This window comes from Trichosurus vulpecula, chromosome 5, assembly GCF_011100635.1.
Source record: "Trichosurus vulpecula isolate mTriVul1 chromosome 5, mTriVul1.pri, whole genome shotgun sequence".
NCBI lineage: Eukaryota > Metazoa > Chordata > Mammalia > Diprotodontia > Phalangeridae > Trichosurus > Trichosurus vulpecula.
The window spans coordinates 42938321-42999268 of NC_050577.1; the positions used below are offsets into that span (position 1 = coordinate 42938321).

The 60948-nt window shown below is 38.9% G+C and overlaps 1 protein-coding gene across 1 annotated transcript; it reads left to right on the top strand.

Moving 5' to 3' along the window:
* Positions 1 to 30629: 30629 nt before the first annotated feature.
* On the top strand, positions 30630 to 60039 carry LZTFL1 (leucine zipper transcription factor like 1). Its single transcript, XM_036760964.1, has 10 exons — positions 30630 to 30801; positions 37655 to 37779; positions 41105 to 41299; positions 43640 to 43700; positions 46750 to 46821; positions 48638 to 48703; positions 48793 to 48870; positions 49749 to 49925; positions 55776 to 55879; positions 57652 to 60039. Exons 1-10 carry the CDS (start codon positions 30799 to 30801, stop codon positions 57668 to 57670), a joined length of 900 nt encoding a protein of 299 aa, XP_036616859.1. The 5' UTR covers positions 30630 to 30798; the 3' UTR covers positions 57671 to 60039.
* Positions 60040 to 60948: the final 909 nt, after the last annotated feature.

The following is a 60948-nucleotide window of genomic DNA, read 5'->3' on the forward strand; positions in this document are numbered from 1 at the left end:
TCCCCCCCCCCCCCCGCTCTGAATTCTAGCTCCCCTTTATGTTTTGTTTCCCTTTTTTGAAACACATGTTCTCTGAGAACAGGAACCATCTTGTTTTCTTGTATCTGTTTCCTCAGGGTTTAGCACAATGTCCAGCACACAGACAGTGCTTAATAAATTCTCTATTTCCAGCATGCTATGTACTGAACTCTTCAAAGTAGCCCTTTCATGAACCCTGGCACCATGGTGTTACCCAATGGTCGGTGACTCCTGTCTAATGACATCTCTACTACAAAGTAATTTCCACTTCATACCTGACCGCATTCTCTGCTCTGGATGTATATACCTCTTTAACCACATTGAAGTAGGTCTTTATGGTTGGTTATTGTTTGCTTTTCATCTTGGATTTGCAGAAACCACAAGGTACCTGACATCCTGCTTGGTCCATCAGGCAGAACACCGGTCTACTTTTGCATCCGAAATGACACCAGATTACTCCCACAGACACAGAATCTTGCTCTGGCTCCACTCGCACCCTTCCGATCACTTCGTTCTTCCATGCAGAAGCTGCAATAGGGTTAGAGTTCTCTCAGTCAGATATTTCTGCCTCCTATAGTTTTGTCATCAGAGTCCTGCTTTTAGTCCCAAGGCTAGAAACACCAGGTTCCTCCTAGCCTTAGCTCCCACTCTATCCAAATTCCTAAATGCTCCAGGCATTTGCTTCTAAATGAACAAAATGAACCATCATAATGCCTGGGGATTTGCCCCTGGACACATGCCCAGTGACTTGTACTCCCTCTATACATGCACTGAGTCCCTGAAAGAAATGAATATTAATAAGCAATGGTTTGAGGAGATCCAGAGGTCCCCACATTTTTCAAAAGTCCTGATTTTAAAAGTTCAATCTCTCAAGGACATTACTGATAATGAAATTTGACTAACTTTCTTATTCAGACTCCATCCAGGTAAGGCAGCTATTGAGTTCTGCTCAGGCTTGGGTGGGGAATACATTCTTTAAATAGATTGCCCTAGGCTGGAGATAGTTTAAGAACTAAATGACTTAATCAAAGTTCAGGTCCAGCCCCTCATTGTAATATTTATTCTCTCATTAATTGTTAACCAGAGAGGGTTGATTCCTACCCTGGGGAACACCTACTCTTTGAAGGGTATATTAACTGTGAGCCCACCACCATGATTGTCTTTGGTCTAACAGAGAGACAGCCAAATGACCATTCTTTTATTAAAATTCTGGCATTCTTAATAAAATAATTAAATTACCCAGAAATTACGTCTCAAGCCTTTTTAAATGCCACGGCCACTAAGACTCCCTCAAATATCCCCTTTACTTTAAAGTCTTCCCAGTCCAAAGCCTCTTCTTACTCCTTGAAACTTCTAAATGGTTGACTGTATTGTTCATTTGTAAATTAATCCCAAGCGGTCTTGTGATTAATTCATGTCTTCTGGTCTTGCTACGGTGTATTCTTTAACTTTTCATTATCTTGTACCTTCTCTTCCCAGATAGATTTTAAACTCCTCAAAGCAGCAGCCATCTTTCCTCATTCTTTGGGTCTCCCATTCAGCTTAACACTTGCCACACTTAATTACCTTAATAGTAATAACATTTATATAGTTTTCAAATGTTTGCAAAGCAAATTTTATGTATATGATTACCATCAGTACACACATACAATAGCTCACTTGAGCAGTCTTGAAGAGAATTTAGATGGGGGAGGGGTTGGAGTGGAACACAGCGACAGAATATTAGAGACAGATAGAATGACATGAAAAAAAGCCCTGAGTCAGGAAAATATAAGGCAACTCTGGAATATAGTGAATAAATTAGTGTTTATGTAAGGGACAAATGGGGCTTGAAAAGGAGGTAAGGACTTAGACCACATAGGGTCTTCGAGATATTATCCTGTAAGCAATTGGGAACCATTGGAAATTCTTAAGCTGAGTCACACAATTATTGTGATGTTTTGAGATGATTAATCTGTTAGTGTTGTGCACGATGCATGGGATAATGTCAAAGCAATAGCTAGTGTACCAAAATCCCCATACATCCAAGAATTTGAGTTCATTGTAATTGGATTTGATCTGAATTGCAAAATAAGACTTTGTGCCTGCAATTACTAAAATTATGTCAAACTCCTGTGGGCATAAATATTTGGGTTCTTATGAAAATCTTGCCAATCTCAGCAAACACAGTCTTTCTTTAAAAATTAATTAAGCTTCCCTGGGGGGCGGGGGGAGGAATACAATAAAGGTTAAGAATTTGAACTTAGAATTTGGACAAAACTTCTTGAGAGACTCATCCCAATTCCTCCCTCCCCCCATCCCAAAAGGGAATTACATAAACGTCTGGTCAGATGACAAGATGACAACACTGAATCTTGGTGTGAAATGTGAAATCAAAACTCCTACCATCTTCCCAAACTGAAACTTCTCCCTGGTCAGGGGCAAGTTACAGGGGGAATCTCTGCCCTCTCCTAACAAAGCCTTTCTTACAGTAAATCCCTTAGCCCATCCTCTCTCCTGAGCATCCCCAAGAGTAGTTCAGATGATTATATGTTTTTAATTCATTTTTAAAATTTTGAGCTCCAAATTCTCTTTCTCCCTCCAGCCTCTTCCCCGCCCCCCCCCCCCACATTGAGAAGGCAAGTAATATGGTACCCATTGATGATAACACTCTCTTGAGTGGACTAGGAGCTCTGAAGGCAAAGTAGATTCTCAGCAGGCATGGTCTGAGAGGCTTCTAAGAGCTCTGAGCTTGAGCAAAACATGAGATCATTAGTTTCAGGCTGGGCACTTGACAAACATTGCCTTTGGGTTTGTACATGTGTATACATACATACACACACACACACACACACACACACACACACACACACCCCTATATATATGAAGAGAGAGAGAGAGGAGAGAAGGGGGAGGGAGGGAAGAAGAAGGGAGGAGAGAGAAGAGAGAGGGAAGGAAGAAAAAGAGAGGAGAGAGAGTATTGAACAAGGTTGTTAATGGAAATATTCAAAACTACAAATTTTATGACAGCTCTATAATCATTCCAGATGTATATTTTTTCAAAGGAAACTGTGATTCTATCTCCATAATGGCAGACTTCCCCCTAAGAAAATATGGTCTGGGGAGAAATCATTCCATTAAGGCTATGCCATCGATGATTCCAGCCCAACCAAATGAAAAGTGAAAAGTCTTTCATGAATATGTATGTCTTTTCTATAATGAATCATTGGTTAGATCAATTTTTTAAATATTCTTTTTTATTTTCAATGTAACAAAGAGGAACATTTCAATATACAAAAATGAATAAAAAATACAAATCTATGAACATAACATCTGCAATGTAGAGACTGAGCTTAGCATGTGCTAACTCTAGCAACAAAACTCCCCTCTTCCCGTCCGAACTTCCTTTTTCTCTCTTTTGTGTATTTTTAGTATTTAACTGCTGCTTTTTTCTTTCCTTCTTTCTTTTTGCATCATTATCACTACTCGTCAGCCCCTACCCCCCACAATCACACTGCTCTCCATAATGGAAGTCCTCCATTCAGACGAATAAGTACAATCAAGCAAAAGAAATCAATATATTGGCTATGTCTGAAAATACGTGCCTTATTCTGTACTTCTAGTCCAACACTTCTCCGTCAAGAGGAGGAAACACATTTTATCATCAGTCTTCTGATGTCACAATTAGTCTTTGCATCATTCTCAAGTCTTTTGAAGTTGTTTGCTTTTGCATTGTTGTAGTCATTGTATAAATTGGTTCTCCTGGTTCTACTCATTCTGCCCTGTATAAATTTGTACAAATCATCTCAAGTTTCTCTGAAGTGATTGTATTCATCCTTTCTTAGGGCAGAACAATATCCCATTGCATTTATGTATCATAATTCATTCAACCGTTCTCTCATTGATGGGAACCCCCTCAGTTTCCAGTTCTTTACCACAATAAAAAGTGCTGCTGTGAATATTTTCATCCATATGGGTCCTTTCTTTCTGTCTTTGATCTCTTTGGTGTGTGTACCTAGTAGTGGTATCTCTAGATCAAAGGCTAAACCCAGGTCATACCCAGGACTTTGGGGATATAATTTCAAATTGCTTTCCGAAATAGTTGGATCAATTCACAGGTCTAGCAGCAATGCATTAGTATTTCTGTCCTCCCAGAGTTCCTCCAACAGTTGCCATTTTTTTCTTTTATTATCTTTGCCAATCTGGTGGCTGTGAGTTATTTTTATTTGTTTGCATTTCTCTAATTATTAGTGATTTGAAGCATTTTTGCATCTAGTTGTTAATAGCTTGCGTTTCTTCCATTATCATTTGATCATTTTTCTATGGGTAAATGGCTCTTATTTATATATATATATTTGTATCAATTCCCTGTGTGTCTTAGATATCAGACCTTTAATTTGCTGTGGTTTTTTTTTCTGCCAGTTATATTTCTCTTTTAATTCTAACAGCATCAATTTTGCTTGCACAAGGGCTTTTCAATTTGTGTATCTAAAATTGTACATTTTATCTTTTATGATTCTGTCTATCCCATTTTTAGTAAAGAGCTCTCCATTTGGGGCTTATTGAGGCACATGGAATGAGATGCTCATCTAACGCTAACTTCTGTTAGTTAGCTGCTTTCCTGCACTTTCAACCATTTTTGTGGAACAACTTTTTCTTTAAACTGAGCAATAACACATCTCTAGAGCAAAGTAAGGTTTTTGAAGCACTTTCTTCCCAATATCACTATAAGGGAGGTAGCACAAATAGTATTATCATTCCCATTTTACAGATAATGCCATTGATGCTCAGAGAGGCTAAATAACTTGTCCATGGTCACATAACAAGTGAGTATCAGAGCCAGGATTGAATCCCTGTCACCTGACTCTGAGTCTAGCATTCTCTGTCCACTGCACAAAATTGCTTCTGCTTCAATTTTTGTTTGTTTTTTTTCTCAGGGATTTCATAGTCTTGGAAAGTAGTTAGCTTCATGGGAGATAAAAATTCAACCAATAAATCAATAAGCATTTGTTAAGCATCTATTAGGTGCCAGACACTATGCTAAAGTCTGGGAATACAAAAAGAGGAAAAAGACAGATCCTACCTTCAAGAAGCTTACAGTCTAATGGAAGAGCTTACAATCTAATATAAATGATTCAAGTCATTTTATTGGATTATATTCTATCCAATATGGATGTTTGGGAGTGAAGACAAGCTTTTAATGTTAGAATTTGCCCAATGATTAGGTGCCAGGCCCTTGGGATCTAGGAATCCCATGTCCTTCAATGAATCAACATTCAGAAAATTTGGGAAGATCCTATAAATTTAGTGCTCTTCTAGAGAGTTCTGGGCCAATGAAAGAAGATTGATGAGCAGGGAGACTTTTTCTTCCATCCGTGACACTGATCATCGTGCTAAGGTACGATTGACATTTTTCAAAGTAGCTTTTTTCTGTAAGTAGTCACTTCACACCGGTGATTCTCACTTGCAAGTATATTTTCAAGGCATTTCTCTGCACAGGAGTCATTCTGAGAAGGGCAAAGGGCTTCAAATCTTGAACTTTTCACCTCTTAAACTTTTAGCCTTCTGAGATGAGCAAAACCAGTAGTTTCTTTTCTTTCTTTTTTTAACCATATTACAGAAATAATGACATCTGCTCAATGTGGTTATAGACCACTATTAGACTCCAAACAAGCAACATCGTCATTTATGGAGCATCTAACTGCTCTCCTCCCGTTTTGTTTTTCATTTTTTATGTCTTTTTTTTGTGTCACTCCTACCTCCTCATCCAGAAAACCATTCCTTATAATAAAGAATAAAAGAGACAGAGAAAGAGAGGAAAAAATTATCAAAACTAATCAGTACTTTAGCCAAGTGTGACAATACATGCAGTGGTCTACAGCCATATTCCCCCACTGCTGCAGAGAAGGGAGAGATTACCTCTTGTATTTTAACAATAAATATTTTGAAAAAAAGGAGGAGTTCTGATGGATTGCTGAAATAAAAGATGCCATCAAAGAAATATGTTGGCAACAAAGAATATGAACTTGGTACATAGTCAGAATGGGGGTTAACTGGAAGACAGAACCACAGAATTGAATAGTTGGAAGAGGCTCAGTGGCCATGTAGTCCACACCACACACAAAGGAATCCCCAAAATAACACACCTGACTGGTTGTCCAGACACTGCTTAAAAACTTGGCATCCTGGACCATTGCCAGTCACCTTGACCTTTTGTCTTGCCACTGGACTTTAATGATTCTGGGGGAGTGGGGCCGATGACTTTGCACAGCTCTGTCCCACTCATACCCAATTCACATAGAAGTCAAGACATCACCCTCGGGGTATCATTGGTCCTCTTCAAGAACAAAGGAAGAACAGTAAGCACAGCTTGAAAACTTACAAGGAGTGGAACCCATCACTTCTCCTGGCAAGCTATTTCCACTCTTGGACAGCTCTAATTAAAAACAAGCAGTAAAAATAATCATCATCATATGCTTTCTAACTAACTAGGTGACCTTGGGCATATTGATTAACCCCATTGGGCCTCAGTTTCCTCTTCTTCAATATCAGAAGGTTGGGCTAGATGATCTCATGGCTCTATTCTTGGAACTTTGGAATCATGGCAGTGTAGGGTCTCAGTTAGAGTGCCAGACTTCAAGTCAAAAAGATCTAGTTTCAGATTCTGCCTGTGGTTGTAAGACCATGGGCTGCTATGACCACTCTCTAAGACTATAAGTTGCAAAGAAGTTGACAATTTGCATTGAAGGGCAAAGTTTTTCACAAGGAGTTTACTATGCCAATAAAATCACAGGTCCTGATTAAAAAAAAATAACTATATGTATCTGTGGTGCTTACCTCACAAGGTTATGGTGAGGTGCAAATGTAATAATGTGTTTATGTAAAGCATTTTGAATACTTTAAGGAGCTATATAAATGTCACTTTATAGGGGCAGGATGTAAAGACCCATGATTTCATCAGTGAAGGGAATTTCCAGTGAGGCCATTCCCACTACCAATGGAGATTGGTAGTTATTCTACAACTTACAGTCTTAGAAAGATGCCCGGGGCACTGACAGGTTAGATGACTTGCCCAGGGTCACACAACCAGCATGTGTCAGAGGTGGGTCTTGAACCTGGGTCTCTCTGACTCTGGGATTGGCTCTCTAGTCACTATGCCCTTCTGCCCGATGATTCTTACTATGGTTTTATAAATAAACTCTCTCGTAAGTGAGAGAGTTCTCTCAGGACAATCAAGTAGCATTTAGTATAACTGAAAGAGAATAGTTCACTCTATCTAGGGGAGAAGCAGACCTTTAGTTATTGGTATTGTTTAACATATAATAAGTCTCTGTGATATTATTAGCATAGTGCTTCAATCTGGCTCCTTACATCTATGAAAAAACAATGAACAAAATCAAGATTGCAAGCACAAGGCAGTATACATGTTTTGTTTTTTTTAATAGTCCCAAACAGGAAGACAATTCTAGAAAGATATATGTGTGTGTGTATGTGTGTGTGTGTGTGTATTTCAATAGTATCTCATTTTTAAAAAAAAATTTAATTACATTTTTTAATTTTTAAATTAAATTTAAATTAATTTAAATACATATAAATATATTTATGTATAATATATAAGTAATAAAAATAAATATAAATAAGTAAATAAATAGAATTAAATTAATTTAAATTAAGTTTAATTTAAATTTTTTAAATTAAAAATATTTTTTAAAAAAGCTTTGAGGGATAAAGAAGGCAAATGGAGCTTGCTTTGAGCCAAGGTGAGGTCAAAGACTGATCAAGCTGTGTTGCTGTGGTTTTCTCTTAGCTTGTTTTCTCTTAGCTCTTAAACTTACGCACAATCTCTCTACTTTAAAAGTAAAACAAAACAAAAAACACCCCTTAAAAGGAAACCCCCTTGACCCTTTACCCACATTTCAATGTCTACACATTGCTTGCTGCTCTGAAAACTTCTCCAAAAAACCCAAAAACAAAAAACAAAAAATAAAGCAGCTACCATGATGCCTCCAACTGGAAAAGGAACTGAGGTTGCTCAGTCTTGGGAAAGATTTTGGTCCTTGGCTGCGTTCTTTAGTCAGCAGCACTCTGCAAGACCTAAAAAGTGATAATTAATGGTTTGGTATCAACTTGATTGAAAAAAAACTGGAGTTGTGTAGCCTGGAAAATGTAGGCAAACATAATATCCATTTCCCAGCATTTGAAGGGCTCTCTCACGGGAAATGGATTAGACTTTTTCTGTTTGGTTTCAGAGAATAGAACTAGAGTAATGGGAAAATGTTGCAGGGGCAAATAAAACCTTGATATGAGGGAAAATACACTTCTAATAATGAGAACTGTCCAAAATGTGATGAAGTGTGGCAGGAAAGAAAGTTCCTTTTCTCTGGACAGTCTCCAGCACTAATTGAGAATGTTGTAGAGGGGGTTCTCCTTCATCCTTTGGTTGGACTAGATGACCTTGGATGTTTCTTCCAACTTTGAGATCTTTGGCTGGGAAAGGGCAACACAAATAAGAAACAGGAAGTTGGTGCCAAAGATAAGTCAGGAGATGGTAAGAGACCATCCATCTGCCCTTGACAATTTCAAGTCACAAGTCCCTAATGAACAGCAAACATATTGCTCTCCTAGCAAACATGACTTCCTTGACATAGTATCAGAACAGCCCTTCCTAATGGTGTTATGCCCGGCCCCCCACTCCAGTTTCTCCATCTTGCCCCAGCTCACCCCACTGTTTTTACTCCCATCTCCACGGACCCCACTGTTTGTGTCCCCATCTCCTCGGAAATCTAATTGTGGTCTTTCCCTTTAAATACTCTATCCCTACCCCTACTCAGGGCTGTTCGATTTGAGTAATTACTCCAAACAGTCGCATGCTTGAATAAATTCACATCTAAATTTATATCTGGGTCTCGCTCTCTTTTTTTCGGCACAACAATGGCAGACTTTAAGTTTTAGTGGTACCTAATATGCAGAATCAAACACAGAACTTTTTATTCTATCTTAAACTGGGGTATAAAGACAAATATTTAACAACCGACTCTCTGGAAAAATGTAAAATGACACACTTTTAAATTTAATCTACTTAACACTTTCTTAAGTCTAGAAATCACTGAAATGACAAATCAGGCCCTGGTTTATAGCATTTTCAGATTTCTAAAGTATATATGCTCACTCTGAAAATTTAACAGCCGGCTCTTAAGAACCTATAAGAACTGACTCCAGCACAATCCTGATTTTAAGCCACATCAATCAATCAGCAAATATTTGTTAAGTTTGTTATGTACCAGGCACTACAGTAGATGTAACTGATATAAATACAGAAAAAAATTAATCAATCCCTGCTTACGAGGAGCTTAAAAATAAAATACTATTTCTATAGAATTATGCTTTTAAGTATCATAAGGGGGACCTGGTCTCTGCTGTGATGGCAGGAATCCAGGCAAAGGCTGCTTGCTTTTGCCCCTCCCCGCAGTGTTTCTAGTGTCTTAGGGAAATGTATTGAAAGATTAGAACAAATTGTAAAATGATTAAGACAATTTGACCAGGTGGTACCTGCTAGGAAGCATAACAGGAATTGAAAGGGCACATTGAAAGGGGTGTGTGTGTTTATGCCCAACCTCAGAAAGGCTCAGCTGGAGTTATTGACCACATAGAAGACCCATTGCTGGTACCATGATGTGGGGAAGAGGCTAAAGGCATTCACTTGCTCAATTCTTCTCAGAGAAGGGCTGAGGACCTTTTGTTAAGATGGACTAGGAAACATCTCACATCCACCTAACTGATTCCTTGGTGTATCTAATGGGTGGAGGCCTGAAGCAGATCAGAGATGTGCTGGCCCCCAGACATGCTACCCAACAGTACTCACTCTCAGGGAGGAAGGACACTTTCCCATAGTAAAGAGGCATCGGGGAGATGGAGCCCCAGGGAATGACAGCCTACAAACTGGAAAGCAGAAGCAGGCAGCGGTAGACCAGCAGCATATGAGGGGAAAAGTATCTGCAGAGGGCACGTTCTGCAGAGGGTGGCCACAGAAACACTGTGGAGTGACAGAGAGGGTCTGGCCCATTTCAAATTCTGTGGGACGTGGAGCTAATAGCGGCATTAAACATAAATCGATTTCCAACAGATAGAGAAAAACTTTAAAAAAAAAAAAAAAAAGGTGGGCGGCAGCGAAGTCAAAACCCTTTCTCACCTTGGTTGACTACCTGTCAGCAAGAATTATTAAGAGCCTACTATGTACCAGCCGCTGTGCTGGTCACTAAGGATACAAAAGCATAAATGACATAGATCTTGTCCTCAGGGAGCTTATATTCTAGAGGGGGAAGAGAGGGGAATATATAATTATATGTTAGAATCTATAAAATATATTTTTGATGTATGCGCACATATATACATATAAATACCAAAATGCAAAATATAACTTGATACTTATGTAAACGAGGGATAAACAAAGCACCATTTGGGGTGCCAAGAGAAGGAGATCACTCCTGTTAAGAGACTCAAGGTAGGCTTCATACTGGAGGCATCTTGTTAGCTAGACCTTGGATGGTAGGACTTGGCGTCAGGAAGACCCGAGTTCAAAACCCATCTCTAACTCTAGTTAGCCATGTGACTATGGGTAAATCGCCTCACCTCTCTGAGCCTCAATTTCCTCACCTGCAAAAGAGGGAGAACCACCCACGAATGAATTAATGAAGCTTTTGTTAAGCACTTACTATGTGCAAAGCGCTGGACTAAGCTACGGAGATACAAATACAAAAGCAAGACCGTCCTTGCTCTTCCATTCTAACAGGGAAGACCACACTTGTACTACACACACCATAATGCAGTTTTTATGGGGAAAGTGCTTTGCAAACGGTGAAGTATTACATAAATGCGAGTTATGACTCAATCAGAAAAACTAGGTTCTAATCCTGGAGCTGAAGCTTCCTAGCTTTGTGATCTTGGGCAGGTTACTTTCCCTCCCTGAACTTTGATTCCTCCTCTGCTCGGCAGTGCAATGGATCAAGCACGACCTAGGGTTCCAGCATGGGAGGCCGTTCAAATCCTGCCTCAGACATGTCCAGGGTATGGGCAAGTCACTTAAGCTCGATTTTCTCATCTGTAAAGTGGTTGTGAGGGGAGAATGTGATACTTTGTAAACCTTGAAGCACTGTATAAATGCTAGCTATTAATGTTATTATTAGTAGTAGTAACAAAATGAGGGGGTTGGACTAGATTATCATTAGCTAGATAGTCTTTTAACTCTAACATTCTATGGTTGTTCTCCTTAAAATAATAATATAATAACATCTACAATAATAGCTGGCATTTAGATAAAGCTTTTTTCTTTATTATTTCATTGTTAGAATTGGGGGAAATTTTTATATATACATATACGTATATATATAAAGAAAATGCTATAGAAAAAAGAAATAAAAGGTACCTCAAATACCATCTATAGCAGCAATAACTCACTTACCATAGTAGCTCTGCAGATTATAAAGTACTTTCCTCACTACGATGCTCAAAATATTCATTTCCCATTTCTATATATCTTTCCCTATAGGTCAAAGGACCTGCCTGAGAACACATAGCTATTTACACAGTAAATGTGATTCTAATGCCAGGCTACAGTAAGACTAAAGTCAGGTAAATCAATAGGTTTTATAGGCTTTCTCCAGTACTTTTTCAGTTCCTGGAAAGATAACCTGCCTTAATTCCTACTCCATATGGACATCTTAGGCATTAGTGGAGGCATTGATAAAAGAAACTGGTCACCATGGTAGATCTATTTAGAAAACTTTTCTTTTCAGCATGTCATGCCTTCCCCATGAGCCTGGTTTGTCTTCTGTGTCCAGATTAATTCACTAAAGCTGTGAAATTGTCGCCAACCCAATCTTGTCGAAGAAAGTGTTGGCTAAGTGCCTAAATAATAAGACTACCTATGATGTGCCAGGCGCTATTCCTAATTTTATAAATATCACCTCATTTGATCGTCACAACAACCCTGAGGGTTAGGTGAGGTTATAATTCTCGTTCTATAGTTGAGAAAACTGGAGGAAACAGTGGTTAAGAGATTTATTCAAAGTCACAGAGCTAGTAAGTATCCAAGGTCAAATTTGAACTCAGATCTCTCCTCAGCGACTACAACTGTCTAAGAAGTGGGTTTATATGGAAAGCTGATTCGGATATTCCCAGAAGTGCTACTTCCTGAGGTCAGTACCCTGCAGAGGTGCTTAACCTGCATCAGTGAACATTTTTTAAAAAATATGTATTTTGAGAATTGTATTTTAATACAACTGTTTCCTTAGTGATCCTAAGCTTTTGATATTACATATTTAAAAACATAAATATGAGAGTTACCAGGCATCACCATGACAAAGGATCTATGGCATTTAAAAGGTGAAGACCGCTGTCCTAAAGCTTCAGTATTTATTACTTTCTCAGCTTAATTGAGAAAATAACTTCGGAGTCAGGAACATCTGAGTTCAAATCCCATCTCTGACACTTTATTACTCAACTTTATTATTGGCTCAACTATTGTGGAGACACTATCTATTATGAAGTCAATTAAATCACTTAGCTTGTTGTGGTTCTGTTGTTTTTCAGTTGTGTCTGACTCTGCATGACCCCATTTGGGATTGTCTTGGCAAAGATACTAGAGTGGTTTGCCATTTCCTTCTCCAGCTCATTTTACAGATGTGGAAAAGAAGGCAGAGTTAAGTGACTTGCCCAGGGTCACACAGCTAATAAGTGGCTGAGGCCAGATTTGACCTCGCAAAGAAGAGTCTCCTCCATTCCAGGCCCAGCGCTTTATCCACTGTAGCACAGAGATGCCCAAAAGCACTTAGCTAGATCTTTTGTAAAGAGTATAATCCTCCCATAACAATCTGTAAAATTGTGCCTTTCAACATGTTTGGCTGACAGATTTATGTTCATTTTAAGATTCTGAAGAATCATGGGAATGGTCGACCATTTAACATTGTCACTGGTTTGGGTACCCGTGTAATAAAAAGAATGATTTTATGATGTTCTTCATACCTGAATAAGTTGTTGGAGACATCTAGATGTTCTTGGAACTGTAGCTAGCAATTTCCGTGCCTGTGATAAGTAGTCCAGAACATGAAAAGTTGGGGAAACCCCAGAAAGCCACGAGGCTGCCACAGGAGAGGTGGAGGAGGCTTGGGGCTAGGAGGGACCTTGCTTGTGGTGAGTGAGGGTGGAGAGAGGACAGAATCACACCCTGGGACACTGTGAGGACACTTCTGAGGAGTTTGCTACTGGGAGGGGTAAGGGTAGGGCTGGGTTAGGGAACAGGTCATGCGGAATGTGGCCATTGGTCAGAGGAAGATCTTGAAGCTTCCTATTATAACAAATTGTTGGACACTTACACGCACCACAGTTTAGAAAGCATTGGTAATGTGGGGAACATCCAGAGGAGGGCGGTCAGAATGGTAGAGGGTCTTGGGCACGTGGCATATGAGGATGAGTCAAAAGAACTAGAGGTATTTAGCTTGGAAAAGAAACGAATCAGCTATATGGCCTACGGATGGAAATTGCTAAGAGACAAGTTTAGGCTTTATGTTTCCTAACAATTTGAACTGACCCCAAATCAAATGGGCTTCCTTGGAAGGAAGAAAGTTCCCCCTCATTTGACAGCTTCGAGCAAAGATTGGAAGACCACTTGGCAGGTATATTATAGCGGGAATTTCTTTTCAGTTATAAACTGGACTAGATGGCCATCGATTCCCTTCCAATCCTAAAGTTCAGTAATTCTTTCTAACTAGGTGCTAGCTTAGTTTTTCTACTGCTACAAGTTTTTCTGCTGCTGCTACAAGACCGCCAATGCTGTCAGCATTCTCAAAATTGAGACACCCTGGTGACAAGCCCCATGACCACACCCAGGTTATGTCTCTGGTTATTGTATCATTTATTTATCGAGTAACTTATTGTCATTAGACCTATGAAATAGAATTTTTCCCAAAGGTATATTTGTTGCCTTTCATACACCCTTAGTATTTAGTGAAAAATCTGATGTCATTCCTAAAAGCTCCTAAGGGATGAAGGTTCTGGGAAGAGCCATCCAATGAGAGAGAGAGAGAGAGACAGAGAGAGAGAGAGAGAGAGAGAGAGAGAGAGAGAGAGAGAGAGAGAGAGAGAGAGAGAGAGACAGAGAGAGACAGAGACAGAGAGGAGAGAGAAAGAGACAGAGAGGAGAGATAAAGAGACAGAGAGAGAAGAGAGACAGAGAGACACAGAGACAGAGAAAGAGAGAGAGAAACAGAGAGAGAGACAGAGAGACAGAGAGAGAATGTCCCCAAAGATGAGTCCTTCTATGTGTGAGTTCCATGGTTAGAGTGAGCTTCTAGAATGAAGAGGTTTCTGGGGCCTGGTAGAAGAAATACCAAATGCAGTCTAGAGAAGAATAAGGATATATTGAAAAATAATTATGCAAAATTAATATTTTAATATATGTTTATTAAGAAAGATATTTACATGTCATTCAGATATTGAGGTTTTCTTCATTTTTATTTTTACTATTCTCTTAATCTGCATCACATAGAGAACACTCAGGCTACCACGTTTTGATCAAGCCAGATCTAGGAGTGGGGGTTGGGGAAATGCAGAATGTATTCAGACTAGTGTGATCCAAAATGTATTTTTATTGTCCCTTTGGCCTGAGGTATCAGAATGTCACATCTTTCTCATGACCAACAGCTCAAATACTTTGAGAGGGACCTGGCTTTTAATAGTGGTTTTGATCTTTGATCTTCCTTGACTAATTTTGATGTGCGGTTTACAGATTTTAGTGAAACTAACCTATAAATTTGGAAGAGCAGTGATGTCCTTCCACATGATTCTGAAGGTAGTTCAAATGATTTAGGGTATACCACTTCCTTGACAGGCCACCTTTAGAATAGCAACCACATTCCTCCCTCTGACCCTCACCCACTGACCCCCCTGTGAAACAAACTTTCCACAGGGGTATGCAGCAGCAGAACTGAGAATAGTCAGCTTTCAACAGGGGAACTGCTCCAATGCTTCATGTGACCGACAAGCTCATGAAAGATTTGGTCAAACTGCACTCATATAGCTGTCTCCGGCCTCTTTATTCTTTTAGAATTAATGGGGGGCCATCTCCAGTCATCCTGATCTACATCTGGCCATTGGAAGCAGATGACTCTGGAGGAAAAAGTGAGACTGGTGATTTCACACAGCCGTCCCTCACTTAAATGCAATTCACTTGCAAGTCACGGCATCATCTTCCTGATGCCATGGTTGTCTTCAAGAATGACGGACAAACAACAACAGAATGAATTGGGAAAGATTGGAGAATGGAGGAGAAAAAACACACACAAGCAGAAAAATGGTCCAAGGAGACCTACATATATCTGTATCTATAGACGTAGGTATATATATATATATACATATATATATACGTATATATATATATATATATACACATACACACACCCACTTATATATGTATACACACACACACACACACACACACACACACACACTTATTTCCTTCTTTAAAAAAATCCCAAAGAGTACCATCACCCTAATAACAGAGAAGAAAAAAAGAATTGTCGTTGTGTGGAATGGGACAGGTAGGATTGCCTCCCAGGGTTAACAATAATCTGAGAATTGTGGAATGCCAACTCTTCCATGGTTCAGTGGGAAGCATAAAGGCTTTGGAGTCAAGTCTCAGGTCTGCCATGTTGTGAGTAGGTCCCTTACTTTTTCTGGGCCTCAGTATCTTTATCTGTAAAATGATGAGGTTAAATTTCATGATCCCTCAGGTCCCTTCCAGCTTCTAATCCATGAGGTTGTATGCCATGCACCTCCAATGGGAGAAAGCATCTCTCAATTTCATGACACTCTCTAGTATATGTGTATACGTGTAGAACCAGGAGAACAATTTATACAGTAACAATACTATAAAGACAAACAACTTTAAATGACTTAGGAACTCTGACAGTGGAACCAGCCATAGTCCCGGAGGACTCATGATGAAGCATGTTATCTACCTCCAGGTAGAGATGTGAAGGATTAATTCACAGAGCAGATCAAAGCTTTTTTTTCAACATAGCTAACGCAGGAATTTGTTTTGTTTGACTATACATGATGTAATAGGTTTTGTTTTTCTTGCTTTCTTAAAGAGTAGGGGACGTAGAAGGGTAAAAGAAAATTTAATGCGTTATTTTTTTTAAAGAAAACTATGGGGATTTACCATGAGTTCATTAAGACTACCATGGGGTTTTTCAGTGGCACAGTAGAATGACTTAGAATGAAATGCATGAACAGGGTTGGAAAGGGTGTGAGTTTCTGTAGCATAGCCTCATTTCATAATAAATCCAGATATAAGATGCTGATGTTGTGTTTTGTTTGTTTTTAAAGTGTTGCTCATGGTCTTATTGAGGGTGAGCTGTCCTGAAAAGTACATAGCGGTCTTGTTTGCCTTTCAAAGTAAACATACATCCCCAAATGGAAAAAAAAGATTAAAAGAGCAAAAAAACAAAAAAACCAACAAAAACCAACAACAACAAAAGTCACTCTTGTTGAGATGGTCCGCCCTACTTAAAGGAGGGTGTGGTCACTCTCCTAGCAGCGGAGATTATCTGTATTAGCTTATAACATAAATTCAACTTCTTCATGAAACAAATTCAGTAGCAATTAAACACGTGAAATAAATTTATTCATTTTCAAGGACTTTGGGGGTATATCACGCAATGGCAAAAATAATCTGTTTCTGAAGTAGGATTGTCACAAGTAATTAAATATGGGGCATTACTGTCCTTGTTAGTTCAGAAAAGCTTTAATTATCTTGAGTACGGAGGGAAGGAATGCCCTCTACCATGGAGCCCATACATGGAGTCATACTAGGGTTCTGTCTACACTTTTCTAATCACATGCTCTTTCACCAAACCAAGAGAGAACAAGGACCAACATTTCATAAAACATATTTCTAAAAGCAAACTGATTGAACTTCACAGAACACTGAAAAACTCCAAACCACAAAATGTTCACCAGTGGAATATCTGTGTTATCCACATCCCTGATCACCCCACCGCCACACCCTCATTATGCAAATACATTCGAGTAACCCCAGAAACATAAACTTTAACCAACCCCAAAAATAATCTTAGTTTTCTCATGGGTTTTAGGTCGACTGCCTAATAGAACTTATTTCAATAGTTTTAAGTCAGTTAAATACATAAATGAATAAAGTGGAAATGGTCGAGTCACAAAATTTTAGAGAGTGTTGAGCAAACTGAGGGCCAAGGAAGCTATAGGACTGGCCCAAGGTCATAGAGTTTATGACAGATCTTTTAACCTGAACTCCATAGTCTTTGGTCTCCCAGAGTCAACAATAATCTGAATCAGCCTGTGAGAGGCAACATGGTGTAGTCACGGCCAGGTTGACTTTGTGAATTTGGACAAGATGCATCACTTCCCTGGGTCTTCATTTCCTCCCCTATAATATAAAGGGCACTTAGCAAGATGATGAAACAGTTCAAAAAAATCTATGAATTGAAAAAGTAATGCATTTTATGTTCTTTCCCTAATAGAAATCTTTTAATTTCCAAATGTAGACCATTTATAGAGGCTCTGAGGATCCCTAAACCAATGCCCACTTGCATTGGCAAATTAGGTCCCCAAAGGTTAGCTATATTATGTCTCTTTCAAGGTTCTAGGGGTACCCCCAAGGAGCAGCGAGCTTCTTCTAATGCTATCAGCTTGAGTCCTCTTTCTGGTGCATTCCTCTGATATCAATCACCAGTGATCGTTAATATCTCCTCAATACCATTGATGGAAGCAACTAGGTGGTACTATAGCACATAGAGTATTGGACTTGGAACCAGGAAGACTCATGTCTGTGAGTTCAAATCTAGCCTCAGACACTTACTGACTGTGTGACCCTGGACAAGTCACTTTATCTTGTTTACCTCAGTTTCCTCATCTGTAAAATGAACTGGAGAAAGAAATGACAAACTACTCTGGTATCTTTGCCAATAAAACCCCAAAAGAGGTCACAAAGAGTTGGACATGATTGAAAGGACTAAACAACAACAGTCATTGATACCACTGATTAACATGCCGCCATCAATTTCACGAGTCTATATGTGTATGTATGTATAGGTATAGATATAGGTATATATACACACATATACATATACATAATTTGCATTTTTTGTCATTTACAGTCAAATGTATTTGGATGCATACTCTTGTTACACCTGATCTTTTTTGGGAAATAGAAAAAAATTCTAAACTATATAATTTAGACAGCTGACAGTTGTTCCCACTGTGGCTCCACGATTATTTCAATTCATTAATGGTTGCTTTGAGTTTTTCCTTATTGACTCCAGAAAATTCACCCACCTTTTGTCCATTTTTATAGAACTGAAATGTTGGCCTGGATTTATTCTTCACTGTTTAGCAGCATCCTGACAGTCATTTCCATCCATTTCTATGAAGATCACTTCTGGGTACTTTTCACAAAGTAAATGAAAGAAAAGCTCAATCATTTTGCATGGTCTACACCATATGGCAGAGAAATCAACTACTTCTAGTTTTTTCTCCAGCCTCTTTGAATTCTGAGTCAAAGTTTTCCTTGTTCTCTTTCTGTTTCACCATTTTTGCAGAAGGCAGAGAGGCACGTGGCCAAGTGGTCAGGCAGGGAGAAGCTGATCTGAGTGATCTGTGAGCCAGAGCCTTTCCAAACAGTGCTTCAGTCTACAGGAGATGCAAGAACTCAGTTTCTATCTTCTTGATATCACCGATAAGCGAGTAACATCAATTAGCTTTTACGAATGGATGTTTACTGACAAGAAATATGAAGAACAGAAATATAAACATATCCCCCTGAACTGGGGATGATCACTCTCTCCTCTACCACCTTGGTCTCTTAGGAAGGGAGTTCAAATTGAAAGTGGTTGTAACAATATATGCTCCCCACCAAGTTCATTTCTGGGTAAAGCACCATCCACTCCAGGAATGACATGGTCAAACTTGACCTTTAGTACTATGAATTTGGCAGATGTGTGGAGGATGAATTGGAATGGAGGAAGACTGGACAAGAGTTTCTTGAAATAGTCCTGATGAAAGGTGATAAGAGCCTGAACCTGGGTAGTGGTCACATGTTGGGGTAGAATTGAGAAATCATGTCAATTGATTGGGTGCGTGAGGTATGGGATAGGGAAAAGTGGCAGATGACCTCGAGGTTGTAAATCTTCATCAGCAGGAGGATAGTGGGGCCACCCAATGGCAGAAATAGGACAGAAGTCAACAAATTCTAATTTAGACATGTTGAGTTTGAGATACCTATGAGACATCCCTATGGAGCTATCCAGCAGGTAATAACTGGTAATGTCAGGACTGAAGTTCAGCCTACAGATGAGTTCTGAATTTGTAGATTTGAGAGTCATTTGCATAGAGGTGATAATGAAACCCAGGGGAGATATTGAGATCATGAAGCCTATCAAGGCCCTTTAAGAAAGATATACTTACTCATTCCCTTAATTCTAAAGTATGTATTTCACCCCACTCTTTTGCTCTAAAACCAGTTTGAAGTTTGCTTAAATGGTTGTTGTAAGGAGTTTAATTCTTGGCACAACCACTTAATGAAATAAACACACATTGACATGCTTCACTAGAGTTTAATCAAATGAATATAGAAAAAAAAGCCAAAAAAATGAGCCCCCTCTTAAACCATAATTTTGGAGCCATTAGATTAGAGGAGTTATACCTTTCCTTTTGTGTTTTTTTTTTTCTGAAACATCCATGTACATTTATTGCACCGTTAAAAAAATTTTTAGGAGAAATCTTTTAATTTTACTAGTTTGGCATGGCCAATGAAAAGCAGCATGAAATAGTGCATAACAGGCCTGTCTTGGAATCAGGAAACATCTACATTCAAGACCTACCTTGTCAAATACTCTAGCTATGTCAATACTCTAGCTGTGTGACTATGTGCAGATCACTTAACTTACCAGTCTTCTCGGGAAACTCTCTATTATAATAGTTATAGACATGTTGCTAGTCTGTTGGTGGAGGGAGTCTCTACACGTTAAGGTCCCTCCGTCAAAATTGATTACATCTCTTAATTCATCCAATTGCAACACAAAACAGGGAGATTTTAGTTTTTCGATTAACTGATCAAAGGTCCTCAGAACGTACGAACAATTCTCCTTCCCACCACATCTGCAAAAGGACTCCTTTGAAGCTGCTTTGCATATGATTCATCAACCATCATTTTGATTATATCAGTAGCTAAGGTAACACCTTTGTTTTTGTTATCAAATGAGGCTTTCTACACTTAGAACTTCTGTAAGCAACCTCATATGATGCAAATAATCATTTCGATGTCAAGGTTGCATTCGCTTTTTTAAAGCATCTGATTTTCCTGGGAAATGTTCTCTTGTCTTGCCAACTCAATATTTATATGAAATCAGTCACAAAATTAATTAGACCTTTCAAGCCATAGATTCAGTCCCTAAAACTTTACTTAGAAATGATTATTATTTTTTTAAAGTGTAAAATGTTTAACAGTGCTCTATTTGTGATAGAAAAAACTTGTAATAACTTTATATGCAAAAACTAGAGAATGGATGAATTATTATATATTCATGTATTAGAATATGATGATGCTGTTTAAAAGATAAATATGAAAGACACAGGGAAATAATGAAGAGTGAAATCATCAGTAACTATATATGTTCTCATCAAGTCTATATTAGAAAAAAAGAAAGAGGGAAGGAAGGAAAAGCAAGTCGAAAGTTGAACTTTGGTCAAGTCTAGGAGGGAACAAAGAAAATGAAAGCATCTTCTTTGCTTGCTCGTTTGTTAATTCATTTAGTTCTTCCTTGTTAAAGGCTAAGAGCTTGTCACGATAGCTTGACTCTTGTTTTGCATATTGATTTGATCATGTTGATGGCTGTTTCATTTGTAATTTTTAAATTTTAAAATAGTTTATTATTAGCTAAACTTACGATAAGGCAAATAAAATATCTTTCACTATTCAAGTGGAAAAGATGGAGAGATATGGATTAGACAATGATATAATTAGTTAGATTCAGAATTGGTTAGATGGCCAGACTCAAAGAATAAATGTTAATGCCATGTCACTTAAGCAGGAGGTCTCCCTCTCAGGGCACACCCCAGGGAGCTGGGTTTTATTTAACATTTTTACCAATGGATAACAGTGTAGACAATATGCTCATCAGATTTGAAGATGGCAGAAAGCTGGGGAGGAAGCAAAAGCATGGGGCTAAATTTGATGAGATAAAATTTAATGGGGATAAATGTGACATCGTGCATTTGGAGACAAAAAAAATCAGCTTCACAAGTACAAGGTGAGGGAGGTATGGCTATAGCTTATCTGAAAAGTATTGAGCGATTTAGTGGACTACCTACCATCTGACAACATACCAAAATTTATGAGATTCTGTCAAAGCAGTACTTAGGGGAAATGTTATATCTCTAGATGCTTGTATCAATAAAATAGAGAAAAAGCAGATCAACGAATTGGGAATCTAACTAAAAAAGCTAGAAAAAGAACAAATTGAAAATCTCCGATTAAACACCAAATCTTAAATCCTGATAATCAAGGAGAGATTAATAAAATTAAAAGTAAATAAACTATTGAGGTAATAAATAAAACTAGTTTTATGAAAAAACCAATAAAATAGATAAACCTTTGGTTAATTTGATTTAAAAAAAAGATAGAAGAAAACCAAATTACCAGTATCAGAAGACAATTATTAGAAGCTTTTTTGCCCAACTGTATGCCAACAAATCTGACAATCTAAGTGAAATGGATGAATATTTACAAAAATATAAATTGCCCAGATTAATGGAAGAGGAAATAAAATACTTAACCCCACTCTCGTAAAAGAAATTGAACAAACCATCAATGAACTCCCTAAGGAAAAAAAAATCTCCAGGGCCAGATAGATTTACAAATGAATTCTACCAAACAATCAAAGAACAATTAATTCCAATGCTACATAAACTATTTGAAAAAATAGGTGAAGAAAGAATCCAACCAAATTCCTTTTATGACACAAATATAGTGCTGATATCTAAACTAGGAAAAGCCAAAACAGAGAAAGAAAACTACAGACCAATTTCGCTAATGAATACTGATGCAAAACTTTGAATAAAATATTAGCAAAGAGATTATAGCAATTTAGGGCTGGTTCAGTATTAGGAAAACTATCAGCATAATTGACCATATTAATAAAAAAACCAACAGAAATCATATGATTATCTCAATAGATGCAGAAATACAAACAAAATACAGCTCTTGTTCCTATTAAAAACACTAGAGAGCATAGGAATTAACAGAGCTTTCCTTAAAATGATAAGTAGCATCTATCTAAAACCATCAGCAAGCATTATCAGTAATGGGGATAAGCTAGAAGCCTTCTCAGTAAGATCGGGGTTGAAACAAGGATGCCCATTATCACTACTATTATTCAATACTGTACCAGATATGTTAGTTTGAACAATAAGAGAAGAAAAAGAAATTGAAAGAATTAGAATAGGCAATGAGGAAACAAAACTATCACTCTTTGCAGATGATCTAATGTTATAATTAGAGAATGCCAGAGAATAAACCAAAAACTACTTGAAATAATTAAAAAGTTTAGAAAAGTTGCAGGATATAAAATAAAACCATATAAAACATCAGCATATATATATATGTATATATATATATATTACCAACAAAGCTCAGCAACAAGAGATAGAAAGAGAAATTCCATCTAAACTATCCGTAGACAATATAAAATATTTGGGAGTCTACTGCCAAGACAAACCCAGGAATTATATGAACACAATTATAAAATACTTTTCACACAAATAAAGTCATATCTCAACAACTAGAAAAATATCAATTGCTCATGGGTAGGTAGAGTTAGTATAATAAAAACAACAATTCTACCTAAATTACTTTACTTAGTCATGCCATACCAATCAAACTACCAAAAATTTATTTTAATGAGCTGGAAAAAATAATAACAAAATTCATCTGGAAGAACAAAAGTCAAGAATATCAAGGGTATTAATGAAAAAGAGATGTAAAGGAAGATGGCCTAGTCGTACCAGATCCAATACTATATTATAAGGCAGCAATCACCAAAACTATTTAGTACAAGCTAAGAAATAGAGTGATGGATCAATAGAATAGATTAGATACACACGACACAGTAGTATATGACTATAGTAATCTACTGTTTAATAAACCCAGACTCCAGCTTCTGGGATGAGAACTCACTATTTAACAAAAACTGCTGGGAAAACTGGAAAACTGTATGGCAGAAACTAGGTATAGACCAACATGGCACACAGTACACCAAGGTAAGGTCAAAATGGGTACGTGACTTAGACATAAAGGGTGATACCATAAGCAAATTAGGAGAGCAAGAAATAGTTTACCTGTCAGATTTATAGAGAAGGGAAGAATTTATGACCAAACAAAAGAAAGAGAGCATCATGAAATGCAAAATGGATCATTTTGATTACATTAAATTAAAAAGGTTTTGCACAAACAAAACTAAAGCAACCAAGATTAGCCGGAAAGCAGAAAGCTGGGAAACAATTTTTACAGCAAATGTTTTTGATAAAGACTTCATTTCTCAAATATATAGAGAACTAAGTCTAATTTATAATACAAGTCATTGCCCAATTGATAAATGGTCAAAGAATATAAAAAGACAGTTTTCAGATGAAAAAAATTAAAGCTATCTATAGTCATATAAAAATGCTCTAAATCACTATTGATTAGAGCAATGCAAATTAAAGCAACCCAAAGATTCCATCTCATACCTATCAGATTGGCTAATATTACAGAAAAGGAAAATTGTAAATGTAGGAGAAGATGTGGGAAAATTGAAACACTAATGCATTATTAGTTAAGTTGTGAACTGATCCAACCACTCTGGAGAGCAATTTCAAACTATGCCCAAAGGGTTATAAAAATGTGCATACCCTTTCATCCAGCAATACCACTACAAGATCTGTATCCCAGAGAGATCATAAAAAAGGGAAAAGGACCCACATATACAAAAATATTTATAGCTGCTCTTTTTGTGGTGGTAAAGAATTGGAAATTGAGGGGATGTTCATCAGTTGGGCAATAGCTGAACAAGTTGTGGTATATTGTTCCATAAAAAATGACAAGCAGGCAGACTTCAAAAAAATCTGGAAAGATTCACATGATGCTGAGTGAAGTGAGCAGAACCAGGACAACGTACACAGTAACAGCAACATTGTGCAATGATCAAATATAATAGACCTAGCTCTTCTCAGCAACACAATGATCCAAGACAAATCCAAAAGACTCATGATGGAAGACGCTATCCATATCCAGAGAAAGAACTGATGGAATCTGAATGTAGATCAAAGCATACTGTTTTCACTTTCTTTTGTGTGTGCGTGCTTTTTTCCTTTTGTTCTGTTTCTTCTTTCACAGCATCACTAATAGGGAAATAAGTTTAACATGATTGTACATGTATAACCCATATCAGTTTGCTTGCTGTCTTGGGGAGGGAGGGAGAAAAATTTGGAACTTAAAATCATATAAAAAATGAATGTTGAAAACTATCTTTACATGTAATGGGAAAAAATAAAATGCTTTTTACATTAAAAAAATAATTGGCAACACTAAAGTCAGATGTAAAAATTAAACCAGATCTTAAACAAAATTCCTAAAAATTAGGAGAAAAAAAATTTAATGACCAATATGGAGAATAAAATGTTTCCTAAAAATTTTTTTAATCACTTGAGGTAATGACAAACTTACTATAACAGAAAACAAAATTTCAAAAAAATATGGAGAAAGAGAAAAGGGCTCAGGGACTAAGACAATTATTGAGAAAACTGGAATCTAAGTGAATCTAAGTAACACTTTCAGAGGACAGTAATCCTGAGGTTGGGACATCTTCAGGATTACTGACATATCAGAAAACTTAGAAAAAAAGTTTGAGCACTCTATTCCAGGAAATCATTTAAAAAAATAAATAATACACACACATAGAAAGAATTCACAGTGGTCTCACCTGAAAAAAAGCCTGAAGATTTAGGTCTCATAAATATATTGTAGTTAAACACTAATATTCGATAATACGGGGGGGGGGAAACAACAACTTGTAAGCTAAAAGACAGATATGATATCAACAAAGATTATGGCGTGTTTCTAGAGGAAGAAGAGGAACGATCAGAGACTATGCCATGTGCAATATGATGTGGAGAATGAAGAAACAGATGAACCCAGAATCATCTAGCTAGCAAAATTCACTCTGTTGTTTTGAATTCATGACATGGATACTTGTGAAACATTGGGACTTTGAAGAGTTCTAAGAATGATGTATGTTTCAAAGAAATGAAAATGTTTTGAAAAACAACTAGGACTTCAAGCAAAAAAAAAATTTATTTAGAACAACTGACATTTCTCAAATCAAGATAAACTATTTGCTAACTAATATAAGAATCTTTCAGTAATATACTGGTTAAACTACTAAATGTTTTAGAAGAGTATGTCAAATAAACAAAGGAAACTATTCATTAGTTCAATATGTTGAAACAAAGAAAAAAAGAAGAAATCCAGGAGGTGAAAGAGGGATGAGTTACAATCATCCCAAGATCTTCTAACTCTGATGAAAGGAGAAGTCCACATTTCAAGAAATCTGTGTAGTTAATGGTATGAGAGGAATTTTGTTTAAAGTTTTATTGATTTTGAATTAATGATAGTAATGTTAATAAAGGCAAATATGCTATTCATTTCTGATGAACTGAATTTAACAAAGAATAATGGAAAGACAAATTTACCAATTTTGATGCTAAGTGCAAATGGACTAAACTTGCTAATAAAGGTTTGTTGTTATTCTTGTTGTTCGTCCTTCAAAGAGGACCAATGACATCAGGAGGGTGATGTCTTGACTTGCAAGTGAATTGGATTTAAGTGAGGCAGAGCTGTGCTGAGTCACCAGCCCCACTCTCTCCTCCAGAGTCATTGGAGTCCAGTGGTAAAACTTAAGTCAAGATGACTGGGGATAGCCCTGCTAACAAAGGAGAGAAGGGGTGTACAGTATATTAAAATATTTGCATGCAAATATAAGCACATTGAATGCAAAAAAATATTGATGTAGATTTAAAGTGAAATCCAGAGGACCCACAATAAACAGTGCTATCTACCTCCTTACACAAATGATGGACTCAAAGCACACTTTGATCCATATGCATTTTTGGACATGGCCCATTTGGGAATTAGTTTTGCTTACTGTGTCTATTTGTTATAATGGTTTTGTTTTTCTTTTTTTGTTATTGGGGGAAGTGGGAGGAAGAGAAAAATTTTTTGTCAATTGAAAAAATTGTAATTTAATTTTTAAAAATAAAGGGAAAGATAGGTTTTATTTAATTTAATTAATTAATTAAGTGTATTTCTATCTACTCATGAGGGGTGGGAACAGCATTGTTTATATAGGACAAAACTGAATTCAAACTAGTGAGCATTACAAGAGCTAACCAGGAACATTATATTACACTGAAAGGTTCTATTCAGAATGAGAATATAACAATTTTAAATTTAGATGGACCCAGAGAAAATAGTCACAAGCAAAACAAACTTCCTGATCCTCAAGGGGAAATTAAAAGAAAAAGAAAAAAAAGAACAACAAGGAACTGGAGTGGAAGGGAGTACCCATCAATTGGGGAATGGCTGAAACAATTGTGGTATATAAATATGATGACATATTATTATCATAAGAAATAATGAGAGACACGATTTCCAAGAATCCTAGATAGTACGAACTGATGCAGAGAAGTGAGCAGAACCCAGAGTAGAATTCATACAAAGATAACAACACTAAAGAAAAACAACTATGAAATCCTTCAAAACTCTGACTACTGTAATGACCAACCATGTCTACAGAATAACTACAATAAAGCATGTTATCCATGTCTTCCCAATAGAAATGTGATAGACTCAAAGTGGAGAAAGAGACATCTATGTTAGAAATAGCCATTGTGAGGATTTTTTTATTTGACAATGCTATCTGTCACAATAAAAGGAGGGGATAGGTAGTAAGAGTGATGCCCTGCCAAAAGAAGACCGTTAAATTTATATATACCAAATAATTCTGCAATAAAATATAGAAAGGGAAAAAAATACAGGGACCATGTATACCCAGAACAAATCACAGCCCCATTGGAAGCCATCTTGCCTCTGACACTGACACTGACTATTCCCCTCCTCAGAGATAATGATGCTGTCCTGCTGAACCAGTGATTTAATCAAGCTGGACTACTGTGTCCATCTACTGTTGTACTTTTTGGTCCTTCTCTGTTATTTAGCATATGATGATCACCTGCATCTGAGCTCTTCTCTTTGGGTCCTCTGCTGTTCCATGCTACCAAGCTCTTCCACTGAATTTTTGCTGTTATATGACTTTTTCTATTCCTGGAAACAATGGGTTTTCAGCTATTTTTTAACATAACCTCAAAACTATCTCACTTTTCTACAAAGTCCTAAATTAGTCAATCCACATATGCCACTAGGCTTAAGTCATATCTTTAGCCTCCTTTGTTTCTATCTGAGCTGCCTCTCTGTGAGTTCAATCCATATGACTTAGAGTAGAATTTTCCAAACCGTGGACCTGTCCCTCCTAAGGACAGATCCTGGCTGAAGGTGGAGGGTGCAAGTGCCAAGCAGTGGCCAAAATTATTAGCTATATATGTATGTATATATATATATATACACGCACACATAGATATATTCCACTTTTTTCAATGAAGAGAAAGTTCAAATCAAAGTCAACGAAAGCATAAATCTGCTTCAAAAGATCGTAAGCACCACTGAAAAATTAATGAGTACAATACACACAAAAAAGGTCAAATGACTTTCGAATTGAATATCAATGTAGGCAAGATCTGCCCCTGCCATTGATAACATATAGTTATACATAATAACATATGACGCTGATGAGGTACACGTGAATTACCATGCTACATGAACTTGATTTAAATTATGTAAACTCAAAGTTAAACAATCTTCCTACGAACTTGCAATATATCATTTGGATATCAAAATATCTATTATATTTCTTGATGTTATTCATTCTGGTAAGTACCAGCATAAAAACAAAAAAACTGTCATTTCTCTGCATAACATCATAAAGATAAAATGTGCATTTCATGACAAAAATTTCCATATGACACTTGCATGTTTGGTCAATATTTTTTAATTGAATGCTCTAACTAAATTAATGCAAGATCCTTAAATTCATCATCTGATACAAACAGATATGGTGAACTACATTTATGAAAAAATTAGGGCTGTGAATAATAAATTTAAAAGATAATATTTTAAGTGTTTCCTAATTTAAAAAACACTTGTCACACAAATGAAATACAAGAAAATAAAGATCTGCTTATCAATCACCTGACAGGTCTACAGAAGCAATTCTCACTTTCTTTTAAAAAAAAACTAAATATATTTAAATCTCTCTTAGCTGCACTCTTGGTTCTCTAGACTTTTCCAGCTCATGCTGGAGATACTAGCTAGTTATCTAAATACATGGATAAGGAACCTATTTGCCACAGACAAAAAGACTACATTTGGCCTCTTTTTATTTGAATAAGAATAGTTAATAGACATGATAATATACTGAAACAATCATTTGAACTTTTAAAAAATTCTGATGTTTTGGCTAGGAGAGAACACAAATTTTTTTCATTTTTATTGAGCAAAACAATAGAAATGTATTCCGTCTAATTTGTGCAAAATGGGGTTTTCTCCTGTAGCTATTAAATATGATTTTGATAGGTTGTTGACAAATAATTGAGTAGCCATATAATAATGATAGTAACAATAGTTAATACGCGTATGGTGGTTTATGGTTTATCATTTTATTTGATCCTGAAAGCAACCTTGTGAAGTAGAGGATATTACTACATTTTACATTCCTATTTTACAGCCAAGGAAACCAAACCTGAGGGAGATTAAGTTATTTGTCTATGGTTATACAACTAGCACGTGCCTGAGGCAAGATTTGAGCTCGAGTCTTTCAGCCTCCAAATTTAACCCTATCCGTGCGCCACCTAGTGGCAAAAATCATTTATGAAAAACTGAACCCCGACATACCCCCACCAATCATAAAGTTATTTTAAGTTATAAACATGAAAGTGACAAAGGACTACAATCAACATATAAATGTTATGTTTATTACTTTTCGTGTTTTATACTAGTATAATAAATGTTATTTTCGAATAAGATACAAAGTAAGAAAATCGTTAATATAGCTTGGTTTATGAAAAGGGGAGAAGAATATTTTCTCATAAAAGGAGATTAACACTACATAAATTTTGGAAACCATCAGTTTACACCATTCTTAGTATTTCAAACACCTGTAATTCCATTGGCATGAGTACTCTCTCCACTGAAGCCGATTGCAATCCTGCTATCTCTAATTAAATGGTCTTTCACAGTTTCTGTGGCTTAAAAAAAATCCTAATTTTGTAGTTAATCTGCTGGAGAGATTCTCCAAGTTTCGTTAGCCTACTCCTTGGACAACCTATACTCAATTCACATCGTACCACTGCTAAAGTAACTGGAATGATGCTGTAAATTTTTAAAAATAATAATAATAATAAAATAGGAAAAAAGGAATTCCTATTTGGAGAGAAAAGTTTTTAATCGGTCAGAAAATTCCTGGAAATAAAATTGGTAGTTTTTATTATATACATACAAAAAAGTTTTTTAAAAAAAACAACACTATCTTTAAAATAAAAAGCCAAATTTTGAAAGAATATTTGTTATGTATATTTTCATGTATCTTTATATATACCAGGTAGTTATAAAGTTCTCGTGAGGCTTTAAACTTTAATAACTTTAAATGTACACGATATAAAAATTAAAATTTTAGTTTTAAAGTAGTGGTTTGATTTTTTTTTCACCTTCGAAATAACCACCATCATTTGTGACACATTTTCCAAACCGATTTTCCAACTTGTAAAAAAGTTTTCAGTTTCTACTTAGCGAAGAAATAACAGTTAATTAACGCAAAAGTCTCCAGACTTCCACCTCTGGATTAAAAACTCCCTGGGGTGTTGCTGATTCAATCCTTTACCGCACCATTACTCCCAGGGCTGGAGGAACCAATCACTAAACATTTATTAGTCGCCTGCTGGGTGCCAGGCTTTGTGCTAAGTTTAAGAGGTACAAAGCCAAAAATTGCAGAGTGACTGCCCTTGGGGAGTTTACATTCTAGAGGAGGAAACAACATAAACCCAGAAACACAGAGGTGGAATGTGGCAGATGGCCCGGGGATAGGACGAGGCATCCTTCTCTGCCCCGGCCTAATATTACGTAAGCTTCAGCGCCATACGAGTGGCACCCGGTGCCTTGAGCCCCAGGAGAATAATGGGAGTCCGTCCACTGATCCACGGCGAACGTGCCTAGAGCTGAATGCTCCAATACGCACGCGTATTGGGTTTGCGCCTGTCAATCACCCTTAGCAACAAGTCTTCTGGACCGAAAGATCTCCCCGCGCTTGCGCAGCTGGAAGAAAAGTTCCGCACGCTCCGGATTCTGCCAACAGGGCTAAGGGAGACGTCAGTCCCTTCGAGATCATTTCCGCTCACGTGATGTCCCCAGACCAATGAGGGCGCAGGGACGGCGGGGTCGAGAGCCTCCGTTCTCCATGGCAACGGGCGGCTTCTAAACAGCTTCCCTTCGCGGGCCTCCCCCAGTCCCCGGACTTGTTGTCTTCGTCTTCGGCCCTCTCCCCTCGCCGTGACCGACTCCTGCCCGCCATGGTGAGTCCCAGCCTGCCCAGGGGCGGCGGGGGCTGCACCCGGTGAGGGGCCGGGGCCGGGCCGGGGACCTCATCCCGGCCCGGGCCTAGACAGGCCGCCTCATCCGGGATCTGGGGCGGGCCGGGGCCCTCGGTGAGCATGGATACCGACCCCTTCATTTTACAGAGGGGGAAATTAAGGCACGGAGAGGGAGGAGTCACCCAAAGCCCGGGTCAGTAAGCTCGGGCCATCCATCCCTGCCATCTCCACCCCGGCCCCCCCCGATTCCTGACGGGAAATGCTTCCCCTCCTCCAAGCTTGACCCTGCCCCCTCCACATTGTGCCTACCCCCCCCCCCAAAAGTCCCCGTAACACTGCAAGGTTCACAAGCTGATGAAGGGAAAGGTCCGAGCACACGTTTAGAGGTGTCACTCAGCGCACGATAGGTGCCTGCCACGCGCCAAGTACTTCGCTCAGGGCTAGGAATACAAAGAAAAGACCCAAACGGTCCCTGCCCTTAAGAAACTTAGCTTCCAGTTGGGGGGGGAGGGGGAGGAGAGAGAATAACCCTAGATAACTATGTCCGTACAAGGTACAGAGAGAGCGGCTGGAAAGTGCCCGTGCAGAAGCCACTACCTCCCGGGGAACCAAGAAAAGCCTAATGTGGAAGAAGTGCCTGGAAGGGAGTAAAGTGTAAAAAGGCTGGAAAGGTGGAAGGGGGTGCCAGGGGGTGCGGAGGTTTAAATTCCAAACGGAGGGTTTTATATTTGGTCCTGGGACGATGAGGAACCCCTTCAGTTCCTTGAGTGCATGCAAGACCTGAACTTCAGGAAAGTACTTTGGCAGGATGGGTTGGAGCAGGAAGAGACTCCAGGGAAAGTGGGAAATGAGGGGGAAATGATGAGGAGGCTATTGGAGTGATCCAGGACAAGATTTGCTAAGTGGGTGGGGGGATGTTGTTCAGGGTGCCTAAGAAAAGGCAGACTACAAAAATCCAGAGGGGAGAGTGTTTCCAGCGGGAAACGGTCAACGGCGCCAAGTGCTGTAGAAAGGTCAAGAAGAATGAGCATTGAGAAAAGCCATTCAGGCTTGGCAATTAAGAGATCAGTGGTCCCTTTGAAGAGCGTTTCAATTTACTAATGAGGCTGGATGCTAGGTTGCAAAGGGCTGAGAAGTGCTGTCTCCTCTCTTGCCTCCACTTCCTCCCCTCTCATTTCCTCAACCTCCTGAAGTTTGGCTTCTGGCTACTCCTTTTCAGTCTCCTTTGGTCCCTCAACATCAGTGTCCTGCTCTCCATGTGTGGGCAAGCTCCAGGGCCCTGTTCTGAGTCCTCTTATCTCAGTGATCTCATCAGTTTTCATGGTTTCCAAATATTATCTCTGAAGATGACTCCCAAATCTATATACAGTATTCAGCCCTTGTCCCTCATCACCGACTACTTAGTAGAAATTTCCAACTGAATATACTGTGTCTTAAACTCATCATGTCCAAAATAGAACTCAGTATCTTTCCCCTTAAAGCAGGGCTTCTTTATCTTTTTTTTTTTTTGGTCATGGACCTCTTTCTCAGTCTGGGGAAGCCTCTTTACTCTTGTTCACAATGCTTTTGGAAATCTAAAATGCACAGGATTACAAAGGAAACCAATTATGTTGAAATGTGGTTATCAAAATATTTTTTAAAACCAAGTTCAAGGGCTTCAGCTTCGTGTTTCTTCTCTAACCATCCCCTCTTCATGATTTTCCTTTTTCTGTTGAGAGTGCCTCCATCCCTTTGGTCACCCAGGCTCACAACAGGTCATAACCTTGCCTATTTTTTATTTTACTTTTAAATTCTGAACCTTACAGGTACTAAATAAGATAGGTGTTTTCATGCACAGAGTAGAACAAAAAAAAACTACTGAACATGAAACTATCTATTGTATATAACTTGTTACTTTTTTTAAAAAAAATTGTAAGTTTCAAAGCTGTTCTACTTGTCTGTCATCTATTCTGGCCTCCCTTCTGTTCTTTGCTTTGCTTTAAAAAAAAAAAGATTGGATGAATCTTTTTCCTTTTCCTTTCTTTCTTTTTTCCTTGCTAACTTCCTTTCTTTCTTTCTTCTTCTCCTCTTCCTCCCATCCTACCCCTAGATTACCTCTCTCCCAGCCCACCTCCCATTGAAAAGAAAAAGGGAAAGGAAACCCTTGGAGCAAACATGCATTGTCAAGCAAAACAAATTCCCAAATTGGCCTTATACAAAGATGTATATTTCATTCTGCATTTTGGGTCCATCACATCTCTGTCAGGGGTGGATAGCCTGCTTTACCATCAATTCTCTGTAATTGTGGTTGATTATTGCATAGATCATTTTGGGCTGCTAGGTGGCGCAATGAATAGAGTGCAGGCCCTGGAGTCAGGAGGACCTGAGTTCAAATCTTGCTTCAGACACTTACTAGCAGAGTGACCCTGGGCAAGTCACTTAACTCTGGTTGTCTCAGTTCCTCATATGTAAAATGAGCTGGAGAAGGAAATGGTAAACCACTATAGTACCTTTGCCAAGAAAGCCCCAAATAGGGTCCAGAAGAGTCACACATGGCTGAAAAATGACTGAACAACAACATTACATTGCATAGATCAGAATTCTTAACTCTTTCAACATTGTTTTCCTTTACGATGTAGTTATTGTGTAAATGGTTGTCCTGGTTATACTTCTACTTCCTATGTGCATCAGTTCACCTCAATCTTCTGAGGCTTCTTTGAATCCATCTATTTTATCATTTCTTCCAGCACAATGATATTCCATTACATTCATATAGCACAATTTGTTTAACCATTCCCCAAATGATGCACACCCCCTTGTTTCCAGTTCTTTGCTACTACAAAAAGAACACTATAATCTTTTTTTTAGCATGGGTCTCTTTAGTCTTTCTTTTATCTCTTTGGGGGTGTAGCCTAGTACAGTAGTGTTGATGGGTTAAGAAGTATTCAGTTTAGTGACTTGTAGAGCATAATTCCAGAATGACCTCTTGATTCTTCAGTCTCTCACCCCCTCATCAGTTGCCTCTTCTTGTTGGTTCTACTTCTACAACATCTCTTTAATCTGGCCCCTTTTTTATAATCTTTAGTAAACATAGTTCACCTCCCTATTGCTCTCACCTGGACTATAGTGAATCATCCAAAGACAAACCCAGAACCATTTATGCCATCAAAGAGCTGCTGTTATCTAGGGTGTGGTATGGGAAGCATGTGTACAGAAAAATACTTACTGTGTTCTCTAAAACCTGTGTCCTTTGTGTGATACCAAACTACACAGAACATTATGAACATCTGCTGCCTCAGCCTCAGTGCTTTACAGAGTCTCCTACATAGCCAAGCTAGGTGTCTTGCCACTGGAGGACATGCCCAAAATGTAAAGCTCAGACCCAGGCCTCTGTAGAAATGAGTGAAAAGCATTTATTAAACCATAGGATATGCTGTGCCATGCAGGATGCTCATCTCAGAGATATGAATAAAAAGCAGAGTCCCTGCCATCAAGGAACCCACTTTCTGATAGAGGGAAAAGGCAGAGGATTATCCTACTCTTTCTAGAAGCTGTCTGAGTATTAATTTGATTATTGTGCTCAGAGGTTGCAAAGTATGGAGTGGTGAGGAAGACATGCAGGGTATTGGCAAAAAATTTGCAATGGGGTGTGGTATGGGATGGGGGGATTGGTGAGAATGTTGGATGGGATATATAGCATGGTCTGGTCTGTGTGAGTTTCTGCTCACTCACCAATCAAAAACAGTCCCAGGTTGATGGCCCTACAGATATTATTATAACATTCCAAATTGAGGGCCACTTCAATAATGCCTGCTTTTTAAAACTAAAATTTGTCTATATACATTTAATATTCTCTCAATCAATCAACAAGCATTTGTGTACCTGCTAGGTGCCAGACATTGGGTCAGACACTGCTGATACAAAATCAAGATGTTTATAGATAAGTATGTACAAAATAAACATACTGTTTTTGGTGTGGACTAGGGGATATTATTAACTCAGGGACTCAGGAAAGACTTCTGGAATGAAGTTGCCCTTGAGCTGAGTGAGCCTTGAAGGGAATTGTGGGCTCTAATAAATGAAGGTCAGGAAAGAGAGCGTTTCAGACATTGGAGGACAGACTGCACAAAGACATGGAGATGAATAGGAGATGTGTGTGGGAGCAGCTAACAGGCCACCTCTACTGTGCCTGGAAAGATAGGGAGAGGCAGATTGTGAAGGACTTTAGAAGGCAAATGGAGATGTTTGGGGACTTTGCCTCTAGTTTATCCAGAAAGCAGTGGGCACTGTGAAGTTTCTTGAGCAGATGTTTAAACTTGTGCTTTAGAAATACCAGTTTTGTAGGTAAGTGGAGGATGGATTGAAGAGGTGAGAGACAATGGACAGGGAGAAAAATGACTGAGCCATTGCATTCCGCCTACTGAGAAGTGATGAGGACCAGAAGGACTGTGATTATCATATGAATGAATACAGAGGGCACAGAAATGAGAGACTGCAGTGTCCAACAACACCTGAAAAATAGTGGTATTAGAGGAATTTGGGTGTCAGTATTTTTGTTTATATATTTTTGTAAATACTGAGCTTTCCTTCCATCTTTGTCACAAAAACTGTTTGTGAGGTCTACTTTTTAAAATGTGCTTCTGTATTTATCTTACATCTTATTTAGGTTTTGTGTCTGTCTACATTAAGTAAATTCTTCGTGAGATTTAAAAAACATGATTGTATTTGCCATATGAAAGGCATTGCACTACTTCCATCTCTCTATTTGGGCACACATTGTGGGGCCTGGTTGTTCTTTGAAAGTTTGGTTTTTTTTTTAAATAACCCTATGGAGCTCTTCAGCACTGTGTTTGGGGTTTTGGGAGGTGGAGGCAAGGTCATAATTCAGTGACAACTTGTCTTATTTCCCCCCCCCTCCATTAAAGTATTGGTTACCAGTTTCTTGTTGCATCAGTTTTTATTATTTTATATCTTTGTAAGTAGTCATCCATTTAATTTCTCTAACTTGCTAGCATATAACTGTGCTATATTTATCCCCACTAATCCTTTTTTTAGTGTTTGAGGACTCTTTTAATTTTTGATCTTATGTCTTGTGTTTTCTCTCTCCTGCTTTAATTGTTTACTAGTGGTTTGCTGATTTCATTGATCTTTTAGGAAAAAAAAGCTCTTGACTTTACCTGTCACTTCATTTTCTATATATTTATGCTCTTTCATATTTTTCATTCCTTTAACAACTTTGCCTTGAATTACTCTTTATTCCTTTTATAGTGTCTGTAGGTTCCAACTTAATTTAGTCCTGATTTCACCTCTTATAAGTCTAGACCTGAAATGCTGAAATTTGCTTCAGAACTACTTTGATGGCATCCCATTGCTTTTGGTTTATAGTATTATTTTTATTACCTTTTAATAATAATTACAGTTTCTCATTTAACCCAATTACTGTTTTAATGTTTTAGGGATTTTTATCTTTACACATTAAAAAATAATTCTATTACATTGTAGCTTGAAAATAGGGCCCACATTATTATACCTTTTGGAATTTCCCAGAGCTTTTCATGACTTTGTATGGGATTAGTTTTGATTTGAGCTCCAAGTGCTGCTGAAAAGAATGTGCATTCCCGGCTTCTCCCATTTATTCTCAAAGAGTTTATGCTGTGGGGGGAAACAGGTACATAGGTAAGTAAACACAAGATATAGACAAGGAGGTTTCTAAGGAGAGCACACAGGCTCCAATGGGAAGAAAGAAGTTCAGAGGTCACATTACAAAATAGGGAAGAGTGAGAGAAGGGAACCAGATGAATGGGAATGACTTGGATGAATATGAGGGAGCAGAGAGTGGTGTAGGAAGGGAGGGAAAAGAGTTGTGGCCTAGTCAGCCTACACCTCAGAAGCACAGCTGGACTGAGTGGAGCCACAGGGCTTCATTATAGCCAGCGTCCTGTTGGATTCTGATGATCAAGGTGGCTGGTGGAGTCCTGAGTTTGGGCTGGCTGTAGAGAGAGTGCTGATGCATGTTTGAGATACTCGATCTTAGCTAGATCAGTTCAGCTCAAATCTGTAGATATAGATTATCTTCCTTAGGGTATAGAAGGGATGGGGGCAGGAAGAAGGTCACAGGTGCTTTAATCATCTGGCTTTTATTTCCTGCTTGTTGAATAAGCAGTTGAAATATATATATATACAATGGCCATTTCTCATATTGTTAACCTTTTGTGAATTTCACCGTCAAAGTTTTGGCACATGCAAGTAAAATATTGTTAAATATTGATTAATTTAGTGTGTCACTGTTATGTTATACTCTTGTTTCTCTTTTTCATGTTGTATAGTTTAAATTTATTCAGTTTTTGCTGGTGTCATCATTGCTACTCCTGCTTTTTAAGCTAGCAGTTGCATGATGTACTTAGAGCATTGTCTTCATCTTAATCTTTAAAATTGCTCACTTTATAGAGCACTCGAAGATTTACCGAACTGCTTTCCATGCATCTTCTCATGAGAGTCTCACAAAATCCTATGAGGTTGATACTACAGGTATTATTATCGACTTCAAAGAGAGGAAATTGAGACCCAGAAAAGTTAAGTGACTTGCCCATGATTATCCAGCTTGGAAATAGAGGAGGTGGAATTCCAGCCCACATTCCTCTGAATTTGAGTACAGAACTCTTTCCAAGTACCATTTTTACCACGCTATACTTGTACCATACTATTTTTAAAAATATTTTTTGCATTAAGTGAGTTTCCTGTAAAGCAGTTCTGCAATGGAAATCTATAAACCAGGTGTATTATCAGCATCCTATACTTAATGGAATTTATAATCAATTTCAGAAGTAATAAACAGCTTTACTTTTCTCTTTTTCAGGCGGAATTAGGTCTAAATGATCACCATCAAAATGAAATTATCAATTACATGCGTTTTGCCCGTTCAAAAAGAGGTTTGAGACTCAAGACTGTAGATTCCTGCTTCCAAGATATCAAGGAGAGCAGGTACCAGAAGATGATAAGCAAATAATTTTAAACCCAAGAAGAGCCGGGACCTTTACATTGGCCAATGGGAGGAGATTACTTCTAGCACCATATTGCAGTGTTCCTGGGAATATTGCTAGTGAGGGCCTGAATTGTTTAGAGCACTATGCTAGGAAATAATAGTCAAGAGTTGGTGTATTAGTGAGATATAGGAAACCACAGAATCAACATAGACATTTCCGTAGCAAGAGATGAGAATTATTATTTGTGGCTGGACAAATTCATGGAGGGTCTTAAAGCCCATGACAAGTTAGTATTTGATCTGGAAGGTTAATGAGAGCCAATGAAAACCATACATGGGGATAAGGAGTAGAGTGAAATGAAAGTACCATTAACACCCATTTATCCAGAGATCAGATTTCTGAAAACCTCAGCACTCTGTGGGTTTGGATGCATATGGATGGCTGCCCCAGCTATTGTGGTGATCAACAGCTGTCACAAAGCCCAGGCATTTTGTTCCATAAAAGAATCCCTTAGTCAAAACCTTTTTGAGTGTCCTTTTTTAAGCTGTATTAATGTATTTTTTAAATCACAATTATTTCCCAGTAATCACCCTCATAGTCTCCTCTTTATAAAAACAAAACAAAATCAGGGAAAACAATCAGATAACTCTTGTTTGACATGCAATTTCAACAACTTAGACTGTCTTATTTCTTGTCACACAACATATTAAAGCAAGAAATTATGTGGTAGGTGTGGGGTGAGGGGTGAGTGCTAGAGGCAAGCAGCATGACAGCCTGCAATGGGAAATTTATTGAGTTGTTTTTTAGTCGTGTCTGATTCTTTGTGACACCATTTGGGATTTCCTTGGCAAAAATACTAGAGTGGTTTGCCTTTTTTTTCTCCAGCCCATTTCACAGATGAGAAACTGAGGCAAACAGGGTAAAGTGATTTGCCCAGGATCACACAGCTAGTAAGCAATGGGAAAAATAAGCAGTGAGCCCAGAATTAGAAGAGCGCAGCAATCTGTTGTCTGGAGCAGGACAAAGCAGCCCTTCGAAGCACAGTGGTCCCTACTGGCATTGCTGAATGAGTGAATCGGCCTCCTCTATTAAGCGCCTACTGTGCTTGTGGCATTTCGGGGCACTGAGGATAGGGAGAGATTGGGCCTGTAATTTTACTGGCATAGAAAAGTCCTTGGTGAGGAAACTCTATCCACCAATGCATCAGCACCTTTTCTTCCACTGTGTGTAATTGGAACAGGTTGATTTTGGCCTTCGAGTGCTCACATCCCCAGCGTAGTATGAGAACTGACGGTCTTTATGATGACCGAGAGTACTCAAGAAAGCATTAAAGTGTGTTCAACGTTCTCTCTTTCCTGTGGCAAACATTTTAGAGAGGTTTCTATCAAGAGTAGTTAGAATTAAAATGGTGAGGTCCTCAAAGGGATAAGACTCATTTAGGAAATTCACATAAGGGAAACAACTGGTTTCTCCTGTCTAAGCAAATCATTCAATGTAGTCAAGGTCAAGGTGGTGGATGCATTTGGTGGATAACCCCAATTATGACAGCGTGATGATACCCTGGTATAGCTTAGTTTTTACTGAATAACCTTTTTGAAAATCAGTTCAGTGGCAAGGTAACGAGGGTCCATAAATCCTGAAAAAGCTGTGACAGCGATTGCTGTTAAAGTGCCAAGGACAGATAACATTTATAGAATGCTTTGGTGAATGAGAAGGGTAAGGGAGTCCACTCTAACTGGTGAAAAGACAGCCTGAAGGAAGAGGAAGGGCATCACTTCAGGGATTTTTTTCCCATATCTGTATTTTCTGAAGGGTAGGAAGGATGGTTTTCTAGAGGCTCTCCCCTAAGCTGTCAGCTCTTTTCCAAGACTGCTCGACATTACAGTAGAGTTGGGTGTGAGAAGTGATTTTGATCTCTCTAAGAGGGCCTTTTTGTTTGAAGGGGGAGAGGGGAGAGTTGTGGTTTTAACTGGCTGTATTTTGTTACTAGTTGGGGCCTTTAGACTGTTAAGAGGAAAGTTAAACTTTTTTTTTACATACACACATAATAAAACTTAAGTAGGTTTATACTCTTGTTTATTTAGAAAGAGAAAACAGCAAAAAAAGAATTGCTGAGATTGAGTGTTAAGATACATAAAAATAAGAGGAGAGAAAATTGAACTTTTTTCAACTAAAAAGCTCAACTAAAGAAAAAAGTGATGAGTTTTAAAATATGCAGAGATACAATAAGTATTAAATATGTGCACGAATCACTCTAATCACTGATGGGATAAACTAATCCATCTTCAACTTTCTTTTGTGTTTTACTAAGTGGAAAGAGCCCAGTCCTAGGAGCCTCGAAGGCTAGATTCAAAGCCCAGCCAGGACCCTTAGTAGGCTCTAGGCTGTGGACTATTGAGAGTAGGGACTGGTTTGTGCCTTTCTTTGTGTTCCCAGTGGGAAGCAATTAATAAATGCTGCTTGACTGCATTGACAATACTTGTGCTACCCTCCTCTCAGTGTTTTTGAGATGAAATCTTAAGGTGCTGCTAAAATATGAGTTATTTAGAAGATTGTTTATAAGGTGTTGTAACCAGCAGCTGCTGCTGAGGTGTAAGACCAGCAGCAAGAGGTGCCAGCACGGGTTCTTTGATCTGCTTTTCTAAGGAAAGCAACGTTAAGGGGTTAACAATCTCACTTTAATCAAACAGCACCCTGAACGTCAGAGCAAATACAAACAAATTACAGAGACGATATAAACAGACCAAATCGCAATTCATAGCTACCAGAGAAGAGCCAGTGGGTCTGGGTTAGCAAAGCTGGGGGGCAGTTACAACAGTTTACCCAGAATCTCAACACTCCTTCCATGAGTGAGCCCCAAAGGCAAAAACACCAACCTCTGAGTTTATGTACTCTGTTCAGGGTCAAAGGGCGTCACAACATGTGACTCAAACCCACATGACCTAAAAGCTTCTGGCATCACAAACGTGACTCAAACTCATGTAAACTAGGCTTTCCCTTGAAGTAGGCAGGTCATCAGAGACTCTCTATTTAATCAAAGAAACAAGGCCAGACTCATGGAGGGCACTTGATTAAATAAGTGCTCCAAAAGAGAAAACAGTAACAAAAAAAAAAGTCCCACCTTAATTACTTGTGACAGGTGTTTTAACTTATAGTCCACTCTTTTTGAAAAAAGTATTGATTAAGCACTTTCCCATATGCCAAGTACTGTGCTAAATGACATGAGGTGAAGACTTGTTATTTTCAGTTCAATTTTATGGATCGTTTTGATGACTTTATTTAAAAGTAGTTTTTCGTCTTTTTCTTTTCTTTTTTAAATTTAGGTTGGTAGATGAGACTTTCACCATGGACGAAGTAACTGAAGTTCTGAATGAGTTACAGACTGTGGTTCATAGTGAAGTAGAGTCCGAGCTCATCAATACTTCCTGTACCAACGTGTTGCTTCTTCGGCAGCTGTTTTCACAGGCAGAGAAGTGGTACCTTAAGCTACAGACAGACATCTCAGAGCTGGAAAATCGGTAATATCATTTACACCTGTGATTATAAGCATAGCAAGCTATAGCGTTTCCCTAAGAAAGGCGTCTTATTGCTGATCTGATTTTCTTTTAGTGTGTGTGAAGAAACTAGGGCAAGGGAAAAAAATATTTGCATAGTTACTAGATTATGCTAATCTTTTAAATTGTGAGAATCAATGTTATCTGTGTTCTATACAAAAATCATCTAAAAGATAAAGGTAATTAAATATTTGAAAACTTTTTCTAAAGATAATATCTTTAGAAAGATACAAAAGACAACATCTGTTTCAGAGGTTCTTTTTTCCAATGAGTAGCATGAGGAAACTATCAATTTGTCCTTAAATATAAAGTGACACGTAAGTAGTTGTTTTTGATCATCTGAAAATTCCTAACAGGCACATGAGTACAGTTACATGGAATTGTCAATGTTCTTGATCTTTTTGAATGATACTAGTGATCTTGTTGGGATCTCAGGTAAATGAAATGCTTTGACTAAATCTAATCATTATAGAGCATTAAGTATAAAGAATTGACTACAGTCCACTTAGTGTGGAGAGATGCAAGACAGGGACTGAGACAACTTTAGTTGGGAACACCTGTAAGAAACTGACTGGTGTGGAGGAGATGGGGGATGGGGGTGGAGAGAAAGAGAGAGAGAGAGAGAGGTAGGGAGGGAGGGAGAGAGAGAGAGAGAGAGAGACAGAGAGACAGACAGAGAAATATCTGCCTCAACTCAAAACTTACTATCCACAAAGTGTATCACCTGGGCACAAATAATCTAGAGTTAACTGTAGTAATTCTGCATTAATATTACATAGATTGCTGATAAATTATTACATCTTCCCAATCCTGAGCTAGGATTTATTTATACAACTAAGTGGCACAGTGAAGAGAGTACTAGTCACAAAGACCTGAGTTCAAATGTGGCCTCAGACACTAGCTGTGTGACCCTGGGCAAGTCACTTCACCTCTGTCTGTCTCAGTGTTCTGTGGGAATTGAGTGAACCACACTTACTCCATCTTGTGACTCAGTTCCGGCGCTAGTTCAGTTCCCTTTCTATTCAATTATGGGCCTAGTTGAATTTCTTTCTTGTGAGAAAACTTTTATTCAGCTGTGGGAATTGGGAAGAAGCTTCACTGCATTGTTTGAACCTCGCCCCGAATGGCTAGGAAGCTGGACCACTCCTCTCTGCTGCTCACAGACCTCTCACCAAGGGCCTCGTTGTTCTGGCTGGAAACCCCAGATCCAGACCTGTGCAAGGAGTTTACCCACGTGTCTTATCTGAAAACTGGCCCCAAACTGATAGTTATTGTTTTCCTTTGATTGTGAATGCAGACTCTTGAGGGAAGTGGGACACCCTTTTTTTCTGATTTCAGGAAATTATGCCTGTTCACCCTCCCTTCCTCAGCTCAGAAAGCCCCCAGTCTTTCCTCCAATTGGAAGTCAGATTACCTAATCTTGTATCCTGGTTAATTGTTTTCTTTCTTTCAATTAATTGGTCTTATTTGATTGTTTTTAATACATAAAAATCTGTTTCACTCTGTATGCAGAGTCCATTGACCCATTTATTATGCCTGTTTTGCTAATAAATCATACAGCTTGGATTGTTTCCTCAGTTACTATTAATTATCCACCATATTTCACATCTGATAATAATAGCACTTAAGTTGAAGGCAACTAAGTGTCTCAGTGGATAGAGTCCTGAGCCTAGAGTCAGGAAGACCTGAGTTCAAATCTGGCCTCAGATACATACTGGCTGTGTGACCATGGGCAAGTCACTTCACCCTGTCTGCCTCAGTTTCCTCATCTGTAAAATGAGCTGGAGGAGGAAATGGCAAAGCACTGCAGTGACTCTGCCAAGAAAACCCCAAATGGCAGTGAGGAAGAGTCAGACACAATTGAACAGCAACAAGAAAGATAGCACCTCTGTCCCAGGTGGTTGTGAGGACCAAACAAGGCGCTGGCACAAACGGACCGTGGGGAGATGGAGACCTACCTGTGTGGGGAGAGGGAGTTTGGGAGTGCCCAATAGGAATAAAGCCCCAGGCCTACTCTTCACCCCTCTCTCTGTTTACGTAAAATCATATTATATGAAAAAATCTCTGTGGCAGCATTTTGTTCTTTCTGCTCCAGGAGTAAGTGAGGTGTCCAAGGAGATGGGGAGACTTGGCTGGGTCCCAGACCACTTTCTATGTCACTGCCTTGTCATGAGGCTGTGGCGTCAGCTGATCTCTATACATAGGTTTTGTTATTGTAAATAGAAACTTTGAAGAAATTGTCTTTTATACTCATGTATTATAGGATTTGTATGTTTCTTAAGCATTTTTGTTTGTTTCTTCAAGAGAATTATTAGAACAAGTTGCAGAATTTGAAAAAGCAGAATTTACCACTTCAAATAAAAAGGTAAAGTTTGATTATTCAGAACCCCAATATTAGTACTTGGTCCTCCCCTCCTCCCCATCCCCCAGTCCTCGCTTCTCTTCTTCCCTGTCCTGCTTCTACCCGTAAGCCTTTGGTAATCTATGAGTATGTTCAAGTGTAATAATTATAAGCTTAATATTTTGATGTGTGATTGTTTGATTATAGTTTGATAATATATTTATAATAATAGAATTCTAATATGGGGGCACTCAGGCTAGGTGGTCCTAACGACCATAGAAGCATAAAGGCATTGGTAACAGTGTCAGACATACGCCTTGCAGTTTTGTGATTGCACACACTCTTGATCTGCTTGCAGTGGCCTTAGAGTTAACATAAGACCCTCCTACAGTTTGTAGTCCTTGTGAAGATGCTCCCCCTACCAGAGCATCAGTGAGGAACCCTGAGAACTTTTCTATTCCAGCTGATTAGGACCCTTGACTATCAGCTTCCAGTGTGTTTCTTCGCTGACACATCTCCCTCCTTGCATCGCTAGTTCATTTCCAGGGATGAGAATGAACCTCTGTTTATATTGCCATTGTGTGTGTGTGTGTGTGTGTTTGTGTGTGTGTGTGTGTGTGTGTGTGTGTGTGCACTTAGGTTGCTTTCTTGTAGTACTACATAACAAAAAAGCTCATGATTGCATCATTTCTCTGAGTACCAGTTTTCTAGAAAATCTCAAACTTGGATATCTGCTTTAACCTAAGCCTTGAAAGGCCAAATAAAGCATCAAGCCCCTGCTGCCACAGTGAACCCTGAAGTCTAAGCTAAAAAGCTACAGGAGAACTTAAAACCTGCCTTTTGAATCTTTTGTATAAAGTAAGAAAGCTTTGGAAGTCACTGTGGAAACACATCCATATGTCAAAAGTCATAAAGTCAGCTGCATAGGGGAGAGAGAGCTGCTTTCTGCTCTGGCCAGTGCTTCCCCACCCATTGGGCCTTCATTTTCTAAGGAGGTTGTTCCTTTCTCTCTCAGCCTTTTTCATCTGGCTAAGAGATCAGATCTTGAAAGGCAGCATGACTTAAAAGAAAGACCACAGATCTTTGGAGTGAGGTTTAGGTCTGAATCCTGCCTCCAAATTCTCCTGTTTGTGTCACTGTGGGAGATAAGACAATACTGTTACATACAGTACCACCTCACAGGGTTGTTGTAAGGAAGCCACTATGTGAGTGTGATGATGATGACAAATAGCTTAAACTGGCATTTTTATCATTTATTTTATGAAATACTTTAATAATTACCTCATTGTTTTACAGAAGCACCCATAACTTCTGATATTTCTAACTAAACTTTACTTTTGAAATACTCATAATTTTTCAGTGACTTCTGAAACCTGGTTTTTTGATGTGACGTTTTAAGGAAAGGTTTCATTTTTCCTTCATTTTACTCAATTTAGCCTTCAGAGAATCTCCTGATTTTATTTTTCTCAGGCCTCTTTCATGTGCTATAATTTTTTTTGAGGGGGGGTGGCGAGGCAGTTGAGGTTAAATGACTTGCCCAGGGTCATACAGTTAGAATGTACTATAATTTTAAATAAACATTTGGAAGATCAACTGGGAGGCTTTTTTGAGTTAGTATCAGGACATCCTTGCTAAGGACAGGGAAATGTCATTGACAAAATACCTTGACTCTCAGTTAAATGGAAAATCAGGCTTAAAAAAATACTTTTTCCCTTTCATATAACTGAAATATTACAGTGAATTGAAGAAATTAAATTACAAAGTACAGAAAAAGTAATTTCTCAAAGCTCTTCTGGAAATTTCTTTAGTCATTGAATTGTTTAGATTAATAATGCTGTTCATCACAAGAGGCAGCAACAGAGGCCACAGGCCCGGGCCCGGCTCTGCTGATCTCTGGGTGACCTGGAACATCCTCTATGGGCTGCAGACAAGATGACTGAGGCCTCAGGAGGAGAAGAGACATGCCCAAGGTCACCCAGGAACAGTGGCAGAACCACAGTCTGGCTCATGTGTTCTGGCGTGTTCAGTTCAGCACTTTCCCCACTGTACTGAGCTGCTCCTTCAAAGGGTGGCTGCTACAAGCAAATGTGTGCGTGTGTTTTTATGTACAAATACACACATACACACGTATATATGTATATATTATGTATCATATGGTAAATCTATAAATAGTAAAACAGGAAATTAAGGGTATATTCTGTTTCTATGAAAGCATTTTGTAAACGTAATGTATATATACGTATATATGAAAGCACTTTGTAGACAATAACACTGTAAAAATGAAAGGGTATCATAGATTTGGATGTTAGCTTTTTTTTCTTCATTTGAAGAGCAATAAAATAACATGCAAAATGAGGTCCTTTCCTATAGCCTTACTCAAGAATAAGGAGCAATACAGTGTCAGTTAACATACATTGATTAAACGCTTATTAAATCCCGCAGGCAGTTGTTGGTGATGCCTCTTCTTTTTCTTTCCTTCCTCCCACTCTGTTTCCCTCTGCCAAGTCCTCAGGCATGTCAGTGAGGCCACCTGCAGTTGTTTATCCTCGGCCCCCCACTTTTTCAGCATTTCAAGGCTCTGGGATTTCCCTCAGGTAGATGTTCCCTTCACCAAAGCAGATTGATCATGTCCCCTTCTCACTTTAGGGGATTTTCTATAGCAGAAACTCCATCTCCTTGCACCTGCAGGGATGAGCCTGTGCGGACACGTCCGGGCTGACCTTCAGACCACAGACCACTGGATTGAGCTATTAACAATAGATAGTCCCATTTGCTCCTGGGTAATCATCAGGAAGACCTCAGTGCAAATGCTGACCTAGGCCCTTCCCAGCCATGTGACCCTGAACAAGTTGCCCACCCCCTGCCCAGCCTCAGTATCTTCAACTGTAGAATAGGGATAATAATGGCACTGACGTCACAGAACCGTGAGGGTGGCATGAGATGGTGTCTGTAAAGCTCTTTACAAGCCTCAGAGCGTTATATGAATGTTAGCTATTATTATTATGCCTTAAACATGTGAAGGGTCGCTTAATTTAACTTTATTCTATTTTCATTTTGTTAATTACATTTTTAGTCTAATTCAGAGAACATGAAGCCAAGACTCGTTCCACTTAATGAAGGGGGAACATCAGAGCTCCTAAACAAGGCAAGTTTACCATCATTTCGTAGTGGGCTTTAAATCGGCTAATTCTAGCCTTGGTGCCAAGTCACTCCTCGGCAGTTAGGCCGGGCCATAGAGAAGACGATTGAATCCTTGTGATCCTAACGCACCGAGTGGTATCCCAGTGGCCCAGAAGAGGGAACATACCTAACAAGGGTGGAGGGGGAGCTAAATGCTGTGGTGAGGTTGGTTTCAGTGAAGTGATTTACTGTGGGGGTTGGAGACGTGTGTTCATGTACATGTGAACATTCTGTCTTTTCGCTGTGACAACTGAGCTTGTTCTTCTTCAGTTCTCCAAGGTTTCTTATTACAGTTTCTTATTCATCATGTCATTCAATCATCAGTCAACACATATTTGCTGACTATCTTGTGTGTTCCCAGTACTATATGTAAATATAACTGACTCCTAGGGTATTAATGGTGTAGCTGGGGAGGTAAAACCAATGAGCACAGACCAATTAGGAGACAAGTAAGTGCTGACCATTTGGTTCCTGACAACACGTGTGGGAAATGTTTAGAGAAGGCAGTGATTCATGGGGTCTCAAAGTACAGAGGAGGGAGGAGTGGAGCTGGGCTTTCTTTACAGGATGAATAATATTTGGACAGCCCAGGGAGGGCAGTCTAGGCAGAAGAAACAGCATGAGCAGAAGCATGGGGGTGGAATGCTCTGGAGCACGCTGAATATGCTTGCTTGACTGATTATATTCTGGGGAGTAGTAGAAAATAAAATTATGGAGGGCCTTGAAGATCTCATACAGGATTCATGGTGGTCTGGCCAGGGAGATCTTTACCTGTTTAAAAAAAAAAAAGATAAAGGTTTTTTTAATCATTTGGTTTGTTTTGTTTCTTTTTTAACCAACTCGTACTAGAAGCTTTGCTTATGACACTAAGAGAATCCCTTTTAGATGTAAACGTTGCTGTGGAAGGCAGAGGATAAGTTCCAGAGAAACAATTGTTATATTCATTTAATATCTGAATTCCACCTAAGTGCCTATTTGTTCTCAACAGTAGCATCTAGACTTCTGTAATATGAAAGCTGTGCAGGTCCATGGTCAAGAGCATGATGTGGTAACAGCCATGTCTTGGGACACTTTATCAAGCTTGGGCATTCAGCATGGATCGAAGGGACTGGGATTATGGAGCCAGGCTGCGTTTGTCCGTTCTAAAAGAGGACCATGGCATCAGGGAAATGATGACATGACTTGCAGTTGACTTGGATTTAAGTAAGGGAGAGCTGTGCAAGGTAACCAGCCTCACTTCCTCCTCTAGAACCAGTGATCAGATATTCATCAGGATGACTGGAGATGACCCAGGATGCAATGGGAGACCCTGGCCCTTTTAGGCTAAGGCCTTCTCATGTACTCACTTAGAGTGAGGTAAAACTCATTCAGTGAATGGACTTCCTTAAGAAGTGAGTCCTCTTCTAGAACAGAGAAGACAGGCAGAGCATCGAGGAATGAGAGACTCTCAGCTGTGAACCAGGGGGCCGTTGGTAGTGAGGTTGGATGTGAAAGGGGAATCGGAGGGACATTTCAAAGACAAGGAAAGACAGGACTTGGTAAGATTTTGTAGATGTGTTGGAGAGAAGAGAAAAGTGTGCGATGCCTCCAGGATTTCTGGCCTGGGAGACTGGAGAATGGTTATTGTGACTGATAGAACTGATAGAACCAATATACAGAACTTTTTAGCTATGGAAATATTTTATAAACTGACTTTTTTAAATTAGGAAAATAATTTCTGGTATTAAAAAATCTGATTGGATTAAATTTTAAAATTACTACTCTTTGTCTTTATTGTAAAGGAAATTTTAAGACTTCAGGAAGAAAATGAAAAATTGAGATTAAGGGTAAAGAACATAGAATTGCAGGTAACTAAAATTCCTTTAAAAATTACTTAAAAAGTTAGTTGCAACTTTTATGACTGTATCATTTCTAAAGTGTTTCCACTTTATTACAGGCTACAAATGCACTGGATGAAAAATCAAAAGTAGAGCAAACACTGAGAGATTTACAGATGGTCCAGGGAGATCAGAAGGTAGAAATCATTCTAATGACCTTTTCCCCATGTTGTTTAGACACACTTGACTCTGAGAAGCCTCAACTTCACTTTACCTTCCCCAAGTAGATGAGTCACTCAGTGTGGAGAATGAGCCCCCTTCCTGCTTCCACCCCTGCCCTCTAAAACACCACATCCCTCAAACTCTCATGCACTCTGGGCTCCTCCACATGACAGAAAGGCAGGCAGAATTTCAGCCAGCAGCAGGGAAGGCGTGTTGCCCTGGATTCAAATCCTGCCTCTGACCTAAAGGTGCCTGGGCAGGCTTGGGAAGTGCCTTCATCTCCCTGTCCTCAGTTACCTCATCTGCAAAATGAGGAGGCAGGACCACATGGCCTCTTAGGTCCCTTCCAGCTCTAGGGCTGTGAGCACGTGCTCCTAATAGCTCACGTACCTCAAGAGACGTAGATTCTTCCAACGCTGGTACGGATTGTGACCTATCCTGTTCTCATGTTATTTTTGTCCCTATCCTGCCATGATTGCTTTATAGAGAATATACCCAGTGGATTGGAGTTCTTCCTCTGGATCCAAGAATTCTTAACCTGGGGTCCACAGACCTCTAGGGGTCTTTGGATAAATTTGGTAGGGGTGTATGAAGTTGGATGGGAAAAAAGGACATCTTTATTTTCTCTTTTAACTGAAATTTAGCATTTCTTCCAGTTATGATCAGCAAACCACAGCAGAATTAGGTGAAGGAAGGACAACACCAAAAAATGGTTAAGAAGGCCTGCCTTAGATCTTGTACATTTTGTGGGTGCCAGGGCAGAGGATCATTTCAGTTGGGTGTGGTATTCTAAGATACAACCAGGCTGTGAGATTTCTACATAAAATTGATCATGGTTTCCTTCTTCTTAAAGGCAATAATCAGATCAAAGGATATAAATGACTTGGAAAATACAGTTGCAGCACTGAAAAATGAGTTTCAGAAGACATTGAATGATAGTACTGAAAACCAGAAGACTTTGGAGGAAAATTTAGTATCAACAAAGCATGACCTACTTAAAGTTCAGGAACAGTTGAATGTGGCTGAAAAGGTCAGAGTATAAAGCTTTTCTCTTTCTGTGCTCATTTTACCTGTTTTATCAGGTTTAGAGAAATAAATAAAGCCAGGACAGCTACTGGGATCACTTGATACACTGAGATATTAGCCCGTGTTCTAAAATTCTAACGATAAGAGGAGTATGAATGAGTTGACTGCCTTTCGTGCTAAGGTGTTTGTTAACCAGTGACTCTTTTTCTCTGTGAAATTATCCTCCCATATCTACATTCATTAATCAGTATTTTTATTTTCCTTTCTAACTTATCATATACCTTATAACTAAGCAAACAGCTGAATAATGGGATTTGTCTTCAATGTCAGTGCGTTTCTATACCTTGGCATAATTTTTAAAATAATTTATAGAAATCTAGCCAATTTGAAGCAGAACCAGGATGGAGGAGTAAAGGCAGGGACTCTCCTGAGCTCTCTCAATTCTTCTTCAAACAACTTTAAAATAATACTTCAAAATGAATTCTGGAGCAGCAGAACCAATAAAAGGATGAGATGAAATAATTTTCCATCTCAAAGCAACTTAGAAGGAAGGCAGGAAAAGTCTGTTTCACTAGAGTGAAAGTAAAATGCGGTTCAGAGCAGACCACACACCCAGCAAGCCAACAATAGGCCTTAAGGACAACTGAATCAGTGGTGGCTTCCAGAGCTCTCAGCCCACGGATGGTAAGGAGATTACAGGGGACCCTTAGCTGGAACTGAGAGCAAGACTCGGTTGCATTGCCTATACTTGGTTCTGAGTCACAGTCCCAGGGTAAGGAGGAGCACTATCAGAAGCAGGGACCCTATCAGGGCAGAAAAGAGGGCAGGAAGAGCAGTAACCACACCTCTTAAATCATACCACTTGGAAGAACTGAAAACTTACAGACTCTCAGAACTATCTCTGAGGGCAATAGTGCAAAAACCCTAAAGCTTAAAGTATTCCCTCCACTCCAGCAGAGCCCAACTTTCCCATAAAGTTAAAAGTAAAGAAGTAGGCTGTGGGGGCAGCTAGGTGGCGCAGTGAGTAGAGCGCTGGCCCTGGAGTCAGGAGGACCTGAGTTCAAATCCTCAGATGCTTGACACACTTACTAGCTGTGTGACCTTGGGTAAGTCACTTAACCCCAATTGCCCTGCCTTCTTCCCTCAAAAAAAAAAAGGAATATGAAAATGAGCAGACAACAACCAAAAAAGAACCTGACCATGGAAAGTTATTCTGGTGACACAGAACATCAAAACCTAAACTCAGAAGAAGACATCAGTCAAAACTGCTACCTCCAAAGCTGCAAAGAAAAATGTGAACTGGTATCAGGCCCAAAAATAATTCTGAGAAGAGCTCAAAAAAAAGATTTTTAAAAAATAGAGGTAAAGGAAAAATTGGAAAAAGGAATGAGAATGAGTCATGAAAAAAGAGTCAACAGCTTGGTAAAAGAAACACAAAAAAATACTGGAAAAAAACACCTTAAAAAACAGAATAGGCAAAATGGTAAAAGAGGTATAAAAATTCACTGAAAAGAAGAACTCCTTAAAAAGCAGAATTGTCCAAATGGAAAAAGATATACAAAAATTCACTGAAGAAAAGCACTCCTTAAAAAAATAAAATTAGCCAAGTGGAAAAGGGAGTACAAAAGCTCACTGAAGAAAATAATTTCTCAAAAATTATAATTGGGGAAATGGAAGCTAATGACCCCATGAGACATAAAGAAAACAATTGTTTTATTGTTCAAAAGAGTGAAAAAATAGAAGAAAATGTGAAATATCTTATTGGAAAAGCAACTGACCTGGAAAATAGATCAAGGAGAGATAATTTAAGAAATAGTAAACTATGTGAAAGCCATAATCAAAAAAAAGAGCTCGGTGTTATATTTCAAGAAATTATCAAGGAAAACTGCCCTGATTTTCTAGAACCAAAGGGTAAAATAGAAATAGAAAGAATCCACCAGTTACCTCCTGAGAGAGATCCCAAAATGAAAACTCCCAGGAATATTATAGCTAAATTCTAGAGCTCCCAGGTCAAAGAGAAAATATTATAAGCAGTCTGAAACTATTGAAATGTCATGGAGCCACAGTGAGGATCACACAATTTTTTAGCAGTTTCTACATTAAAGGATTAGAGGGCTTGGAATATGATATTCCAGAGGGAAAAGGAGCCAGGATTACAATGAAGAATCACCTACCCAGCAAAACTGAGTATAATCTGCCAGGGGAAAAAATGGATATTCAATGAAACAGAACACTTTCAAGCATTTCTGATGAAAAGACCTGAGCTAAATAGAAAATTTGACTTTCAAATATAAAACTCAAGAGAAGCATAAAAAGGTAAGCAGGAAAGAGAAATCTTAAGGGATTTAATAAGGTTAAACTATTTCAAAGGTGATGCTTGTAATTCCTAAGAACTTTATCAGTTAGAAGGAGTATACATACAGGTCATGGGTGTGAGTTGACTATGATGGGATGATACCTAAAAAAGTAAAATTAAGGAGTGAGAAAGAGAGAGGTAGACTTGGGTGAATTATCTCATATAAAAGGGGTGGGAAAGAGCTTTTACAGTGAAGGGGAATATTGGGGGGGTGGACAGCACTTGAACGTTATTCTCGTAGGAATTTGCTCAAAGAAGTAACATACATAACTCAGTTGGGTATAGAAACCTCTTATAGGGAAGTAGGCAGGGAAAGGAATAAGAGAAGAGGTGGGGAGGGGACACTGATATAAGGAAGGATAAATTGGGGGAGATGATCAGAAGCAAAACATTTTTGAAGAGGAACACAGTGAAGGGGAGGGAGGGGGAGAGGGGGGGGGGAGAGAGAGAGAGAGAGAGAGAGAGAGAGAGAGAGAGAGAGAGAGAGAGAGAGAAACGTGGAAAATAGGATGGAGAAAAATACACAGTAATCATAACAGAAGAAAAATTATAGCAAGTTTCTCTGGTAAGGCCTCATTTCTCAAATATATAGAGAACTGAGTCAAACTTATAAGAATACAAATCATTCCTCAATTGATAAATGGTCAAAGGTTGTGAAAAATCAAAACCAAATATAGTCACATGAAAAAATGTTCTCAATCACCATTGATTAGATAATGCAAATTAAAACAACTCTGAGGCATAACCTCACACCTATTAGATTGGCTAATACGATAGAAAAGTAAAATGATAAATGTTGATGGGGATATGGGAAAATTGGGACACTAAAGCACTATTAGTGATCCAACCATTTTGGAGAGAAATTTGGAATAATGTCCAAAGGGCTATAAAATTGTGCATACCTTTTGACCTTTTCTGGAGGAGAAAGGAGCTAGGATTACAGCCAAGAGTTGCCTACCCTGCAAAACCGTATAATCCTGTAGAGGAAGAAAATGGATATTTAATGAAGTAGAACACTATTTGGGTCTATATGCCAAAGAGATTTTTTTTTAAAAGATAAAAATGTACACATGTACATTGTATATGTACAAAAATATTTATAGCAGCTCTTTTTGTTGTGGCAAAGAATTGGAAATTGAGGGGATGCCCATCAGCTGGAGAATGGAAGAAGTTGTGATATATGAATGTAATATTGTGCTATAAGAAATGATGAGCTGGCCGATTTCAGAAAAACCTAGAAAGACTTACATGAACTGATACAAAGTGAAGTGAGCAGAGCCAGGAGGTCATTGTGCACAGAAACAGAAATCTTATATGATGGTCAATTGTGAATAATAGCTATTCTCAGGAATATAATGATGCCAGACAATTCTGAAGGACTTATGATGAAAAATGCTACCCATCTCCAGAGAAAGAACTAATGTGGTTTGAATGCAGATCGAAGAATACTTTTTAAGTTTCTTTATTTTTCTTGGGGTTTTTTGGTCTCTGTTTTCTTTTACAGCATGACTAATATGGAAATATGTTTTGCCTGCCTGCACATGTATAACCTATATTGAATTGCTTGCCTTTTTGATGAGGAGTGGGGAACAGGAGGGGAGGAGAGAACTTGGAACTCAAAATTTTAAAAAATGAATGTTAAAAATTGTTTTTACATGTAATTGGAAAAAATATTAATTTTTCCAAAACTCTAGCCACCTTACTTCAGGGATCAATTTCTTCTCATTTAGATAAGAATATGAGTAAATTTATTATGAAGTCTGCATTTGAAAAGTTACCTTATTTCAGCTATCTACCAGAAGTAGACATAAAACTTAATTTAAAACGTTGCTTCCAAAATTTTTGGTTCATTGATTTTATTTCTAGAAGAACTGGAAAGAGATCAAGATTCACATTAAATTAAATTCCAGTTCGTTAAAAAACAAATTTGAAGAGACCGAGTTGCTGCATAAATTAAAATCAGCTTTATTGACTATATCTAGAAACTAGTCAAGTTTCTCAGTAGCCAAAAAGACCAAACCTCTTGAACCTTCGATATTTATAAAGTCTTTTACTTTTTCTTTTTAACCTGTAGCTTCACTTCCTTAGCAGTTGCCAAACACTGCCTGAGATTACAGCACAATTGGTTCTTGGAAATGACAGGAGTTTAACCAAACAGAACAACATGTGCCATCTTGGCTGATGGCTGGGTGAAACTCCATGGCAAGCCTTTGCTCTTTCTCTTAGGTTTTCTTTACTCAGCTTTGGTCAGCTCACATTTCCCTGGCCAAAGCTTGGAATTACAATAGAGTGCTTTCAAAGGTTACAAGCTAAAGAGCAGGAAGTCCATTTGGGCCAGCTCTTAACTACTGATTTCAATTCAGATAACATTTTTACAAAAGTGATTTTTAAAAAATGCTTTCTCCTTCATAAATTATCATGTGTTATAACATGTCACAGAGACAGGCACATATCAAGAAGTTCGTTAGTAAATGCCCTATAGCTATATTGTATATAGTCTTGGCATCTTTTACAATAAACATCTTTACAAGTATTTTTTTTAAATAAAGTCTTTTGAAAAAGAGATGAACCTGAGGATGGAAATGAACTCTGATTGGTCAACAAGTAATAAGAGAGAATGAATATTAAAATGGGAGGTGGGCTGTATTAAAATGAGGGTCGCCCAAATCTTGACTTAAAGAGACTTAACAATTTCCTTATCACCTGTATGACAAAAGGGAGAGTCCACATTTTCTGGCTGAGTAAAACACAATGAGCAGGAATACACCCATTACCCCAAACTTAAATCTTGGCCAAAGTAAATCTCTGCCAAAGATTTCCCATACTGGTTGATTTCTGGGTAAGGAAATAGAAAAGGGGAAAAACCTTGGTCCTAATACAAATTAGTTATTAATTACAAGAGAGAAATAATCATTTCTCATAATTCAGATTGAAAACAAGTACCTTCATTTTTGTTTTGGAGGGTGTGTGTGTGTGTGTGTGTGTGTGTGTGTGTGTGTTTTCCGGCATGGTGATGCAGCCAAAGAATAGGCCTGAGCACCATGTAGGCCTGGATTCAAGCCCAACTCTGACCTCCACTCACTGGGCCACTCAGTGGACCTCTCAGCACTGAAAGCAGCTCTTCAGGACTCCAAGAAAGTGCTGGGGGGCATTGTTCAGAGGGCCTTTCCTCCTGAGACAGTTTTCTGTCCCATTGAAATCATAAGTCTAGTCCTACCATCTATATTTCTTTTAATGTTTTAAATTCTCCATATCTGGTGAAAGAGCATGTTTGAGTCATTTGCCAGCAATGCAGTCAGCAAAATAGTGCTACTTTGTGGGTTTGTAGTTAGGAAACAAAATGACTTGTTTGACTTTAGATAGTGTTGTCTTATAATCTCCATAAAGATATCGGAGTTTGCTTTGCTAAATCAGATGGTGTCATTTGAAACAAGAGAGGATAATTAAATTTCATCAGGCACAATCAGACATAACTGACGGGTGTTCTTCCACGAGCAGGAGCTGGAGAAGAAGTTCCAGCAGACAGCAGCATACCGCAGCCTGAAGGAGATTCTCACAAAGAAGAATGAGCAGATCAAAGACCTGAGGAAAAGGCTTGCGAAGTAAGGGGCCCTCTGGGAGGGCAGATTTTCCCTCTTGTTTTGATCATTAACATTTATACAGGACCTGCAGGTTCCGGTTGAGTATTGCGCCATAGGTGAAAAAACATAGGCTGACAAGTGACATAATTTGGTCATGGTCACATAGGATAAGGGACAGAGCCTGGATTAGAACCCAGGCCTCATGGTTCCAAGTCTTACGGTATTTCCACTGGATCATGCTGCTTCTGATGGCACGCCCACACAGACAAACTGCCCAGGAAAAGCATTTGCTAAAGTACTTCAGGCAAATAGATTTCTGTTCAGAAAAACAGGTGAACCTTGGCCTGAATTATCCCTGTTAGCTCTATATACTGATCAGATTATATAGATAATTATGTAAATTCTATTGTACTTGGTGTAGAAACACATCTTTTCTTAAAAAAAGAAATTTGCTAATAGCCTGGCATTCTACAGTGATAGTGTGGCCTTTCAGGAATGCCTTTCCATGCACAAACTAATGTGCATATAATTGGGAAAGAGACTTTGGCCAAGTTTCCATATTTTAAGTGCCAAACTGACTGAATCCATTACATTAGTTTGGGGACCTAGAGGATTTCCCAGAAGAGGCTGCTGCCCTGGGATGCACATCCTCCAGGAGAACCTGAGGCCTTCCTTGGGGGAGAGGGGAAGGGCAGGACCATCAAGGACACAGCCAGGCTGGCCCCTGGACCCCACAGTGCTGACAGGAGGAGGATCAGAGTGTGATTCTGCCCATTCAAGTTAGACCAGGCCCTCCTGACACTTCCCTCCTCCTTCTTGAGCTTCTTAGCAGTGGGAGCCGCATCTGCTGATGGCCTGCCCAGGAAGGGACTGAATCTTGGGGTAGTGGGAGGCGTCTCCAGAGCAAAGCTAGCCTTTTGCAGGTCAGTCTTATGGATCTCAGAAAGGCACCCACTCCCACACAATTCTAGAGGCCTTAGGCTTGTAAGGGATTTTAGGGGTCATCTGGGCAGGGACTCTGGCTGTCAGCATCAGTGACAAATGGTCATCTCCCCTTGAACTCTTCCTCACAACATTATGGCCTTGATGGAGTAATGGAAGGTTTGCAAGGTGCTTTACATTCATGTGTCATCCTGTCTGAGCTCCCCAGTGCGTTGGTGCAGCGGATAGAGTGCTGGCCTTAGAATGGGGAAGGCCTGGATTCCAGTCCTGCCTCCGACCCTGTTGGGGGCAGGGAGGGAGACTCAGCTTCCTCCTCTCTGTTATGGGAATGATGGGGGCACTGACCCTTCGGGGTGCTTGGGAGGGTCAGGTGAGGTCACATTATCAGTGCCAGCTCTTACTAGTATGTAAATGCTGTTAGTATTCTGATTATTCCCCTTTTACAAATGAGGGTCTGCCCTTTTGAGATAGGATTTGAACCCAGGGCTTCCTGACCCAGCTCTGGCGCTCTCTACACACTTCCATTCTGCCTCAGTGAGTTTCCATAGTTGTTCCTGTGCTCTTTCACTTGTATGCCTGAGTTGACACAAATATATAAATGTTCTCTTAAAGGAATAGAAGTTCTTTAATCATCAAAATCAACAATGGTGGGGGCGGAGGGATAGGTTGTATCACTATCCCCGTTTTACAGATCAGATAACTGAGGCTCAGAGGTCAAGTGACCTGTATTTTACTATGAAAAGTACTTTTGACAAATATGGTTCAGGTGAGAAGATATTTTAGTTGTTTGCATCTTCAAAATCCAAATGACTACAGTCAGCACTCTAATATGAATTTTCATTTCTTCTCAGATATGAAACAGAAGATTAAGAAATGTGAAAATTCTGTGATTTGGAAGCTGCCACAAAGTGACAGCGTAGACCGTTGCAATCCTCAGATGTGGATGTGAAAGGGCCTGGGCCCACTTTCCTCTTGTTCTGATGTTAAAATGAGTTAGGCCGTTCTTTGGTTTATTTTAGGAAATATGGGGGGGGGGTGTTAATTTTTGCTTTTCAAGAAAAAGGTTTTCTGTTTTCATTTGTTTAATTGGAAAGAAGACAACATAGTGCTTCTTATCACTCTGACATTCCAAGTTTCTCTGCACTTAGGTCATATAAAATCTCTTCTGTACATAGAATTTCCTTTGAAAATAGGGAGAGTTCCTTCTCAGTGTAGAAAAGATTTTATCTGGGAAAGGGAAGAAGAATCTTGCCCTTTTGACATAAGTGTTAAAAATTATACCTTTTGTATAACTATTAAGGAAGCTGACAAAAACACGTCTTTGCATTCCCCAGGGGAAAACAAAGAGTTACTGAATTTACTTTTATTAAAAGTTGAACTTAATGCATTTTATGGACATTTGTAGCAGGAGTCTGTCTGTCATTGAAGTATAAACCTAAACTAGCTCTCATTTATTTCCATTATCACATGTTAAACAGCAGCATCAGACAAAGTCCAGTTGTCGTCTATGATGTCCTGGTAGGACACTCGGCAGCGTTGTGCGAGGTCTTACCAAGAGCCTTTTAGGCCATTTTTCCAAAAAGGAGGCAGGTCAGCTCTGTGCTCTTGCAGTCACAGTTAGGAACTGGAGCTCAGGGGCAGAGTATTGGGAATTATTAGAGAAACAAATACATCATTTTTAGTTTGTGGTGCTTAGAATTTTCTCCTGAGCGCCACGCTAAGAGCAAGCACTTTTTTCGAGACTGTGTTAAACAGGATGTCAAAGCCTGAGAACTACATTTTTCACCCCACGTTGTTACATTCTTACATAGGGTGCACACAGTGTCAAAAATTGGGAAATATCGCTGGGTGTCTTTGCCCTGATCATTAGACTGTGCGTGCACATGTTTTCATCATCTCAAAAAAAAATAATATTGACCAACTGCGCAGCAATGGAATAAGGCCTAGTTAGCATTTTTATTCCCTTAAAAGAAATCCAGGGCTTAACCCAATCCTCAGAATACACTTGATTATTCAGCAAGTTAATTGGTCATATTTTAGAAGTGAATTAGCTCTTCAGAAAACAATGTTTCACTCACACCTAATAAACACAGCCTGAAGAGAGAGGTAATTCATCTCCTCAGAATGAGCATTTTCTCCCAGAAAGAAATTGGCATTTAAGATAAAGCTTATCATTGTATTATGTTTCTACATATTAATCTCAAAATGTATTCTGATGTGTTTTAAAAATATAAAAATATTCTTATAAAACATTTTATTCTCGACTTCTTTTCTTGAAGTCCAGAATAAAATTAGTCGAACTTTCCCCAGAAGAGTACAAAAGGAATTGTTAAGGGATCTGCAAAGAGGAAGAAAAACAGAATTTTCAATGTGCTTTTATTTTGGATTTTGGCCGCTTTTATTACCAGTCTATGACTCAACCTCCCCAGTGTCCTTTTGGACTCTTTTGTTGAACACTAAGCACATATTTTGACAATATTGTCTTTCTTAAGACCTATTAACTCTTTCTGGTAATGCTAACCAGGGACCCAAAGCTCCATCATCCCAGAGCCGTGCTTCACCTTCCTGGCAGATGGTTTGAGACCAGTGGCACCGGAAGGAGGTGTGTGCGCTGGTATATTTGCAGTGATCACACTGAACTGATTGCTTTGGCTTTTTGGTAGCTCCTTGGTAATAGTTCTGCATAGCGCACATTGGTATATAATGTTGGCGTGTCCACAGGTTAACAAAACACCTTATTTCTGGGCTCTTCCAATCTCACCATAGCCTGACCCCAGGGGAACTAAGTGGCTGTTATGTGACCTAGGTCAGCCTGCTGCTGCTGGTTCATAGCCTGAGCTGGAATTCTGCATTTAAGTCTTGAGCAAAATAAAATGTCACATTCTCATTTCTTTGTACATTTTAGCTTTACTATATGCCTCATTAAACAAAGAAGTTTCCTTTTTCTTTTAGGCCTCTGTGTTTTCCATTTTTGGAGCATTGGTTCAAACTGTTGAGCAACATGCCACTCCATGATAATGCTTATTTTACTCTTAGCTCTTATTCTCACGGCATCCACTCTGAAAGGACACATTTTCTGCTCACTTGTAATGACTCAGACCCTTTGTAGGCAGAATCAAAAAGTAAAGGAGTCTTCGTGTGCATTTCTTCTATTCACTATATATTTATCTTTTTGTTTCATATCATGTACAACATCTTTAATCTGTATGAAATAAATCTCAAATCTCTTAAGAGGAAAAGAGTTACTCATTTATACGCATTAAAGCCGATGATGTTCCTTCTGCCCTGTTGGAGACAGTGTTGGACAGTGAGAAGGGCACTGAGCTGGGTTAATTAGAGGGCTGGAGCCCAGCATTCCCATTTACTCTCATTGGACCTTGGGCAAGTCCTGACTTCTCTGGACCTCTAACCTCACATCTTAGATGAAGGGTGGATGTTTCAACAATTAGGCTAGCAGCTGCTGTGGGGGTGTAAAACCAACAACAACCAGCTCACAGAACGATGCAAGCCAGGTTCTTTTGATCTGCTTTACTAAGGAAAGCAACGTTAAGGGGTTAACAATCTCAATTTATTCCATCATACAGCTATCATTCACTTAGTTCAGGGGGAAAACCCAGCATCCTGAACTTCAGAGCAAATACAAACAAATTACAAACATACATTTGTAAACAGACCAAATACAATTCATAGTTACCAACATCTGGATTCAGCCGGGAGCTCGACAATGGCTGGCTCAGAGTCAGGGGTCACTACTGCTGTATCTCAGAGCTCTGAAAAAAGAAAGCCAACCCCTGGTTTTATATCTTGTTCAGGGCCAGAGGTGAGTCATACATGCGACCCACCCACGTGACCTAAAATCGCCACAAAAATCCGACAAACCCATGTGGTCTAAAAGCCTCTGATGTCACAAACGTCACTCAAACCCATGTAAACTAGGCTTTCCCTTGAGGCAAGGAGGTCATCAAAGACTCCAAATTTAATCAAGGAAACAAAGGCCAAACTCTTCAAGGGCACTTGGTTGAATAAGTGCTAAGAGCCCATCTTAGATTCCCAATACAGTGGACTAGCTGAACTCTCAGATCTGTGATCCTGTGACCCTGACAGAGTCTTGTGCAGATGATTGCTGCTGCTGATAAAATGGATCACAA

What these genes read in the sequence shown, in the direction of transcription:
- LZTFL1 (XM_036760964.1), top strand. An exon ending in TTACCACTTCAAATAAAAAG is followed by an intron (nt 43,701 to 46,749) that starts GTAAAGTTTGAT and finishes TTACATTTTTAG; the next exon opens with TCTAATTCAGAGAACATGAA. An exon ending in AGTTGAATGTGGCTGAAAAG is followed by an intron (nt 49,926 to 55,775) that starts GTCAGAGTATAA and finishes TTCCACGAGCAG; the next exon opens with GAGCTGGAGAAGAAGTTCCA.